General features: G+C 40.2%; 5 protein-coding genes across 5 annotated transcripts; 1 reads left to right on the top strand and 4 right to left on the bottom strand.

Moving 5' to 3' along the window:
• The first annotated feature begins 29724 nt into the window (after nucleotides 1-29724).
• tescb (tescalcin b) lies at nucleotides 29725-32524 on the top strand. Its single transcript, XM_079551903.1, has 8 exons — nucleotides 29725-29804; nucleotides 30945-31014; nucleotides 31241-31321; nucleotides 31388-31527; nucleotides 31608-31669; nucleotides 31892-31993; nucleotides 32077-32124; nucleotides 32206-32524. The coding sequence occupies exons 1-8, from the start codon at nucleotides 29741-29743 to the stop codon at nucleotides 32251-32253; spliced, it is 615 nt and encodes a 204-aa protein (XP_079408029.1). The 5' UTR covers nucleotides 29725-29740; the 3' UTR covers nucleotides 32254-32524.
• A 2600-nt stretch (nucleotides 32525-35124) lies between these two features.
• m17 (IL-6 subfamily cytokine M17) lies at nucleotides 35125-36639 on the bottom strand. The gene is made up of 3 exons (XM_079551588.1): nucleotides 36451-36639; nucleotides 35998-36146; nucleotides 35125-35709 (listed from the first exon to the last, which is right to left on the bottom strand). The coding sequence occupies exons 1-3, from the start codon at nucleotides 36545-36547 to the stop codon at nucleotides 35236-35238; spliced, it is 720 nt and encodes a 239-aa protein (XP_079407714.1). The 5' UTR covers nucleotides 36548-36639; the 3' UTR covers nucleotides 35125-35235.
• A 3474-nt stretch (nucleotides 36640-40113) lies between these two features.
• taok3b (TAO kinase 3b) lies at nucleotides 40114-47907 on the bottom strand. The gene is made up of 8 exons (XM_079552039.1): nucleotides 47082-47907; nucleotides 45300-45536; nucleotides 45097-45225; nucleotides 44710-44913; nucleotides 44216-44455; nucleotides 42923-43135; nucleotides 42521-42703; nucleotides 40114-41892 (listed from the first exon to the last, which is right to left on the bottom strand). The coding sequence occupies exons 2-8, from the start codon at nucleotides 45483-45485 to the stop codon at nucleotides 41731-41733; spliced, it is 1317 nt and encodes a 438-aa protein (XP_079408165.1). The 5' UTR covers nucleotides 45486-45536; nucleotides 47082-47907; the 3' UTR covers nucleotides 40114-41730.
• Nucleotides 47908-48429: 522 nt separating this feature from the next.
• LOC306959497 (heat shock protein beta-1-like) lies at nucleotides 48430-49662 on the bottom strand. The gene is made up of 3 exons (XM_079551620.1): nucleotides 49137-49662; nucleotides 48995-49058; nucleotides 48430-48665 (listed from the first exon to the last, which is right to left on the bottom strand). Exons 1-3 carry the CDS (start codon nucleotides 49507-49509, stop codon nucleotides 48506-48508), a joined length of 597 nt encoding a protein of 198 aa, XP_079407746.1. The 5' UTR covers nucleotides 49510-49662; the 3' UTR covers nucleotides 48430-48505.
• Nucleotides 49663-52155: 2493 nt separating this feature from the next.
• On the bottom strand, nucleotides 52156-61083 carry susd2 (sushi domain containing 2; the record flags this gene model as incomplete). The annotated part of the gene is made up of 16 exons (XM_079552256.1): nucleotides 52156-52287; nucleotides 52381-52477; nucleotides 53299-53478; nucleotides 53547-53641; nucleotides 54609-54792; nucleotides 55014-55262; nucleotides 56245-56400; nucleotides 56485-56619; nucleotides 56685-56953; nucleotides 58373-58458; nucleotides 58924-59125; nucleotides 59185-59359; nucleotides 59439-59606; nucleotides 60084-60235; nucleotides 60636-60834; nucleotides 61017-61083. 16 exons carry the CDS (start codon nucleotides 61081-61083, stop codon nucleotides 52269-52271), a joined length of 2433 nt encoding a protein of 810 aa, XP_079408382.1. The 3' UTR covers nucleotides 52156-52268.
• Between the last annotated feature and the right edge of the window lie 537 nt (nucleotides 61084-61620).

Here is a 61620-nt window from a genome sequence, read left to right as displayed (position 1 = left end):
GCACACTATGAAGACTAGCAAAGATGGTCCGACTGAAGATGCGTTCACTCCAAAGTGTATTTGATAGTTTAGAGGATTTATTCATCAGATGAATTATATATAAAATCCCTACTGTAGTTTTCCCAGATTTTACTTTTTGGTCATGTTTAGTGTTTAATTTTGTCATCCGACTTAGGCAGAGAATGTGAAATACAAAAATACAATTGTTGTTGTAGCAATGGGCCATGAGCAGGTCAGGAGTTCAACTAAGTTTTGAACATAAAAAATATGAATTATTTTCCTACACTCCCGACCGATATATCGGGCCGATACGAGGTATTTTACAATATTGGTTAATATTGGATATCACTGGAACCAAATAAGTTCAGAGCTTTAAAATGAGTCCTCCTACAACTTCCTAGGCCTCAGGGGGCGATAAAACATCAAGGTGAAAATCGGTCACAAGTTTGTTCACCTATTTTACGTATTTTAAGTTGTAGACTTTTGCTAATAATTTCTGAACCAAAAGAGATGGCGACTTACCGTTTTATCGGCCAGGCAAACCACCTTCATATCAATATCAGTATCAGACACCAAAAATCCATATCGGTTGTGCCTTAATAATAAATACTTTTCACATACATTCTCCCGTCAGACACTTATTTCTAAAAAAAGAAATGAAATAAGGAAAAGTAGAAAAATAAAGTATTTTTTATCAAAAACATCAACACATGTCATATGCATTACGTGCCTGAATGGACATGATTTTTTAGCCATAATAACTGAATAAAAACTGAAAGAAGCCAAAATTATTTCACAAGGTAAAAATAATCTTCTGATATTTTAATGCTGCAGTTCTGGAAATAAATTATTCATACATTTTCCACTTTGAAGATCGTGAGTAAAGACAAGAGCAGCTTCCAACTCGATTATCACCTGTCAATCATGGTCCCAGCGGTGACAGGAAGCACTTTTCATAAGCAGTGCTGGTCATTTTATTTCACTATGAGCAATTTCACACTATTTTACAGTATTGGAAAGTATATAGGAAGTCGGAGTGTGGTGGAGAGAGAGTTTGGAGGTGTTTGAGTGCTACACTGAGGTCGTGCAGATATAAGAATACCCATGGCTTTAACCTTGATTTACACCCATTTTAGTCATAAATTAAATAAAGGTCTATTTTAGACTCATTTTAGGTGGCGCTTAGAAGGTCAATTTTTTTTTTATGAGGCGAAACTTAGTGTGAAAAGTTTGACAATCTGCGAGTTTTCATTTTTATGTTTGCTTGTTTGCTTGTTGCTCAGAGGCCGTGCACCAATGTTTTCCCATTATCAAACTCATAAGAATATTTCACAACTTTCAGGAAGCAAATAGCTATTATTTGTATATGTGTTGTTTTTGTTGCAAAGATTTGTATTCATTTATTACAGGCTTGATCAGATATAGGGCAAGAGCGGAGAGACATTTTGCAAATTGTCAGAGCCAGACCTCGACTCCACAAGGCTGAGGACTGAACATTGTTGTTCTGTGCTCGAGCATCAAACTATATGATATAGAATTGTGCAGGATTTGTATTTCTTTTCCTCCTTTTCACCACAGGATCTGACAAAAAATCAGAAATTATTAACTAAACAGGACCAGAAGAAGTTTGGTGATGTGCCTGGACATACTGTAGATGTCTCCATGTGACGTACCAACGTGCGGGCTGACGGACCAAGATTAAACTTAGATAAACACCATTACAGATTACTTAATTTAAACAAGAAAGCACAATTATGACATAGTTGAAACTTCAAGGGTTCTGTCTGTCGGTGGGAGGCCGTCACCGGCAGCTGCAGGATGTCACTGACTTCTAAACATTCTTCATTGGCTTATTGCTTTTAAATGATCTCGTAAATGATTGTCTCCAAAGCCATAAAATCAGATAGCTTTTCTGATTGTATCTTCCAGCTACAGGATTGTTGTGCCCATGTTTTCGTCTTGACAAGGGCACTCTGTATTTAATTTAGCCCCTTATCATGGTCCCATTCTTTCAAAGCAGATCTGTTCAAAGACAAAGGAAAGCACAACTCTTTTGAAGGGCACTTCTTTCACAGTGAGAGAGAGAGGTCTGAGATACCAGTGAGGAACACACTCAATATAAACAACAACTGCTTCTGGATGCTGTCTCAAACTACAAGCAGTTCCATTACATTTCTGATGGATCACATGTGCCATATGCAGCTTCCATTGCAACCTAACAGCGCTTTTCAATAGAATCCATAGAGAGAAGTGTCATCAAATACTTCAACAATTTACAGTGTACATGACAACCTTTTTAGAGTTCAGAGCAGTTTAAAACAACAAAGACTTGAAGAGTTCACGGCACACCAATTTTTAAAAAGATGGTCATATGTTTTATCTCATTTCAGCCAAAACTTGCAGTCATAAGCAGATTTTTATCATGAGTGCATTTTGTCTCTTTGCAAAGCTGATTCAGAAACGTTAGGCGTCTTTTATCGCATGTCCTTGTTTCCTTTGTGTTAGTTTAAAGGTTTGATTAAAAATGAATCATTGTTTAGCATCCTCACAAAGACGTTATTGTGTTTCCGTTTGATGAACCTCTTTTTTCCACTGTGGCGGCACTTTGTCGACTGTAGCGGCTTTTTCCAATCTCCTCTCACCATCTCCTGGATCCAAATAAGGCCCATTCAGGAGAGTATCCGCTGGAATCCTGCCTCCCTCCTGACATCATTAGCTCTGCCCACAAACTTCACCAAGGCCCTTTGTTCACTGCGGGCTCTGTATTTCTGGGCTAAATGGAAAAGAGAGAGGCAAAGTCAGCTGTAAATTCAGCCTTTGTTTTGAGTAAACACAGTCCAACCAAGAGTGATATTATTTATAGCTATATGTTTCTTAGTAGAAGAAGAAGAAGAAGAAGAAGAAGAATGTCCCCTTAATTGGCAGTTGCCGACGTTTACAGTGAACCATCGTGATGGACAATGATCTCGTCCATCTCTCATTATAAGCATTTTTTAAAGGGACTATAGTGAGTTTAAAAATGTTAAAATTATGTTTGCCTCCACCTACATGTTCCAGCCATGTCCTAATGTGTAGAAAGACCTCAGACCTGTTCACCACAACTGCCTCTAAAATCCTGCACTGTCACTCAAAAAGGTGTCACTTCGGTCCGAAGTGTCATGCATGAGCTTAATATAGAAGGTGCAGTTACACATATGGCCTGAGGTGGCAGTAGTGAGTATAAAATGGCAAACTTGCATCCAGCCCCTTTAAAACTAAAACCACTCCAAAACTCCAACAGAAATACTTTGATAAGGAAGTTAAGACTCTTCACATTCCAATAACTCATGTGAAAGATCCGTCCTGTCCAAATATATAATAAAAGATCCTCAAATCGAATCAAATCACTCTCCTTTACTCTCGTAGCTTATTTTTCTCCATTGCCAGAGAAGACGACATTTCTCGTGTCCAGTGACCCAATGTTGAACACATTAATACCAATAACCGTTTAGCATGAAGCGGGCAGAAAGTGACTAGTGCCTTAGAATTACTGTGCATTAAAAGATATATTTTGGATTTCTTTGTATTGTTGCATGGTGTATGTTGTTCAATCAGCTCTGGAATTTTTGTACCTCCTCACATTCCCACACACAGAGCAAAAAGGTCCTGTCCCATTCACTTCATATTATTCAAAAACACATTTAGAAACATCATCTATCACTAATTCATGCGTATAGTGTTATATGTCGGAACATTTTTGCGACAGCTCATGTTCCCAAACACAGTCCAGCCTTGCGGTCCTGTCAGGCGCCGCACAGACCTACATTTGCAGATGTGTCGCGACGTAAGCCCCGCAATATGGTAAATGGTAAATGGTCTCTACTTATATAGCGCTTTTCCACCTACATTAGGCACTCAAAGCGCTTTACAGCAAGGATCCACTCACCCATTCATACTCTCATTCATACACCAATGTACGCAGACACACAATATTAAGAGAAATGGGTCAAGAAGAAACCCAGATCAAACAGTATTGACAGAAGATGACACGTAAGAGTACGAAGCAGGTGCATATTGTTCACTTTGATCTGCGGACACTCAAACAGATGCCGAGGCTTTTAACAAGACCACCGCTATGGAGTGACGCACTTTTCATCGATGAAAAACAAGGTACTCAGTCTTATCTTGGCCTATACTTCAGGAGATAGACCAGATAACAGTACATTGGTGATGAATAAGTGTGAGTGGTTCATTGATGTGAAGCACTGAAGGTAAAAGCGCTATAAGTTGAGACCATTTACTATCATATAGCAGATAATAAGTATGCTTTAGATTATCAAAAGCATTGGTTGGTATGCCAATATTTTTCATTCATACTATATTTTCACACCTTCAAATCAAACGTGTTTATATAGCACATTTAAAAACAACTGTTGTTGACAAAAGTGCTTCACAAAAGGTCTACGGTACAAAAATATACTCGGTACACAACATACTGATTAACAAAATTTCATTTAGGAGCACATTAAGACGAGTAAGCAAGTAAGCCTTTTGTTGTTTATTATTGTTGTTTATTAATGGAAAACCCCTTAAGATGCAGCATCTCCTTTTCAAGGGTTTGTGGAGAACTTTTATGTGGATTAAAGCAGCACTTCCTCCACTTTGTAACATTTCACATCCCCGCTTGTCCCTGTAGTCCATGTATCTAAGTCATCCTCTGAAAGCCACCCAATTTCATGGAAATTAAAGGGTTTGGTCCCTTTTGAAATTTAAATTGGCCATGCAGATTTGTGATGGATCAAAATGTGCCTCCCAAGATGACACTGCTTTTCCCAACCAATTACTCAGCACTCATTATAGAACGGACACATCACTTGTGTCAGAAGAAAAGAGACAATATAGTTAAAACCAAAACATGTGAAAAGCCGATGGGCTCTGCCTGTGGCCGGGATGACAGTTTTTATCTGAAAGGGGTTTTCCTGTTGTACACTAACAAGACAGAGCAACTTTGAGAGAAGATTCTATTGGGATAATTAAACTCAGCATGAAATGTTCTGTCACATAGACAGCTTTATACTGTCACAGATGTCAGCACAAATACTGTGAGTTTTATCCTTGAACCAAATAATAATGGAGCGAATAACACATAAATCTCTGAAGGTAGACTGTCCATGCCTATAATGAGGCATACACATTCATCATGCCTGCAAATTAGAGTCTAATACTCTAGATAAAGGGAGGTAATCAAATTCCAACTCAATGCGCTTACTTGGAATAGATTGTAAACCCGATGCATTGTTCTTGAACCCAATGTTAAGCAATGGTTACTACTAATGCTTGTATGATAAAGAGGGCTTTCACTGTGTTCAATACTTATGATACATGTTCTGATTAGATGTTAGTTCTGATTACTAGATGTTAGTATATACGGTCTTCTTAACTTGTACTATTATTCTTAGTAATGGTTACTGGAATTTTCCTGATCCCTTTATGGTTTATTTGTTATTCCCATTAATTCAGTTTTACAAATTTAGTACAAGATAAATGTTGTAAAAAAGCAAAACAAAGTCTGTTCTCCCTCCCACCCTGGACCCTCACTCACCTTGAAAACGAAGGACTTGCTGTTTTTAGACTTTAGCTCAGCATTACACTATAATCCTTGCCTGGCCTGCCAGATGCTCCTCCTTTCTGTTCAAAAGAAGAACCGTCTGGGCAATCATTTCACGATTTTACCCACATCGGTCCAATCACGCACCAAGAGACGGAAGCCGTCACCTGTCACCACCACGCACTCTTTCAAAACATTAAAGATGGCGGCGCGGCGACCGATACACTGTTTTCTTCTGCTCTTTCGTCTGTTTTAAATCATTTGGAAAACATGAAATCCCTAAAACTGGAGCAAGAAACAGCGTTCCTCGTTAAAAAAGGACGTTTTTGGAAAGGCTTCCTGACACTTGTTGCTGCGACGTTTCTGGCGTTGCTCTGATTGGTTGATGCCGTCTGTCAATCACGCCCACCGGGAAATCGCTGAGATCATGCTTGCTCCCAAACTATATGTCTTTGAAATATCTATGAAAAGCATGTAGTTTGGCAGGCCAGGCAACTATAATTCCACAGCAGCTACACAAACTGCTCCACCTGGGGATCAACTGTGCAACTGCCTACTGGACTTTCTGACGAGAAGACCACAGGCTGTACATGTCGGCAACACTGAACACGGGGGCTCCCCAAGGCTGTGTGCTGAGCCCCCTCCTGTTCACTTTGCTGACCCATGACTGCACTCCAAAGTACGACTCAAACCTCTTCATCAAGTTTGCAGACGACACAACAGTGGTGGGCTTCATCAGCAACAGAGACGAGTCAAACTACAGGAGTGAGGTGAGCAGCCTGGCCACAGAACAAACTCTCTCTAAATGTGGAGAAGACAAAAGAGGTTGTTGTGGACTTTTGAGGAGTGCAGGTCCAGCATGATCAACGGTGCTGTTGTAGAGAGGGGGACCAGCACTAAGTTCCTGGGTGTGCACATAACAGAGAAGCTCTCCTGGACCATGAACGCTACATCACTGGTCAACAAAAGTAATCAGTGTCTCTACTTTCTCCGCAAGCTGAGAAGAGCCAGAGTCCCAGCTTCTGTTATGTGCAACTTCACCGTTAAGTCAAGTCAAGTCAAGTCATTTTATTTCAACAACCATGAAAGTGCTTTACAGTTAAAAATAATAATTGGAAGGCCTGAGTACAATGAGTTGCAGTAGTCCAGTCTATTAGTGATAAATGCATGTGTTAATGTTTCTGCTCTCTGTCTGAGCTGGAAGAAACTAGTTCTAACAACATAAGAAATCTGCTTCTCAAAGTTTAAAAAAGGGTCCATAAAATACCAAGGTTTCTGACATGTGCTCAACCCGTCTACCCGCAAAGCCATCAGAATCACCAGGGACACTACGCACCCATAACACAGTCTCTTCAAGGTAATGCCTTCAGGGAGGAGGCTGCAAAATCCACGGGCCAGAAGTTGTTTTTCATCATTATTTGGCTGTAGCTTCACTCACACTCAAAGGCCTCCAGCTCGTAGGCGCAAAGCATTATGGGTCATGTGCAAGTAGATAATCAGAAAGCTGAACTCCCTCCCTCGTTTCCACCCCAACCTGACACGAGGTAAATCAAACTCGCCAAAAAGCCGCCATATGAGCCGCTCTGCAGCTGTCACATGACCACGAGTTTACAGTGGAGAATTAGAGCTTGATGCTTTGTTTTGGTACTGCTCCGCTGAAGAACCTTTGAAATCGCTAATGGACTTGTCAGGAAAAAGATGCAGAAACTGTCAAACTGGTGGTTTCTGTCAAACAGTTTGGACTGAAGTGGAGCAGCCTACCGACCTGACGTTACAAAGAGGTTTCTCCCCTCAGGTTAGTAAGACGTCACCTTGTTCTTTACATTTAACTTGCTTCTTGCTGCTGCATTATTTTCATCACGTACGCCTGCCGTGCATGTGCGGAGCAGAGATCAAAGTCATACAAAAGCTACAGGCTAGTCGACATCTAAACAAAACATGCTAATGATACGTTTACTCCATAAAACTGAACATTTAACAAAACAGCCAACTTTGTGTGGTTTATGGCTAAGAATGCACTGCCAACAATGTAAGACAAAATAGTGCTTTCTAACCCGACCCACTCGCACTCGGAGTTTGCCGTGTATTTGAGGTTTCCGACTGAGGGTCAACCCCATGCATCACCAGGAAGCCTGGTGAGTGAGTGAGTGGCTGGTGGTGGTCGGAGGGGCTGATGGCGCAAACTGGTTGCCTCGCATCCATCAGTCTACCCTAGGACAGCTGTGGCTACAAATGGAGTCAATGAATAATGCAATGTAAAGCGCCTTTGAGTGTCGAGAAAAGCGCTATATTTATATTATTATCACTACATCCCCACTTTTAATGAATGGCATCTGATCCCATTGTCAGATAGTTCTTTCATTCTCCCTTATTTTAATAAAATGCTGTTCTTTAGACAAAATAGACACAGTTTAAGTTCCTATAAAATGTTAAACATTTGCCAAACAGTTGTAACACTACTGAGGCTTATGTCATTTATTTCATGAATGACTGAAGGTTGAAGGTGTCGGTATGAACAAATAATTAAAGATAAATGTCAGAGCATCAAACAATAAACTGTAATAACTTCTTATGCATGTCTCTTGTCGACTCAGTATGTGAACCTGTGTTAGCCTTAGGTATTCTGGGCCTCTACTTTCCTAAACAGGTGGCATTGTGGAAACCTTTTAAATGGAAACCGTCTGCCCCAATGCAGCACTCGATTAGTCAAGTACCACCTCATAAAATAGTTTACTACCCACCAGGCATAAATCAAAATCAGGACTTAACATGGTCTAAACTGGGTTTTATTCAAATCTATTGAACACTATATCTCTGAACTAGTACACCTATAAAAGGAGGAGAAGTGTGCTATGAGGGAAAAGCTTACACAAGTTGAGAACGTCTGACACGATGACAGGGGAATCAGTCTTGGTGGTAGAATTGAGACTTAAACATTACTCAAAATTTCCAACACCTGTGCAGACATACTGATGATAAATGCATTGTTAATAAACCAGCTGCTGAAATGGCAATTCTATTTTTACATAATCAACTTGTCTGGATGCATCACCAGTGATTAATTTCATGAGGTGTCCAGGCTGCCATATTTAGTAACTGTGACTGCCATCTGGGTGACACTTGATATTCAGCTCATCCTCTCATGGCACAGTGGTTCCCCAAACACAATCCCGTGCTCTCGTCTTCTTTCTTCTGTCAGCGGGGAGGTCTTTACCATTGCTCTATCTGTCCATCAGGCTGCCTCTGACCGCCACGGCTCCCTGCAATTTCCTTTGAGTATTTGAATGCTTTACAAACATACTCGATACAGAAAAGATTGGCTGCTGTCAACCTCGAGGATTTAAACTCAGCAAAAGACGTTCTCAGTGGATCTGCATGGAGCTGTGCTATATTAATTATTGTATTTTATGTCAAAGCTAGAGACAGGGTTGCTCTCGGGGTATTTGGAAAATGGGTCAGGTAAAATCTCTCCTTTTTAACTAATGAAGTCCCTCCGCTCTGCGCCTCACACCTGCACGTTTCAATTACAGCTGAGAAAGGCGATGGGAAAATCCCTTTTGCTGACATACTGGTAAGGTATCCACAGTCGGCTGAGGCTGTACAGGCCACACAATTAAACGTATCCACTTCCAAAGACGTTTCCCACTGATTTATCAAGTCTGTTGGTATAGATTTAATTTGTGAGACAATGCTGTTTGTATGCATTTATGCATGACTTGATTTACCTTCCCGTCTCTGCCAGGGATTTTGCATAAATTCTTTGTTGTCAATTTAGATTCAGATTACAGTTCAGCACTTTCATTGTTTCAAACATTTTAGATATTTGGATTCATTATTTTCATCATCCATTTGTTTCTATCAAATGATTTTCCTTTTTTCCTTTATGTTTGCAATGTGTGTTTTAATGCTGTGTTCCTTCAAGGGGACTCCATGGTCATTAGCATTAATAATAAGAATAATTCACGTATTTCGGGTTTGGGTCAGTTTTTCTGCACTGCAGCCTGGGGTCATGATGGCCGAGACAGCGCTGTAACAGTGACTGAGGACTTTCACACGACTACAGATTGGAGGAGCACAGAATGAATGGACACGCTGAGAAAAGCTGGCATGTAATCTGCCACTGCATTACAGCTACATAGTTGACATACATATAAATGCCTTCAGCACGAACACTGTGAGAGTTACAGTGTTGGCCATGAGTGTGTCTCACCTCTTCTTCTGCCCTGTGAGACCCTTATCTGCACAACAAGTCTCGAATACCTGCTGAGCTGATAGGAGCAGGAGAGGATCAGCTGCTCAGCCACAGCTCATGGTCAGTCAAGATAATCTTCCCAAGACTGGGATTTCCACTCTCAACTTTCTGACAATCTCTTTACAAACTAACTCTCCTAAAGCAGAGACAGCACAATCAGATTCACCAGGTATTGTTTTTTAGAAAAGTTACCACAAAGGGTCACTTTTTGCACCATAGCCACCATTGCCAGGTTAGAAAAGGGACGGATGTTGGGGTCGCATGTGCCCAATGGGCTCACTGATAAACCTTTCAAACTGTACAGTGGGTCTGTGGTTCAATAAATAAAGCATTTTCTCCTTTTCCGGGGCAAGTCCATTCCTGGACCCCGGTCTACCTGTGCGGTCTCATCTGGACCCAAAAGTTATGAAGCAGGATGGCTCCAGGTGAGCGGGTTTCTCAAGCACAGTGGACTTGAGCTTTGCAGAGCAGATATCCTGAATCTCATTGACAGTCTTTATTTTGAAAAAAAAAAGAAAGAAAAATCCCGAAATGAGCTTACTAAAGTTTTTAGAGCCGTCAGAACTGAAAATATTTGAAACTGTTTTCCAATCCTTTTCTAAAAAAATCCATCAAGACATAGGAACACCTAACATCTGTGACTATAAGAGCTCACAGAGAGCAGGCTTAAACCAGTACTATACTAAGACCGAACCTGGAGTAAACCAGGCCAACAACAAAGACATGACTAGACAGAACTGGCTCAGTGTGTTGTGTTGTGGATTTTCTTACTTAATAAAGCTTAAGAGAAGTTTGTCTAGTCAACATGTGAATTTATTACGCATGCGGAGATTGTGCGCACAGGAGGATCTGTGTGCAAATCTCCGGAGCAAGGTTTCGTGACAGATTATATACAATTACATCGAAAGGCGGTACAGCAAAACAAAGACATGGTGATACATTTGGAGATGTAAATGCAAGCGGCCAAGGAGCGCTTTGCATGGAAATGAAATCAGGCTGGCAGAGGAGACCTTTGTCATGTTGGTGAGATGGGCCATGTGGGCCTATTGTCTTGTCCAGGATCTTGACCAGGCCCAGGATCTGGATCTTTTGTGAGATGGAGATGGCCCATCTCGGCCTGTTGTCCTGTCTGGGGTACAGGAAGAAAAACCAGTCTGACCACACGGCAGGGAGCCAGGCCGAATGGCGCCGGGTTGGTTACTAGCTTAACTTTAACTAAACTTCCCACAACAGTTGTAGTGAGCCAAGAGAAAAATCAGATAACAAAAGACTTCACTGATATGCTTGGTTTCCATATTCATATTCCCATATAAGTAAATTGGTCTGAACCTAAACTTACATGTGGCATATGTGGTTATTTGTTTGTTTCCATTGATTTTTTTTTTTTTACAGCTAAATTGTGTCATTTTGTGTGAACTTTGGGAAGCCAAATGCATATCTTTCTTAGCCAGCTGCTGTTGTGGTAACTCTGAAGATACACTGTCTTAGTTTTAACAAGAAAGTGGCTGTTTTAAAAGCTTGGCTCACAGTCACAGGTTCATGGTTTTATTGGAAGAGGAAGAGTAAAGTGGGAGATTACTGTGGCCTGCTGTCTTTGTGGGCCACAGTGAAAACCACACAGTCGTGACGAGGGTCTGAATCCCGGTCCCAAGGCTCTGGCTTCACATTTACTTCTAAGTGAACGGTACAAAAGCACAATTTATAAACGAAAGCAGTGCCTTGGAGGATAAAGCCACTGTATTTGTGCAGCTATAGAAGTCACTGTGTCACATGCCAGCCAGACAGTGCAAACGGTACCTGATGTTTGTAATCACTGCAATGACCATTACATTAAGGGACTTTTTAAGATAAAGTACGACGATGATGAGAGAAACATCTGCAAATACAACACAATGAAGTATAAATGGTGGTGGAAAAGTAGGCCGACAATAACTCACTTCACAGTCAAACAACTTATTCTTTGTACCAATATTAACTGTGAACCCACATAGGAGGACAGGTTATGTGCCCATGGCCTGGTGGGAGTAGCAGAGAAACTTTGTTCTACTCCGTGGTGCAAACAACCGTAACAACTGGAGGGTAAAGTGGATAGCACTCACTGTGCTCTTATTTTGACAAGGGATCAGTAATAATGACACAAAAAAAGAACATAAAATGAATATGCTGTTTTAATTAAACTTGTTTTGATGAACATACGGCTTTCTCATTCCACTTTGCCAATCAAAAGGCAGTATGAATCATTGTCACTTTTATGTTGGGTTCAAAATGTGGCCCAGTTGTGGAAGTGCATGATAATTGAGAACCCCTGACCAAGCGGCACAGTGGTGCCGCGGATAACACTCACTTCACAGACAGAAGGTCCTGATATCTGAGTGGAGTTTGCATGTTTTCCCTGTGTCTGTGTATTCCTCCGGGGGCTCCAGCTACAAACATGTACTACAGGCCAGGATGTGTGTGCGTCTGTCTGTTCGGTCAGTCGACCCCACATGAGTCCCATGTGTTCATTTACATGCACTGTCCCCATCAAATTAAGCAATGAATAAATAAGAATAACAAAAATGATTTTGTCTCCTGATAGTTGATATGTCTAATTCCATCTTCATTCTTTTAGTGCATCTGAACACTCCTGTCTGCTTTCTGCATGTCTTTGTCCTCATCAGTCACAATGAAATGTGAACTGCAGCAATATTTACTCTCTGGGATAAACATTGAAATGCAAACAATGTGTGATGCGGTTCGAGTGTGCGGCAGGTGATTACTTTCAGCCAATTAAAACGTGCCATTGTCGTATTGAAGTGAGAAGATTTATGTGCACACCGCAGCTGCCTAGTTCTTATATATCAGGCCTATTAAAACACTTGTCATGAACGGAGTGTCTCCAGTGCGTCTTATCAATTCTCTCCTCTCTGACGGGAGTGGCCACACATGTAATCTGTACATTGTCTACTATAAACATGTAAATGGGATGTGTGGTGCGTGGAGCAGTAACACACTATTTCTCACTAATATTGTTATAATCCTTTATAAATCACACTGCCTCTTTAGTCGGGGTAACATTGTACCTTGAATTAATCTAACATCATTGCATTCATTTGACAATGAAGGCTGAAAAATATCTTTTGTGTCCTGATCTGAGTCTGGGGGTGGAACAGGGGCAGTTGTGAGGCTGGTGATGGGGTGGTAGGGTTATGACGAATAGTAGCACCTCCAGTTGTATCATGTTTCAACCTCATTTAAATTCTGTCATGTTTCACATGACAAGGTTTCATATAGGTTCCAACCCCAACTTTTCTGTTTTATTTAATAGAAAAAAGGCTCATGTGTGAAGGTTCCCTGGTCCAGGGGCCAGGGATAATTTACCTAGTAGCCTCCCACTGTCACAGTTCTGTATTTTCATAGTAGAGGTTATGCATGTGATGTCATAACATAAGCAGAGCCTTGCAGTGTGCATTCCATCACAGTAACAGCAGCAAATTGAATGGCATGGCTGCAATGTTATTTATTCAGTCAAACCTTTATTTAACCAGGTAAAGTCTCATTGAGATCAAAAATCTCTTTTACAAGAGTGCCCTGTCACTCAATTTGCAAGTTTCTGTTTATTTAAAATGTGCATACCCTCTATTGCAAAATCTACAGGTCATTTATATCTATATTGAAAAGCATGTGTCAACAGGCACAACTATTGCCATCTAACTTTCATGTACAATGGGCGTCTCATTTGTATTCTACAGGATAAGAATGTGTATCTTGTCCATGTTCACTGATTTTGTCCCATGTTATTTGAAATCACCTGTAAGAAGAATTTAGCCCTTGAACTATGAACTTATACCATACAATTCAGTTCAGTAACATATTATATTTCCCCCACATGTTGAAAACTACTGTTGCCATCCCTTATTTTTAATTCTTAAGAACTAGCACAAATAGTATAGCCGGTACAACCGTGCCGTATGAAAGAGTTGAATGTCCTCAATGCTAAATGCTGCTTTCAAGTGTCATATAAACAATCCAGATGATACATTCAAAAATGGCACATAGAAAACTGTGAAATTGCTGATGCTCTTGTGGGTCACTCATCTCAGGTGCAATCTAAACCCAGGATTTCACAATACTTTAGAGCAATCCCATGGTGCCTAATGAAAACCATATTGGTCCGCAGAGCATTACTAATTCTCATGACATTCTGTGAACTGGCCGGTCTCTGCGACTGGATTGTTCTAAAAAAAAAAAAAAGAAAAGAACTGCTCACCTTGAAAAATGACAAATTATTCATGAGTCACATTAAACACGGCACAGAGTGGTCTTATTCGGCAGGGGCACCAAAACAAACCACTGTTTATGCTCATAGAGGATTCAAGCAGCACACACTTCTCTTAAAAGTAAAAACAGAAGCAGTTTAGGGAATCCGGCTGTCAACAACAACAAAAACACAGCACAACAGCACGTCTCCTCAATGAGCAACCAGTCCTGAGATGCCTTTCTTTGGAGCTCTTTGAAGTGCTCGGTATCACAGGGATCACACTTTGAGCTGCTGCTCTCTGATAACAGACAGGAGGCTGTCACTGCACTGCGCTTTGTCATACACAGCATTTAAATCATGTTCATGACTCAGGGAGGAATATAGCTTAAGTGGGATTTACATTGAGTTTATGATAAAACTTTTGAATAAAAATACATACCGGTACTCTTTTAAAATTTGAGTTAAGACTGCTGGCACAACAATTCAATACATTTGTATAGGTTTTGAATGGTCTTCCATTTTCAAAATGCCACTCGGAGCAGGGATAGAAGTTTGATACTAGCTAGGTGGAATATACATGCCTTTCAGTCATGTGACTTTTGTTATTATGGTGACCATTTTGAATACTGAAGTAGCATTATGCAGTACTACAACATGTAACAATATCTCTACTCAGGATATAAATGAAAGACATGATTGACAGCGGCATTTTTATGTACTCGCAATCATTGCTCAAGAAGAAAACAGTCAAAACACGGCCCCAGAGATATACATTTATGTGAAGAAAACAGTGAGTCAGTGTTTAAACTGCTCAAGACGTTAGCATGCTGCCGGTTAGCATTTAGCTTCAACACGATCTCCTCTCCAAGAGAAAGCCCTGAACCGCACAACATGTGACAGAGGTCAGAGCTGAGCTGTTACTGTGGTATTTCCTCAGTGTTCATAGATGTGAGTCTCATAACAGTTGATTGAATCAATTGTCACTGATTGACAGGTGCTAACCGGTTGCATGCTAATGTGTTGAGCAGCTTCAACACTGACTCAGACTGAGACTCTGTTGACATGACAAACTGTAAAAATCATAGAAAAAGGTTTTCAGTTTCCTCTTTGAACGGTTAAGAGGAGTGAAGCTCAACAGAGCTGTGCCACATGCTGGTCATATCAAGTAAAAACACGCGTCTCTGGGGTCGGGTTTTAACTTCTTGAGCAATGAAATACAAGTACATAAAAATGCCACTGTCAATCAGTTGTCTTTCATTTTCATCAAGAGTAGAAATATTGTTACATGTTGTCATACTGCATAATTCTACTTCAGTATTCAAAACGGCAGAACTATGAGTGATGTCATTGGAAACGTAATATAATCTGGGCTATCACAGGGTGAATCCACTGATAGAGGTCGCAGGAATCGGGCCAGAGCGAGATTTATTGAGAGAATAGCGTACACGGTCACAGGAAGTCAGTGAGGCATTGCAATGTACATTCATCATCTGCCATGTCCTCATATTCTGACAAAGTCCACAGATCGACAAACGTCACACATTTACAAATAAGAAAAGAAAGTTACAATAAAACATTTAGATCAGGGGTGTCATTTTACACCAGTGAATAATTATTAAACTTTCAAACAAAAAAAATCTCTGGTAAAGTCTCTGCAAGAAACATTAGGGCAAACAAAATTTGTCTGAGGGCCCTAAGCTTCAGATCAACAAGCTATAAATAATGGATTTCAATCTTTTGTTTGTCTCAAATAACCTTTCCTTTACCTTTTTATAAATATATATTGTTTGAAGCTATTAATTAATTAATCCATGGACAATGTTTAATGCTGATCTTATTTATTAAAATGGTTCATAACATTCCATCCTGAACTCTTCGACCGTCATTATCAAATACGTTTTTGTCGTAATTCCAAGCCACTGCTTCGCCCCACATTTCACAAAAACCTTGTTCTTTGTTATACAGTAATATACCACAGTAATAATTAATGTTTTTAATGAGATGATTAGGTGAGAGTTTGTGAGCTGTGTGGTTGTTTTGATTGCACATGTTAAGTGTCAAGCGTTGGTGCCGCCGCTCTGTGATTGATTACCCTCCTGCTGCCATATTATGAGTACACTCTTGCTTCTCACTGGGACTGAATTATAATGACCTTGGTAAACAATTAAAGGTTTTGTTCCAAGGCAAATGTGTATTACAAGTCTTTGTGTTTTCCTCCATGGCAAACTATAAAAATGTAGACATGGCCACGGGATCGGGCAGAGCAAATAAGCCCTTTTTCTTTCATGATTGTAAAACATTTTGACGTTTTGCTTATGGTTGTTTTGTTTGGCAGGTACAAAAAGGCTTTACAGTCAGCTAGGTTTGCATATAGCTCTGATGTGAGATAAATGACAATTATCTAAACAAATCATATCTTATTACAGTATTAAATATACAGAAGTATAATTGTAGAATCTTCCCATCCTGGAGCCGCCATCTTAACGTGGTGGAGGGGTTTGAGCACCCGAATGATCCTGGGAGCTATGTTATCGGGGCTTTGTGCCCCTGGTAGGGTCTCCCATGGCAAACAGGTCCTATAGGTGACGGGTCAGACAAAGAGCGGTTCAGAAGCCCCTTATGAGAGACCAACAGGCCCGGTTGGAACCATGAGGCCGTCCTTCTGTGGACCCACCACCTGCAGGAGGAGCCATAAGGGGCTGGTGCAATGTGATTTGGGCAGCTCCAACAGCTACCCCCCTTGACCCGGAAATGGAAAAGTGGAAGAAAATGGATGGATGGACGGAATCGGGAATCTTTATATATATTTTTATATACCCTCCTGGACATACTCTCACATTTGTCATAAGGTGCAGACAAATGGTGACTTGAGCAAGATCAAATTATGTTAAAAAGGAAAATTGCAGTGGTGTTTTCTTTGATAAACTTTTGATACACACTGAATGTAAGTACACATTTACAAAAACAATACAAAAAAATCAACTATGGAACAAATGTGCAATGACGTGCAGTTCCACCACTCTCTTAGATGCTTCATTTTCACTCCAAAGTTCTTAAATACCTCTTCCTCTCTGTCCATCTCTAACAAAGTTTGACAAGGCTTTTCCTGTGAAATCTAATGATGACAGTCTCCTGCCAGAAGACTCCTGGGAGCTGATCATATCTGTACATCAGTGAGTGAGGGACAGCCATGGGCTGTCAGCTCTGACTGAGCTCCACACTTCAGGAAAATTACCCACACTTACCAAAACCCACATCCGTCCTCTCCCGCTGCTCACAGAGGGAGGTTAAAATAGCAGATACATGCACACTCTCACCTGATGGCTGTAACTGGGCTGTAGCCATCTCCGTGTGACCTTGAGTGTTGCAGCAGCAGCAGCAGGTAAACATTAGCGTAGATGGGCGCAGCATGACAAGGCACTGTATCGCCACAAACAGGGCAGTTCCTGGACTCTCAGCATTGACCTGGGAGACATTTCGGCCTGGAGATAACGCTCGCCACAGCTACAGTTTCAGAGCACACTGTTTTCTAGTGTCACGCCCTGCACACTGCACACAAACCAAATAGAGAGAAGATGGACAGCTTTGGGAAACACTCACAGAACAATAAAGTCCAAGTGGTGTTTACCAAGAAAGACAAGACATGACAAACGTGTGGGGGATGGATAAAACGTGTTCTGTTTTTTTCAAGTCCAAAAGCGAAAAATGTGTGTGGCAGAGGTTTGTGATGTCGGCACTCAGGCGGTTATAGTTCAGTCATGCATGGCCTCATTGTGTTCCCCTTTTTATTTATTTATTATGCTTTCAAATTTCGTCAGTTTCCTCTAAAACTGTAAGCCACCTCCTTTGCTCTATGGTCTCTTGGTCCCAGAGCAAAAGAACAAATGGAGCAGGAGGAAGTTGTGCATAAAACCAACTGTAAAAACAAACTCTCTGGATGTTTAGCGTTTTCTGAACATCCATTAGCTGTAACTCCAGGGGGTCTCCAGAGTTGGACACTTCAGGATGTGAATAATGAATATCTGAGGGAGATGATTCATTGTCACATTAAAGGGGTCGTTAATATAGACAATATCAGGGGACTTGTTCATTGTTTTGAATATATTAGACATAGAACATCAGAATTGCCTCCTAAATCACTGTTCAATGAGGCATGAAGACATTTGCTGCCGGCAAACTTGCTCTGTAGCCCCGAGTCATCTGGGAGAATTTTGCGTGTACACTTTAATCTGATGTTGGGCAAAAGATCGGCCAAAGCAAAGGAATTTGAAATTCAATAGTACATGCCCTTGAGTTTAATGACGTTGCAAACTCTGTTGAATAAAATTATGAGGATGTGGTGTTGTAGGGTCATAGTTTTTGTAGAAAGTTTTCAGAAAGTAATCATCTGGACAGAAAAGATAGAAAAGAAGATGTTTGCCAGTTCTAAGTATCCCCATGTCTCGAAAATAGATTTGTGCACTTCTCCTGAGGGGAGGGTTAGACATGTCCTCAGCAGTTCAGGCTGAATGGGAGAGATATTAGTTACAATCACAGGTCTGCTTCCTTTCCCCAATCATTGTCTGTACATACTGTTCATACATAATTTATTGTATATTATTGCTGAAGCCAATATTATAATATGGAGACTTTGAATTCAGTGTACCTGTGTGCCAACATTGAAACTCATATTCTCCAAATGTGGTGCAACTTTGACAAAGCATGCAGGAAACCCCAAAGTATAAAGATAGGAAAGCAGGAGTTGTGCATGAGCAAAAGATGGTAGAGGATCTATCAGACATGTGGCAGAAGGTCCATGCTTTAGTATGCAGCTTATAGGGACATACTGTACATACCCTATGAAGGGAAGCAGAGGAGAGTCTCAAAACCAAGAGTGCACTTTGACTCCAAGGGCCAAATGAAATATGAGTTGTGTTGTCCTATACAGGCATCTTGGACCACTTTGAGGAAAAGACAAAAGACACTGACCTCAGTCACCAGATGACCAAATAAGAGGGATCTTTAGTTTTTAATCTTTTAAAATTGTATGGTCCGACGTACAGCAGTTGTGTGAAATAAAGCTGGGATTTTCTTGTAGTGCATATTCATTTTGCTACCATAGCCTTGTTTTGTGTATTTGTAGCTAAATATAGTGCATGAGTAAAAGTTTACTTTACTTTGCCATTTGTCCGTACCTGAAACATGGGCTGTCATTAAATCACGCAAGCAATCGGCATTTGTGAGAGCTAGAAACGATTTGGGGCAGCAGCTAACAGCTTATGCTCATCTCGCTTCAACTTTCAACTGAATGAAAAAGGAGGAAATGGGAAGCGTAGCATTAATAGACTTTGCTCTATCTCTAAAAAGTTAAGATCAACACCTAAGGAAATCATTCTTTCTCTTTGACATATTGGAATTGTCAATGTAGCTGGAACATTTACCTCACAAAGCCGTAATTATGTTGGCATTCAAAATCGGGGACTTAACCTTTCATCTATACTGGATGTTTAAGAATAAGGTCATTCCAAAGGTGAGCATCATATCTATTTGCACAAATAAAGCTATTGTAACATGCATTCATCTTTTGACCTTTAAAGTGTTGTGGTCGACCTAGTTTACAACATGTGGAAACAATACTCAAGGCATGTTTCAAACGGATAAACTGGTTGTCTCAGGGCAAGACGGAGTCAACCAAATACTCAAATGTAAAATTGTTTTTTTATGCTATTGTTACATGAATGTGAAAGTGTTATGCATAGTAAAACAGATTATCTTTCACTGGCATTTCAGCTGTAAAAAAAAAAAACACTTTCCCCGCCATTTTTTTGTGTTTAAAACATTCAAGATAATATATTGCTTTATTTGGTTTCTAGTAGCGTAGCTGAATATTTTGTTAGCATCATCAGATATTTCTAACCTCGTAGCACAACAGAAACTGGCAGATAGAGTTCAGTCTCTTTGTAAAAGATGAGGGCATCCCTCAAAGCAAGTGAAGCAAATGACTGAGAAGAATTATTGTGCACCGTGCCAAGAACTCAGACAGACACACACAAAAAAAAGCTTTCAAATGGATGGATAGATCAGGGACTTGTGATATCAAAGTTCAGTGATAAACTTTTCACCCTTTGACGGCCTGACACTGTAAGCTATCTCGTCCCTGCCTGCTGTACCACGCTTGTACTCTCAAATTGATTTCTTTCTGTCTGGAGATCAGAGCATGGTCCGTCCAGCCTCGGCAGTGCCTCCTATTTTATCAATTGACAAACCAAGGGCAGAAGCAAAATGCCAGTCCCTTCTTTCCTTTATGTGCGGCAATTTCGAGAAAAATGCTTTGAAATGACTTTCTCAAATCCACCACTGAAAAATCATAGGATCAATCTAATCATAGGATTAGAGTTAAAACTGTGACATTCAAAACCACATTACATTATAAACCATAACAGCAAGAAGTACCACAGGCTGATGTCCTTTTCATCTGAGGGAATTATTATTTCCATTCAATAGCTGTCCATGTGCCCTCTATGGATGTTTACAAAAGTCACCTCCAAAGTCACAAAAGTAGTTTGGTATCATATCATCTTGACCAATGTAATCAAATATATTTACACACAAAGCAATTAATAAAAAAAATACAGCTAAGTACAGCAGCACCAAGTAACTTGTTTACCTTAATAAATCCTTTCCGTAGTCCCTCTGGCGATATTACAAGTGTTGATGCGATGATTGGGGGCTCTTTCATCTCCACCTGGTGTCTCTGGCCAGAAAACCACACTTGCAGCTTTCCCTGCTCCGACCTGGAGTCACCAACACACGCTAATGGAATCACAAAGAAGAAGCTAACAGGCTAACGGGCAAAGCTAACTGTGGGCCAGCGCCACTTAAACAGTATTCGCAGCTAGGTTTGTGTGAATAAAATGATCTCCCTTGTGTAACTGGATGTACAATATCCCTCTCTCCCTTTGTCTTTTCTGTCAGCGTAGTATTCACTTTCACGGACAATTAATGAGTAAAAAAAAGGTAACATGGTACGAGTTACTTAGATCTCTTTTGAGAACGGACTGGGGGTGCAAAAAGACCAGATAATGTGCAAACAAGCATCAGTAAATGGTATCTTATGTATTATAAGATACCATTTACCCCCGACCGGTACTCCAGGTCGCTCCACTTAGACACACAGTTCTCAACGGCTGTGTCATCAGAGAACATCTGCAGATGACAGCTTGTAAGTTGTATGTCAATATTAATCCCATGTAAATACTGTATTAATAACATATCATGTCGATATGAATCACTGCAGCACTTCACTATTAATAGAGTATTTCATTAAAACATGTTTTTAATGTATTGTTTATTTGATATGTACGATACAATATGTTCAAGATGTAATCCATTTTAAAGCCAAGACTAGTTTCGTAACATTAACAGTTCAACACCTTATAATGGCATAAATTGCACAAATGGCTCCAGTAGCTTCTATTGTAAACATGCATTAAACAATTGGAAGTGATGACGAATGTGTGATGAAAGCTTTGCATCAAATTGCAAATGTCTTTCTCTGATTGTTTTAATGTGGAATCATCTCCCAAACTGTAAAAAGGCAACATTGCAATCTGTTTCGCAGTTTTGAGTAGAATTATTCCGCAAAAAATCCATCACTCTGTCTCTATAGATAACTGGATCAGATTTGGCCAAAGCTAAATGATGAAATAAATCAAAATGTGGTTGCAAGATAAAGGATGAGAACTCTCATTACACGCAAACAGTGGAGAGAGCACATTCCATTAGAGCTGAACGTGTCTGAGAAGCCTGTGAGCCTGAGCAAACAACATCAGATTAGAAAAAAAACTGTACCAGACATTCGGACTCTTATTATGATCAACAGGTAAGTGCTCACACATTCAGTAAGACACAATATTAACTTACATACCACTTTTGGTTATATCCATTGTGTTCAATTCCTTAAGACCGCAGACCTCTTCAAAGCAATAACATCAGCAGCTTTTTACCATCTGAAAAAAACAAGGCTAAGATCAGAGGAATAGTGTCAAAGACTTAGAGAGACTTATTCACGCATTTGTCTCCAGCAGGGTAGACTACTGTAACGTTACACAGCTGCAGTTCATCCAGAACGCTGCTGCTCAAGTCCTGACAAGAACCAGGAAATACGACCATATTAGTCCAGTGCTCCGGTCTCTGCACTAGCTTCCTATCACTCAGAGAATAGAAATTAAAACAGCTCTGCTTGTGTACAAGTCACTTCATGGTTTAGCACCAAAGTACATCTCTGACATGTTAGAGCCGTGTGAACTGCCTCAGGGCCTTAGAACTTCAGGGAGGGTCTCCTGGTGGAGTCAATAAGGCTGCGTTTCGGTTTCAGGCTGCAAAAAATCTGGAACAGTCTTTAAGAGGATGTGACTCTGACAAGGAAGGACACAAGTGACCTCCCTCTCTCCTGGTGCAGCTGAATTTTTTTCACTTTTTCAGTGAATTATTTGCCTTTTTCAGCGAACCACGTTGTTTTTCTGGATTCTTTTGTACGTCTTTACCGTGTTTTTGTGGAGGTTTGGTGGATTTGTTTACTTTGAGAGTCCAAAATGGTCCTGAAGAAAGCAGCTTTTTGAAGGTAAACAAACTGCTAGCTTATCAGCTAAACCCATTTGAGATCTACAAACATCTTCTTCTGATACACTGAACAGTGAAGAGGCACCAAGAGCCCCCACACCTGCAGCACGGAGGAGGCGTCACAAGAGGAGCTACAGGAAACAACAAAAGGGACCAACGAGGAGATGGTGATAGACTGTGGAGGGAGCTGTGCAGGAGGAAGAGGAAGGACGAGGTGGAGCTGACCAGTGCAGGACACCACGCTCTGAGACGGGGACAAGCCCAGGAGGCGGTGCACCGTTTCAGATGATCAGAGGAGACAGAGGGCAGCTACAGTTTCTCCATCCTCCAAGGTCATGCGGGTGGAGTGGCTGAAGGACAACGAGATCATGGACCCGGCCGAGGACAGGAACTTCTACATCACTGTGGACCACAACCTGATCATCAAGCAGGCGCGTCTGTCCGACACGGCCAACTACACCTGTGTGGCCAAGAACATCGTGGCCAAGCGCAAGAGCTCCACCGCCGTGGTCATCCTCTACGGATTTCCCATCAACCAGTGCTCCTCCTGTGACCAAAACAGTGAAGATGGCGGCCGCGACACAACCATCTTTCACCAAAGAAAAAAAAAGAGTGGTGCGCACTGAATGGGTGCTGCTGCCGGATGCTCTCTCATCGAATGCAATTTCTCCATCTGTGAGATCAATAAAGTACCATCTTATCTTAAAAATCACACACATCCTAGTCATCTCAATCAGCGTGTTGGATCAAAGATTACAGCATAGTGAAAACAAAGACAGATCCGCAGTGTTCTGCACAGGCTGTAAATGCTCACCAATTTACTAGCGCTGTAATCAGTCTTTTGTTTTCACAAATCCAGTCTAAAAAAAACAGTTATTTTTACCCATGCATATGACAACTCAACATATTGTATCTGCACTCTTACTTTTTACTGTAATTATTTCATTTCATGTTGTTTTATGGATTGATTTGATCTGCTTTCAACAGCGAAGTTTGGATCTATACATGCTCTTCAGTCATGTAACTTTTGTTGTTATGGGGGCCATTTTGAATACCGAAGTAGATTTATGCAGCACTACATGTAACAATATCTCTACACGGGATGAAAATATCTATCTATTGATTGACAGTGGCATTTTTATTTACTCGTATTATCACAAGGTCATATCACGTAAACGTGCGTCTCTTGGGCCGTGTTTTTACTGTTATCTTCTCGAGCAATGATTACAAGTACATAAAAATGTGAGTGTTGATCAGTTGTCTTTCATTTTCATCCTGAGTAGAGATATTGTAACATGTTGTATTTCTGCATAATTCTACTTTGGTGTTAAAAATGGCCGCCCAAACTTTTTTTATTTTTTTTTTATTTTTTTATTTAACAATTACAAACTGTAAGGCACATAACAGTTCACAGCATGTCATGTCAAGGCACATTCGGTTGAGTAGAAGAAAATTATAGTGCAATATTAAGGCAATTGTAAAAATTAAAACATAAAAAAGACAACATCCAACTCAAAGAAATAATAAAATAAAAAAAATAAAAAAAATAATAATAAATATAAAAAATATATAAATATATATATATATATACATCTTCAGGTTTAAGGGTCAGTTAATTTATAATGTTGTATTTGATTTAGAAGCTCCATTGCTTTTTTAAATTTCATAACTTTTAAAGATTTGCAGTACAGATTAAATTCATTAATGAAAGCTCTAAATGCAGGTGGGGATTTGACAAATTTTGATCTATGTATATAGTGCTTTGCCAATATGAGGATTACGTTTACCAGCAAGTTATCTAATTCGCTTTCCAAAACCATTCCATATACATGCGATGTCAGTTTAACCGATACATTCTTTCTCTCCAACCATTCTTGGATCTGAGACCAAAACACTTTAACAAATTTACAATAAAAAAAAATATGACAAGTGGTTTCCACTTCAGTTTTACAAAAGGAACATTCATTACTATCAAAGTTAAATCTTAGTCTTAAAAATTCGCTTGACGGATATATGTTGTTGATAAGTTTAAAATGAATTTCCTTGGATTTTGGAAGAATAGGATATTTCAGATATTCTGTTATTAATTTCTTAACCTTTACTGGCTCATATTCTTTGAAGTCTTGAATACGGCTATATTGTCTTGAATAAAGCTCACTAGTTAGTATTTGTCTAATAAATCTATTATTACATTTTTTGTCGAAAAATTGAATTTCACCTATAAAAAAATTGGGTAGTCTAGATATTGAGTTGGAATGAATTACCACCTCTTTAGCTAACAGCAAGAATGGTTTGGGAATTGCATTGACAAGACAGAAAAACTGTTTTGGGTGACAAAAAAAGTTCCACTTCACGCTGAAGTCATTATAAGAGAGCAGGTTTCCATCTAAGTCCAACAAATCCATAATGCACCAAATATTTTTGTCCATCCAGTCCTTGATATATATATTTTTTTTTCTATGAAGAATGTATCTGTTGTTCCAAAGCGAAGTAGTATGAGGAGTGAAGTTATGTTTGTACAACATCTTCCAGTAAAAGAGAACTTGCTGGTGAAAACTAGACAGCTTGATATTAAGTTTTTTAACCTCAAAATCACATTTTAATAGAAACTGTAATCCTCCACAAGATGTAAAAATATTATTGGGGAATATATGCCAAAAGTTTACTGGATTTTTCAAAAACGATTTTAACCAATTAATTTTGATTGTGCCATTCATACACTCATAATCAATAGCTTTTAGGCCACCATGTTCATAATCCTGAAGTAAAACCGCTTTTTTTAAGTAATGGGTTTTGTTTTTCCAAATAAAGTTGAAATTTAGTTGATTTACAGCTTTGACAAAGGATGGCTCTAATGCTAAAGAGTATGTGGGATGAAGAATTCTAGAAATACCATCAACCTTTGTAAGCAAAATGCGACCAAAAATTGTAAGATCTCTTTGCAACCAAAGATTAAAAATGCTCTTACATTTGACCAGTTTATTATCTAAATTTTCTAAATGTCTCTCTTTTGGATTTTTTGTTATATTTATTCCCAAATATTTTATACTTTGTTTAACTGTAATATTATGTATGGAATTATTGGGGAAATGTTTAAGTGCTAAAACTTCACATTTATCAAAATTAAGAAATAAACCTGAGGCTCTGGAGAACATATCAACTGCTTGTAAAGCTATGGGTATTTGCTTGTCATCCTTAAGAAAAAGAGTGGTATCATCTGCGTACTGACTAATAATGAGTTCTTGACCAAAAATTTCAATTCCTTTCAGAGTCTGGATATTTTTAAGGTGGATTGCAAGCAATTCTGCTGCTAAAATAAAAAGGCCAGGACTACACGGACATCCCTGAATAATACCTTTATTTAAATTAAATCGACCTGTAGTACCATAAGATAATGCCACTGAGCTATTTCTATCTTTATAAAATACTTGCATGGCTTTAACAAATTTTGTTCCATAACCAAAAGTTTGTAACGCTTGTGTTAAGAATGGGTGCTCTAAATTGTCAAATGCCTTTTTAAAATTTAAGAAAAGCAGAAAGCTATTATCATCATCAATAAAATCTTCATAATCTAGTAAATCAAGTACTAGGCGAATGTTGTCATGTATTGATCTGTTTCTCATGAATCCTGTCTGAGTCATGCTAATGACTTCAGGGAGCGTAGTTTTTAGTCTTGAAGCATAGATATGTGATAAAATTTTATAATCATTATTCAGGAGTGTAATAGGTCTGAGATTGTCTACAATTTTTTTTATCCTTTCCAGGTTTTGGAATAAGAACTATTACTCCTTGTTTCATTGTTGGTGGGAGGTTTTCTTTTTCTATTGCTTCCTTAAATACTTCGAGTAACATTTCCCTTATCTCATTCCAAAAATGTTTATAAAAGTTTGAAGTCAGGCCATCAGAACCTGGGGACTTGTTTAGTTTTAATTTATGAACCGCTTGATCCAATTCATTCAGGGATATGTTAGAGTCACAAAGTTTGCTAGATTCATTTTTGAGTTTAGGAATGTTATGATTTTTTATTTCATTAAAAAATAATTCAGACTCAGTTGGTGAGAAACAAGATCTGTATAATGAAGTATAGAAAGAAGAGCCCGAACTATGTGTGATGTTATTGGAAACGCATGTAATGCAGTCTGAATAAACCAGAAAAGGCAGCACCTTAAAACATTAAACTTTCAAATGATTTAAGGGACAGTGTCTGTTTGCTTCATGACCAGCAGCTCTTTGTATGTGTGCTGGCAGAAGGTGAGGAGGCAGACAGGTGAAGACGGGTGAAGTCAGCAGTGGCGTGTCCCTCACCTCTGGACGTCTCCTCTGCCTGAGCAGCTGCTGTCTCACACTCTCTCTACACTTTCACCACACCAGCCCCAGTGCATGCAAAACAACTTTGTCAGTATTGTCCTCTCTCCTCGACCACACTTGGTTTGTCTCTCCTTAACAACTTCTCCAATTATGCCATCTTATTTATTCTTATTCCACTTATTTTATCCAAATAAGTTTCAAACCAGCACAGATTCAAGTCATAACAACAGACACAAGCATCACACAACCAGACCATTTCACAAAAAGGAGCACTTCAAGGGCACAGGCTGAAGAAGAAGAAAAAAGGTAGCCTATACAGGGTGGTGCATATATTCATTTAATTATCTGATTTATCCATTTATAGAACCAACTTTTGGGGCACTTAGCAAAAGCCCTACAGGAAATGTAATAGGCTGATGTTCTTTTTCAGTGCCTCTAAGATAAATGAATGGTCTGAAAAGCATGCATATTAGCTATCAGATAAATATTGGCTAAAGAAATACAAAAAAAAATGCACCTTGATCAAAACTTGAAATAAAGAAGCACAGACACGCTTGAAAATAGTGAGCTATGCGTGTTTTCATTTCTGAGCTCTAACTTTTATCACTGAGTCATTTGTCTTCGGTGTGAAAAAATGTCTGCTGGTTAACATAGCAAAGAAAATGCTGCCATCGTGTGGTAATTGCTGTTACTACACAGAAGTTGTGCGTGGGCTTGTTTAATTATTTTTTATCAAAAGTGCATCAAAAAAATGTGTTCTCTGATAAGCACTCGTGATTTTAAACAAAGGTCTAACAATAAAAGCTAATGTGAGGGAAGAACCAGGTCGTTCTACTGTTGGACAAAATGACTCAATGACCTTCAGAAAAATCAATATGTTGCATGTGATAGCCTATGCTTGATGCGTACATGGGCCTAGTTGTTGGACTACATAAGGGTTTGAAAACAAAAGGAAAAAAAACATTTTTGCCTATGAGGCCAACTCTTTCAAATTGGGTGCCAGGCTCTCCTATTTGAACTCATTTTTGTGTGTTGTTATAAACATGTCATTGTAAATAGACAGGTGGGAAGAGTAGCCAAAAATATTTACTCAGGTAAGGGTAACGTTACTGCTAGATCATTTTAAATTGAAGTCAAAAGTAGTGGACCAAATATTTACTCAAGTAAGAGTAAATTATGACTCACAGAAGGTCACAGTGTTGGTTCTCCTGGATCTGAGCGCTGCCTTTGATGCAGTCGACCACTATTCTTTTAACTCGTCTAAAACAAATCGGCCTCTCTGTCCACAAATGGTTTACATCCTACCTCACAGACAGGACATTCATGGTAAGTGTGGATACCTGCTCCTCTAAGGTCCATAAAATTACATGTGGTGTGCCCCAGGGTTCGATTTTAGGCCCAGGGCTTTTTAACCTGTATATGCTCCCTCTTGGTGATGTCATCAAGAGACATGCAGTTATGCAGATGATACACAGTTATACATCTCCATGTCTCCTGATGACACCAGGCGAATAGATGCACTTTTTAACTGCATTTTAGAAATCCCGGATGGCAGAAAACTTTCTCCAGCTTGACCAGGACAAAACAGAAATGTTAATCATCGGTCCTGAGAGAAACCTTTACCCAATCTGGTCACTGTCTAATCCTTCCTCACAGGTGAAGAACCTGGCCGTGATTTTTGACTCTGAGCTGACTTTTATCCCACACATTAAGAATGTCACAAAGATAGGTTTTTACTTTTTACCATCTAAAGAACATAGCCAGAGTACGACCCGAGGAGGTGCGGTGTCTCTGCCCACACCTCCACCTCCTTATATCAGTCCTCTGGGCTCTAATGGGTCAGTGTCCTGTAGCTGTGCTGGACTGCTGCTCCCGGCGCAGACGGCTCCTCAAATGGGGTTTCCACACTTGTCCATCTGTACCCAGCCTTATATATCTATTTATTTTATTCTGCGTGTGTGTGAGTCAGTGAGTGAGGGGGTGTGTGTGTAGACGGTGGGGTAAAAGTTTGAGTGTTTGTTTATATCCGGAGGGATGGGAGGGTGTGTTTTAAATGTTGCAATCTGTAAAGCACTTTGTGATACCCGTTTGGTATGAAAAGCGCTTTATAAGTAAAGTTTGATTTGATTTGATAAAAAAAAGTACTTGAAGAAATTTTACTTGAGTAGCCTACTGTGAGAACTGAGTAACTGAGCATGATTTATGGTCCAGTAGTTTACTGTAGTAAGAGTAGCTACAGATACTTCATTTTGATATTACTCAAGTCAAAAGTACTGTATAAAAACAAAACGACTTGCAAAAGTAAGTAAATGTAGCCGAGTACTACCCACATCTGTAAATAGATTGTGTCGCTGTGTATGAAATTGGACATTAACTTAGCTCTCAACAATCACAAGCAAATGTCTCGGTGCCCCTGGAGGGACTTGTGCACTGTACAGGCCTGCAGGCGGTGCATAGAAAGGCGTGTGTTGAATAATTGAACAGGGCAGGAGGAGGAGGACCATGAGGAGGACCGTGGCGCGCAGGAGGAGGACGCAGCCTGTTGGTCACTACGTGTCGCCTGTAGCGGAAGTAGTGGCGCTGTTCGCGGGATGAGAGCTGCCTGGTGACCATTGTGAGGAAAACGCATTAATTGAACGACAGCTCCCTGCATTCCCTCAGGTAAGACACTCCGAAGCCTCTCCTTTAATGCATGACCACACGTTTCCCCCAGAGTGTCCACTGAGTCTCGGTTCATTATCCAGAGAGCAGTATGGGAGTCGGGCTGTCCTTACCTGGCCGGCCGGTGTACGCAGATATGGCCGAGAAGACTGGATGTGAGTAGCCAATGATGTTACATAAGCCGCTGTCATCGTGATGGGACTGGCAGCTGATTTTATCATCTTAATCTTGTAAAAACAAACACATATCTACAAGGTTTTAAACAATGTGGAAACTTGGTGCAATCTGCAATGGGCTTAAGTTTCATATAAAGTAACCCGTGGTAATAGATGGGTAACATACTAACGTTAGCTAACGTTGGCTTCAACGGCTATGGTGATCACAGAACTAACAGACCTTTAGGGCTGGTGGAGTGTGATGTGCTTTATGTGTATTCTTTTTTTCATTTTTGTCTACAATTTACAAAGCAACAGGTGACAGAGAAACCTTTACATAAATGTGAATATCCAAATTTCTTGTCCTATCGGCAAACAATATCACACTGTGTAATATATTGCACTTTTTTTAATCAAAGAGACTGCTGGTTATTGTACTGGTGCTTTTTTATCATACACATTTTATAGAGTTCGGGAAAGTCCACAGTTACCATGGAGATCCGCCATCTTTGCAGGCTGTTAGCATACATTTCCATTGACTAACATTAGCTACAAACAGAATAAAAAGTGGAGGAAAAAAGCCGTGGAACAGCTCCGTTAGCTGCTGAGTTACTGCTGGCAAATACATCTAACTCACTGTGCTGTCCAAGTGTTTCAATGTGAACAAGAACTCCAGTATTTTAACTTTGAAAATCTCCATTAGTTTACAATTGCTGCTAATCCCATAATGCTTAGCGATATGACGTCACATTCTTGAACTCTATAGTCATTTCAGAGGCAAACAGCTCATTGTTTGGAGTAAAATTTAGATTCTGGAGGAATATAATGGATTCTTGTCATGAACCATATCGGCAAAAGCCATATTTATTTGTTTGTGATATTAGAGCAACTCCAAAATCAAGATTAATCAACATGAAGAAAATATATGCAATAATAATAATAATGATTACAACAAATAGAATTCCAAAATATTTCCTACCACAAGCCCCTGTAGACCTGTCGATTAAAAAGCACCATGCTGATAATGATTCGAATAAACTTTTCTTAATTGCACAGGCAGTGTTCTATTTCAAGTGTTTCTCAGAAGAATCAACACCACTAAAGTCTAAATTTCCTATGTTATGTTTCCTCTGTTGATAGTTTCGTGCCATCAGATCAGTGTCCTACACAAACGATTCAAGCAGCTGAGCCAAAGTAAAGACACTCTGCGGTATGTTTCCTAAAATGGCAATGGCAGTAACTCAGGTTTTATGTTTACATGTCGGTGCGCATGTCGTAGGCTACATTTTTAGGAAGTCAGTATAATTTTCTTCAACTGTAAAGCTACCAAACAGGCTTGCAACCATGTTAAGTACATTAATAATCGCCACTGACAACCCCTTTAAAGCAGCCCCTATGAAATATTATGACATGCCATGTATTCATCATTATTACAGGAAAGAGGACTTCGAGGCTATTCCTGATCTGGCTTGGAACCCTATTCGTACGGAGATTATAACAGCCTTCTTTGACAGGAGGTAAAGTCAGTGAAATGTGTGTGCCTGTAACCTTTAGCGACTGAAACATTTGCGCTATTGTTTCAGAAACTTCAGGCAGAGTGCAGTGGGAAAGGTGGATGAAATTGTCTTTGAAGAGTTTCTGCAGGTGATGTCCCATTTTAGGCCCCCACGCCTGAGCTTGACAAAGGAGCAGCGTGAGAGCGTGAAGAGGGAGAAACTCCGATGTGAGCCGCACGACACAATAGGATCGAGTTACGCTGTGAAACGTTCAATTGATTGTGTTTTCATGTGGCTTTCTCCCAAGTTTTATTCAATATGCATGACACCGACAACGATGGAACCATAACAACTGAGGAGTACAGATGCGTAAGCTGGAAAATAATGATCATTATATAAATATACAGTCCAGCATTCACTGTGCAAGGAAATTATTAATTAAGCTGGTCAGCAAGATAGTATGTGTGATCGTAGTCTCACAGCAATGGAAAACTGTATTGTTTTTCCTTGTTCAATTATGCCACTGGATGCAAATGACCTGTCCTTTGTTCAGATATATTGGTATAATTTTTCTTATTTGAACTTGGTTAGGTGGTGGAAGAGCTGTTGTCACACAATGGGCCGCAGGAAAAAACGTCATACATTGCGGACGCAGCCATGATGGAAGTGGCCAATACAGCAGAGGAACAGATGGTTGGATCTTATTTTATTTTGTGTGTGTTGTGCTGCATGTAGAAAATATTATAGTCTTTTTTTTTTCATTTTTTTTTTCACAGGAACCAGGAGGATTTTTTGCAGGAATTACGTTTGAACATTTCTACAAGGTGTGTGTTCTCAAAAGAAGAGAAATGACAGGTTTGCAGTAAACGCCAACATCTCTGATCCTTCTTGAATTGTTCTTGCAGCTGCTGAGTGGCTTTGACATCGAGCATAAAATGAGCCTCCGGTTTTAGAACAACCGCGCTACAACACTGAACACGTGAGAGCAATACATGTGATGCTGTGAACTGTTTACTTGAGTTTAGGGAAAGTTATCTTTTTTGAAAACCCCATTACGTATGCCTTAATTTAGTTTAGACTTCTATGCAATCTTACCAAGACAAATACGATGGATGTAGAGTAGTATGTACATTTTCCTTTTAATGTAAGCAATAACTTCAAAAGAAACTGTAGAAAATGTTTGCATGTGAAGTAGAACTGCCTTAAATGCCTTACACCTGATTTTTTTTTTAAATACAGCAAACAATGAAAGAGGAGCTACACAATTAAAATGTGGATTTTCATTCTTAAAAGACACATTTTAAAAGGCAACAACTTGCAGGGTCACTTTTCAGGGTCAATGTCACAGAAATGCTAGAAAACTAACCTGCAAGGTAAATAAAAGTGTCCCAAATGCTTTATAAAGAGATGAACAGTGTTTTCCCCACAAATGTCGGAGTTTACAATAAACTAAAGCAGGACACAACAAGTGTAGTTCCATTGCTAGAAAAAAAAAATCAGGTATAGTCCCTTTAAAGAAACAAATAAATGATAAATGAAGAATAACGCCATATTACAACAAATATAATCAGGGGTCATGCTGAAATACACTATATGTATCCAAAGGTATATCAAAATTATGAACACTACATGATTAGTTAGAAACTATATATAGATGCATGATCTAGCTTCCAGTAAGAAGACTGTTTTAAAACCATCTGCTATAACATCAGATCAATTTGCAACTGTCACTTTTGGGGTTGTTTTTCCCAGAAGTTCAATTGTTCGCTTGAACAGTTATTTGTGAGAGTAATGTAAATTTAACAGCCCCTGAGGTTTTACCAGAAAAGTCATTGGAGAGCCTGACTCTCCAACCTCTCCTCAAATGTGTCTTAGCAATTCTTAAAAGCCATAAGAAAATGTTAAAGTTATTGCATTACAATATTTACAAACGTACGAGACAAGTGAATGTGCTACAATTTATTTCCAGAAAGCTTGACATTAACCAATTTCTTTGAATTATAATGGCTTATAGTGTTTCAAATTAGTTATTTTTTTTTATTATTGGTTGTTTTTGCATGTTTTTTCCTTGTATAGCAATAAGATTACTAATCACTTGACAATTATTATTTTAAGCTAAGTTGAAATAGGACTGTTATCATCTAACTACCGAAAAAAACCAGCCTGTAATTTTCACTAGATTTGTATCTGAAACATATGGTTTTCTTTACATTGCCTTACGAAAGCAATATTTCTGAAGACACCAGCTACATCACGCACTTTATCCACACTTTACCATCCATTTCATAGACCGTGTGTCTAACACTGCCCTCTGCTGTACCAAAATAATGTGCATGTTTGTAGTACATGTGCAATGTTTTAAAATACAGAATACATTTGATTTGTACGGAGCCCAGGAAGGGACATGAGTGAGGGGGAAAAAAAGGGGGTTATTATGGCGGGAGCACGACTTACTATGTCAGGGGCATGAGATTTTAACTTTGGGCCCCAGTTAACCAGTCGGGGACCCCGATAGTTAAGTCGGGGGAATGAGATATTAACTCAGGTCTGAGAGGGAGGAATGAGATGGTGATCTTGCATAGGCACAACCTGTTGTACCCGACCATCATCAGAGGCGATCCAGCTCCGTCCACGACACGACGATTGATGACCAAATGAAGCTGTACTTCAACCGTGGTCTCCACAACAAAGACTTTTAGCCATGAAGTCCAAATCCCCGCAGCTCGTCTTGTAAAAAACTTGTGTCAGAGCTTCTGATGCTGGCTGAGGTACAACAGGTCGTGCCGACAGGATCTCATTCCACCGACTTAACTATCTCGGTCCCCAAGTTGCAATCTCATTCCCTCCAATGTGTTTGCTCTACTGTTTTCAAATGTTTACTCACTGAAGAAGTTCCGATGGTGTAGTTTACAATAAATACTATGTAGTAAATTACATTTGAATTCTGGTGTTATTTTAATGTTGGTAAAGCATTTCACCCTGAGATAGTTGGCCTGCTCGTCTTACACCGATGTTTTGCTATATTAAAAATACTCTCCTTTCTCTTAATATGGAAAACAAGAGAATAAAAAGCATGAATGTTTTTTGTTAGTTTATTTTGTTTGTCGATTGTCTTAATTCTGAGTTCAATGCACTATGCACTGTCCCTATCAAATAAATAAATACAAAACCAGGAGGTGTTATATTTGTAGAGAGCTGTTGCCCTGAGGTAGCCTCTGGCCTGGTGCTCAAAATAAATCAGTATAATAGGAAGGAACTTGTATCATGACCCAGAATGATTCCCCTCAACTTCTAGTTTCCCTAAAACTTGGGTTTTTAGGGTTAGTTATGTTTAGCATTACTTAATTTCCTCTGCAACATTACAACATTAACCAGCAGCAACACGTTTCGAGACATTTTCTTCCTCTTTGTTTTTTTTATCGCAGTTGTTTCTGGAATTCTAGATGAAGGTGCAACATATCTACACATACAGTAGTGTGACTTAGCAGCCGCACCTTGTGACCACCCAGACGTCCCGCCAGTTTCATGAAATCTTTCCAAACTGATGGACACATGCGTCACCAGGGCTTGTATCACACTGTCAGCGTCTCAGTAGCTTCCTAATTTTCCTCTGACCTATGCTCATGGAATACCCCTCAACTGATTTGGGATCTAAAATAACAATAATAAACCAGTAAATAAACATGTCTGAAAATAATCTTTTAATAAGGTTTTAAGGTTTATTTTATGAAACCTTCACACCAAAATTTAAACAAAATACAGTAATACAGACATACTTTAAATATATTGACTCTTTGCCTTTCTTATGTTCATCTCTGAAATAAATAATAAATAACATAAATAGCCTCCATTACAGACTCTGATGAACCAGCCACCTCTTCATGTCATGCATAAGTCCTTGTCACACCCGAGCATACATACAACTAAGGCCAGCCTTAGAAAAATATGTTTAGACGTCGTGCATTTATTCCACACTTTTGGTTTTTCAGTGTCCGTAAGTATTTGCTGATGTTTGACAGCAGCTCCTTGTATGTTTTGAGCACCACACAGCCATAGACCTTCTGCTGAAATACATTCTGGGGCGGAGGTAGTGACGTTGCCCCTCCGGTGGGATCTGGCAGCAGAGGAGGTGAGTTTGGAAAGAGGTTCTGATAAACACTGCTGATTTGAGTGTCCAGGTACCGGCTGCGTGTGCGTATGCGTTTCAGGTCCTCCAGCAGCTGGCTGTCCGGGAGCTGCAGGTCTGTCTGCTGGTCATAAACTCTTTTGAAATGTGGGCTGAACTCCTGCAGACGAGAGTGGATGCTACTGAGCTGCTCAGAGGGCTCCAGGCCAGAAATGTTTGGATCTGGGATGCCGTTTAGAGAAACTTTACAGATGAGCTCTGACATGTCCCCCTGAGAGGCTTTCTGCAACACAACAAAATGATCCACAATCAGGTGAGTGTGATTAAGAGGAAAGAGAAAAGAAACAGACAGCCTCAAAGTGTCAAAGCATCCTATATCAGAAAAATATGAAAACCATCGACAATTAAATTGGAAATAGCAAATATTTTTGAAATATGATATGCTCTTATACACACTTAAGGTAATTCTAGAACAACAATACTATGAAAGTAATGTTTAACATAAAGGCCTTCTGACTGTGGGGATGAGAACAGTCATGTAAAGAATATAACAGCAGGATGGTGTACTCACATATGTTTTGATCAAGTCAACAGATTCCTTCTGAACTAGTCTGGCAAGCTTCAGGGTCGGCAGAAGAGGGTACCCACACTCCTGAGTCCTGCTGGCTGCTACTGTTTTTGTTGAATCAACAACCATCATGAGCAGAAGAGAGAGTAAAGCTGTGGGGAGAAAAAGAGGACATGAGGTAAGGCTACACCCCACTTCAGCTACTAACCAAAGCCACAGGTTCAACAAAGTAACAAACCTTTCAAAAATGTCACAGAATCAGTTCATTCTTTTAGACCTGGCATGAAATTAAAAATACACTGTACAGGTCCTAGTGGTATGTCCAGCTGCTCTAAATTTGTTTTATATTATTAAAGAAACAAATAGTATCCAGATTGTCAATCAATAATGTAAAATAACATTGACAGAATAATCAGATGTACCAAGGTGACTCAATTGAAAAGTAGGATTACTTACTTGCTGCTGTTTGTGTGCACAGCTGAAAATACATGCTCTTTACGTGACCATTCATTCTCTCTTGAACGCCACAGGCCATATGCCCTGACTTTGTCATAATCACACTCTTTTCAAAACTTTTTTTTATATAGACAGAAACCACACGTTTGTCATAGGAGGAAGTGACGTGCTCTTAGTGAGGCAACACAATTTCCCAGAATTTCCTCCTTCTCATGAGTCTTCTCTCTCTCTCTCACAGTCTTTTCTTGCTACATTTTGTTAATTTAGCAAGTGGACATCGCCTCTACATGCCTGTCCTTTGGACAGACATGTATGGGCATGGTCTCAATATTATTACAAGTCTGACCACTAAGGGGAGGCAAAACTGACTTTTTTAGATGACTGAAAATATTTATCATGTGAAGCTGCTGACTTTGCACTCATACAGTCTGTTTAATAAGGGCCAATGGCCACTTTGGTCTTTTAGATACTGATCCCATGAGATTTAGATCATGCACCCAAGCAAATAGATTGCATCATATCAATCATATTATGGTTATTCTTTTAAGTTTTATTGAATCATCAAAAAACACAGAGACATTGTCGGATGTGGTTATCTGTTGTTACCTTTTTGAGAAATTCCAAAATTATTCATCGGTTCTTCTGCCACCCAAATGAAAGAGCGATGATTAACTGGGGCTTGTCTCCGGATATAACTTTAATATCATGTGCCTAAACATATAGGAAGTTGGCAGGATCACCGGAAAACGATTTCTCAATCTCCAATTTTTCAAGTGCGTAAATCGTAGGCTTCAGATTCTGTGAATAACAAACTGTTGGTGTCAGCACAGTGAGATGTAGGTCCCTCCTGTGGCTGGGTGTTGCAAAGTTGAAAAGTTTATGTAATCTCTGAATGTAGAAATGTACATAATTGAACACATTTCTGAGGATTTTGCTCTTGAGTAAAATTTACTCAAGAGCAAAATCCTCAGAAATGTGATTACAGTAACTATGAGCCTTTAACCTGTTATCTGCTATCATAGGGTTAGGGTTAGGTTTTTTTTCTCCAATTATGCATTTCCAGATCCCAAAGCTTGTTGACTGGAGAGCTTACAGTCCAGTGTGATACGTCATTTGAAAGCCAAGACCTTCTCTTCTGCCTCCATAAACATGCTGGTCAGATTGACCCACAATGGTGGCGCGGCTCAGTCACAGCGGCTCAGGACTAACACCTGAACACAATTTTGTTGTACGCTTGTAAGAACTTACGTACTTACTTACTTAGTTACTTAGTTTCTAAAAATCTGTGTAAGATCTGTGTGAGCGCAAGACAACTTACATCACACTTGCCATCTCTAATTCTTAACCATAACCTTTACCCTAACCCCCTGATCAGGGGGGGGGCGGCAAGTAACAGGTTAATTGGATTGACAGGACAGTGGCCGGCCAAGACATCAGCTCATTATGGGTATTATGTAGTTGCAGGGAGTATTACTGTTAATGCATCTGTTTAGATCCATGGGGAGCTATAGTCATCACTATGTATCTGTGAACCCATTATTTTACTTTTCTCTATTTCTTATTAGTTTCATTGTGGTGGGTGTTGAACTATCGGAGCAACAAGCTTCTCTCCCTTTGAAAATATTCTACCTGCCTGTCACCTTTCACTTTCACCACTGAGTGTCTGAGAAAGCTCCTCACGCTATGACAGACAGCTGTAGTGAGGGTACAGTCTAAAACCACTGGCTGCCATCCTCGCTCTCTGCGGGGCTTTCCACTGGGCCCAGGGGATCACAGGAGGCTGTGGTGAAGAGGGCAAACACTGTAAGGAAACTACACCCTGATTTACAACCAATGAACATAGAAGAGGAAAAGCCCCTTATCAACATTTGGCACAAGTGTGAGAACCACTGTTTAAAAAGGTAGTTGTATGGTATTTGCGGAAGAAACAAAGTAATACTTTAAGGAGTGCATACACTGGGGTACCTGATTTTTACTGTTCCAACTGTTTCTAGCTGTTACAATCCGACATGTACATCCGAATTGTTCAAACTAATTCACTAACTCTTTCAGTAAATTAATTCAGTAAATGCAGCGCTTAATAAATATTTAGTTGAAGGTCTGTTTTTTGTTTACAAGGTGGCAAAAATAAAAGTACATACTCTGCCTCATTTTGTACTCTCACTTTTGTAGCTGCTACTCCTGATACTACCACTGCAAAGGCTATTTTCCACTACTTGCTGATTAGCTGGTACTCATGCCTCACTGCAAAAAGGCCGTGTGTTAAAGCCCTGGGCCCTTCCACATGGAGGCTTCATCTAAAACATTCACATTGAACAATAAGCTAAACGTCCAGTCAGGATCATGTTATCACTCAGTGCTCCTACAGAGGCAACCCAGAGGCAACTGTTCAAAATTGTTTGCCTCTATCTATGTCACTTCCTGTTAGTGTCCAATAAGGAAGTGAAACTATAAAAACTGTCGAACTAAAGAAAACTGGGTAACATTAGCAGTCTTAAATATGATTGTGTTGACTATGTTTTAGCCAAAATAGTGTCTAATGTGTCATATGCACTTTAAGTATAAGTAGCCACTTTTGTTATGTAAAAGTAGCTCACAGGGTTAAAAAGGTTGGAGACCCCTGCCACAGAGGGACAAAAAAACATGTCGTCTGGCTTAACTTTGGCTCTACTCTAAACTCTGCGGTCCTATTATGTCGCTCAAACTGAAACTGAAGGTTGTAGTAATCCTCCTTCTTCATGACATTCTTGTTTGTGATAGAAAACCGTCAATGAGACAAAATAGGCCACCACTGTCGCGCCAATACAGCTACAGTAAAGTGAGGCCACATCAGAATGAATTACAGAGAAACTCGACCACAAACAACCGGGAGCGCACTGTCATCAAACGCAGGATGTTGATTGCGGCTCTTTTTTTTCGTTTGAATTTCTTTTATTGTGACTTTGAACTCCACGAGAAATAGTGGTAAATGTGGTCGCTTAGGAAAGTCCCCTTCAGTTGAACATACAAAGCTTTCTAGTAACTTTTTTTTCTTCTTTTTTCTCACAAACCAGGTGATTTCAGACCAAATTATCAAGAACTGTAAAAGTAGTTATTGGCCACAGAAGCTCTGATCTGCTTTTGCCTTCTACTGATGCGAAGGTACACTCATTACTTGGTTTAAAGTATTGCCTCTTAACTGAGTCTTTATTGTAGGTCCCTCCTGTGGCTGGGTGTTAACCTTAGCAAAGTGGAAAAGTTTATGTAATCTCAGAATGTAGAAATGTACAAAATTAAACATATTTCTCAGGATTATGCTATTGTGTAAATGTCACTTGTTGTTCTTAGTATTGTGCCTGTCTGCTGTTTATTACAGTAACTATGAGCCTTTAACCTGTTAACTGCTATCATAGGGTTAGATTTATTAAATTGAGTTCATTACCTGAACTCAATCTTGACGTTCACTTGTACAATGACCTCTTTACTTGGTTTAAAGTATGAAGTATTGACTGTACCCTTGTTTATATGACTTTGGAAAGCAGTAGTGAGACTTGAGTACATACAAAAATAAATGACTTGGGGGAAAAGTACAGTATAGTACGGGACACACAACCAAAGAAATGCTTGTAGCACAATAGAGTGTCATCCAGCGCCATCATGTTTTAAAAAGTGACTCATGATTTAAAATAGCCTTTATTTTTTTTTATACATAACTTTTAGAGTGTTTCCATTTCATTTGGGGAAATATGTCATGACAAACCTATGGCAGAGTTTTAACTCAGAAAGGTTGTTCAAAATCTTCACACTTTGTAAAAATGAATGGTCTCTCCAAGACAAAACCCTACGAGGCTAAAGGTGATTTCTCTTTAATAAATTAAGCACCAAACATTTCTCTTTCCATTCATTTTAAAATGGAAACATTGTGCAACCTGTTCATTTACTATAATTAATGGCAAAAAAATATCTGATCTGTAGACACAAGTTACTCGATTTAGACGAATGCTTTGTGTTGGTCTTTGATCAGAACTTGTATTGGAAGCATGTGGTTCCATTCACCAGCATTTATACAATCTGACAGTCTAGTGATTTGACCTATAGCAATATACTGATCTATTGTATCTCTACATTACAAAAGAAAACTGAGTCTTTATTGTAAGCTCCGATATTGGTAATAGACCAGTGACTGTATCATCTAGCTATATTCTCATGTACAAATATTCATATCAAAAGTTATACAGCACAATTCTCACCATTTTTCCTTTACAAGAACTTTGATTAGTGAACATTAAATGATCCGCGCATTTAGCTCAGAAAACAAAAAAGAAAACTTGGCTAACCTGAATAACATAAATAAATAAATAAATAAATAAAACACAGAAATCAAATCTGCTTCAGGCACAACTTAAATAAAGGCATTTGTGAGATGAACTATGTTAAACTATGGCGTTTGTGTGTCCAGTATCGATAAACTGAAAAGATATAAGCTATGACCACTTTTATTTACAACAGCTAAAATCTCTGACAGATTCATGCTTCACTTCACAACCTGGATTTGTCCTTAAAGTGCATGCAATATTAAAAAGCAGATTTACCAAGTGCGATCTGGAGTTGCCAATTAACCTTATGTCAAATAAACGTAATTTACAGACTGTTGTCTCGTATACTGTGTGCATAAGCATGTGATGAATGGCCAGAAGGGAAATCTTCATCATCTCACTGTATTTGGTGGACCCTATACAATAATATTCACATTCTAAGCATATAGAAAATCAATCAAAGATAATGAAGTGCCGTCGTCAAACGATAAACAGACCAAAAGCAGCTTAACACCACGGGAGTCCGCAGCTCACATTCCACATTGTCCTTCCATAAAACACACACATACAGTAGTTCATCATATGAACATGAAGTTTCTACTTAAAATATAACAAAGTGCCCATTTTACTAAAATTTTCCTGATTTGTACAATTCATACCAAAAAGTGGAAATGGCATTGAGGAAAGAGTCTGTTTTTCTTTTATAACACATATCGGCTTGAGTTACACTGACTAGGCTTGAATTATTGTTGTATTGTGAGTTTGTGTTGTTGTAGCATCTGTTTGCACTTCCCCATTTTTCAAGTTTCACAAAAGATGTAGTTCATTGCACATAACACCTCAATTTAAAGATCCGATATCAATTGAAGAAAAAGAAAAGAAAGGTATGCGGCTTGGTCAGTGTTTGAAGTTAGAAGAAGTGGAGGTCCTTGATCAAGTGTGAGCAGAGCACAGACATGTAGTCCACTATTAAGTAAATCCACTTTCATCTGTTGTCCTCTTTGGGGAAGTCCAGAGATCCCAGGCTCCCAAAGCCCAGGCTTCCACTCTCTGTGTCAAAAGTGTGTAGTTCCCTGTCTTGCCGTTCAAACAGTTGCTTTATCCTCTCTGTGCGTTCCTTTTGAAGTGCTGCTAGTTCCTCTTCAATCTGTTGACACATCATAATCATTTATTTCACATACAGATGAACAAGCATTTAAATCATTGAGCAAAAACAAGATTATTCTGGAAAGACCAGCTATCAGGTCCTTAGCCTGACTTCAATGCGAAGAAGAACACATTTCATGAAACCGGAGGGTAGTAGTGACAGGCAGATTGTCAAACACAAGGCCCGCAGACCAGATCCGGCCCATGAGATGATTTAATCCAGCCGAGTTGTAGAGCATCTAGTCTCTAGCCCATTCCTGTGCGGAGTTAAGAATTTTAAAAGAAATAATCACAATGCTACTGCAGCACTAGGGGCAGCCTAAAATTTAAAAAAGGAAAGAATTCCACACATGTCCAGCAGAGGGCACTGACATAATAAGAGATCAGGATATAAACAACACGTTACAGGCACGTGGTAAATGTGTATTATATACGACCCACATGAGTTGGACACTCCTGCGTTACAGTTTAGAGCAGTATAGATCTGTGTCTCAAGACATTTGGGGGAAAAAAACAAATTCATTTTTTATTAATTTTTTTGTTTTTGAAGTATTGTGTTCTCCAACTGGTATTTGGAAATCTAAATATTTCATGTAATGGTACTTTGAGAGGTTTTTGGTCACACATGCCTTTTGTTCCAGGTGTGCTCTGCGGATGGAGATCTTCTGCTGAAGCTTGTGCTGCTCTCGCTCGTGCTGGCTCTCCATCTGGGCCTGTGTTTTTCTCTGATACGCATCCAACAGCTCCATCTCCTGCTTCAGCTGCTGCTCTAGAGCACAGCACTCCGATTCCTGCTCCGACTCCAGACGCATCTGCACGGGACAGAGCGCCATGTCAGCAAGCACTAAGACAACAGGCTATCAAGGTATGTAATGGGGGGCCTGTATTAAGGGGAGGTGGGCTAAAAGTCTCCGTTTTTATCCAGAAATGAGAATCATTTGATGCAAATTATAATAAAAAAAAGTCAAAAATAAGCCACTGGTTGTCAGCAAAATGTGTAAGCCACAAGAGTTGAAGAAAGATGTAAATACCGCTTGTGAGGCCATCATCTCGTTGATGCTGTGTTCATACTGCTCTGCCAGCACAGCCAGTTTGCGCGTCTGCTCCTCTTTGAGACTCCTCAGGAGGGTTTTGTGGTCGCCTTTTGGAGACACTTCCAGCTGGTGATTCCTCAGAGCTTTATATTGTTTATTCTGCACTTTACACGTGTCCTGGAACTGCTTCTTGATCTGCATCTCCATCGCCTGCATAGAGACATAAGAGGCTGATTATTGTTAATGACAGCAGCATTTTTACCATAGCATCATAAGCACAGAGTAAAAGAGTAGTTCTGTTATTACTAATGGTCTAAAAGATCTTTGTTACTCACAGAGTACAGTGTTTGTTATCATTATTGTGTTGTTCGGTTTGGTCTATGCACAAACAGTTAAATGTCAGATGTGGACACTAGAGAAGAGCTGATGCTTCAGAAACCTTACTTAGTGATTGATTGCAGAGAAAATTTGATTATCAACAGCATATGTCAAATATGTTCATTGATGAATCTATGATTAACTTGTGGACAACATGCCCAAAGAGGCTACATGCTTGTACAGTCCCGATCAATGGCAAAAAAATCATGTTTTTCAAAAAATGAGTAAAGCTTTTTATTGAAAACAACAATTAAACGGAAATAGTCTGTTTGGCAGCTGATCAAAGGTTTAGGACCACATGCCTTTAAATCTGTGCAAAAATGTGGATTCAGTGTCATTTTCTGTCAGGAATTCACACACGGCGCCCTGATGGCACAGGCAAAAAAATAATCTTGTTCTGAAGAGGCCCTGCCAATCTGATCCTCCGATTCTGCTGGTGCTGGTGACATTTTTTTAGGTCTTCCACTTTTTTGGTTCTATAACCCTCAGGATCATTTCAGACATTCAAAACGACCTCAGCAGCAATGTTGCACTGCGAGACGCCCTGCTTAAGCAGTTCAACAACCCAAATATGTTCAAAATTAGATTTTTCTTTTTGCCTCTGCCATCAGGATGTCATGACAGTGTGAATACCTGACAGAGAATGACACGGAATCCACATTTTTGCACAGATGTGGACTTTTAAAGGCATGTGGTCTTTTTGTGGCCTATTTCAGTTTATTTGTTGTTTTCAATAAATACTTGACTATTTTTTTTTTGTCCCAATTTCTTCTTGTTGCATACTGAAGTTCTACTTGGAACCTTGTTAAGATTTAACTGTGTAAAATGCATATTTTTGCCATTTTCCAAGTCTTTGTTCGGGAGTGTATAATAGAGCACATGGCAGTCTTTAACTGCTGTATAAAAGAGCACCTTAAGGTCCCTGGGCTGCTGCCTCTTCTCCAGAGAGTGTTTCCTGTGGAGCTCCCTCTGCCGCCTGCTGTTGTACTCCTCTTGGTTCTCCAGCTCTGTTTGGTGCTGAAGGCGTACAAGTTCTGCTCGCAGTTTCTGAAGCATCTGCAGCTGCCGGCGCTCCAGGTCCTGTGTAGACTCATCTTGCCGGATTTGTAACGCATGCTCCATCTCCTTCTGTGTCCGCTTTTTGTTTAGTTCCTGGGAAATATAGCTATTTAACAACTGGACATCTTAATGTTGAAAGCATTACAGAAACATAATTCTAGCTACGGAGTGTTCACCCAATGATCCAAATACATTAATAAAGTTTCACATAAGAGGACTCAGACTGATTACAAATAGGTTAGTCTTGTCTAGTCCTGAGAATAACAAGAACGTCACTCCATGAATGCTAACAGCATGGTGTAAACAGCTTGTAGATACATAGTTTTTTAGATTTGTCATAGATGTACCTCTCTGATTTGCTCCTGTTCGAACTCGTGCCTCCGGATGAGTGAACGGCGTTTGAGGGACCGGCAGCTCCGGTCGTACACCAGTCTCTGCTGGGCCAGTAGGTGAGCCTCCTCCTCGGCCTGAGAGCGCTGCACTGTTTCTTTGTGCCGCGACAGACGCTCCTGCTTCTCCTCTTTGGGCGTGCAAAGGTCCTCAGTCATCTCCTAGCACAAAAACAAGTTGGACTGATGTTTCACTGCATATAAAGTTGTTTCACACAGTTGTTTTCAGAGGATTTGCCTGGTTATAGTTAAAGTTATGTTAAGTTATATTGAAATCTTTATAACATTGTCAGTGGGTTGAACTGGTTATCAAAATGGCATGTATATCTTTGCTTGAGTGTTTACCTCTTTAATCTTGTCCTTGCAAAGTCTGTACTCCTTTTTCTGGTTCTCCAGGAAAGCCCCCAGTTCCCTCTTCTGCTGAGCAATGATCTGTTGCTGGATCCTCCTCTCCTCAGAAGCAACTGTCTTCATCTGTATGGAGACATGATATAGTTGTGCCATGTTCTCTTCAGCAGAGTATTGTACACCTGCTGAAGGCTCTGTACCTCTTTGTCCGTCTGAGCTGCGTGCCGTTTGGCCAGCCTTTCCAGTTCCATGTAGGTGTTGTTGGCATGTGTCTCGATCTCCTTCTGTAGCCGCAGCCGGTGCTCATCCATCTCGGCCTTCAGCCTGTTCTCCAGGGCGATCAGCTGCTTTTGGTGCTGCCGCCGCATGCGCTTGTACCCAGACATCTGCACCCGCAGCTCAAAGTCCTGCTCATGCTCCTGGATCTACCTGTTGACCTAGAGACACGGACACAGGAGGCAGGAGGTGAAAGAGGCCAATGGGCACAGCCACCCGGGCTGAGAGGAGAGGAGGGAGGGACACACAGTGAGCAGCAAAACCTTTACTGACTCAATCTTCTCAAACTAACAAGGACATAAACAAATCAGCCAATAGATCATAACAAAACATGTTACTAACCTGTGTATGCAACATGAATACACACTTTTCCTTAAGGTAACACAGCTTATTGTCAGAGGTGGGCAGTACTCAGTTACATTTACTCAAGTACATTTACTTAACTAACTTTTTTAGGCATCGGTACTTTTTACTTCTACCTGAGGAATATTGAAATCTGTATAACTCATGCCACTGTGAGGGAATCTTCAAGCAAATCTTGATTTTTACATGTAAAAAAGATTTTTACTTTACTTAATGATTTCATTTCATGTTTTTTATTGTGTTCTCTTTGAAAGTATTGAAACGTTCTCTTTATTTCATGTTTTGTTCCTCATTATTTATGTCACTACTTAAACATAACCAAACTTTACGCTCCAACAGTTACTCAGTACACACACTACTCAGAGTTGGGGAGAATACTTTGAAATTGTATTTAGTACTGAATTCTTGTCTTAAAATGTATTTTGTAACGTATTCTGTTACTTTGTCTAATCAGAGTACTGCAGTGTATTCTGAATACTTTGCATACTTTTAGAATACTTTCACATTGATTGTCATTATATTTATGTATAAATATGGAGTATAATTACAAAAATGAAGACTACGATTGTTGGAACATCAGTTTTAACTCTGTTTGCAAACGGAGCATCAGATCCAGCATCATGTGACACGTGTGCAGTGTTTGTATGAACTGTGGCATAAGACGTTTTAAGTCTTTATTTTATTTCAAGAGGAAAAACAGGTCAACATTAAAAGTTCTTTCTTGTGCAATATGGAGCTATAATTCACTGACCGAGTACTGGGGTGTACTCCCTTGATATTTGGAAAGTAACTGTATTCTAAATACTCTCAAATGAACGTGTAACTTTACCAGAATACAGTTACTCATAATGAGCATTCTAAATACGTATTCTGAATACATGTATTTAGTTACTCCCCAACACGGACACTACTCAAGTAGTCGCTACAATCTCCAAACACTTTACTTCTACTTGTGTAAAATGATTTAATCCTAGTATAATCCTTATTCTACTTCAATTGTATGACATTGACACACAGAGCATAACCCAGATGTAAGAGTTTGACAGAATACTAAGAGCAGGTGTACATGGGCGACATAAACGATAAGATGAGGTGGAAATTACATCCATTAACAGGCTGTGGTTGCCATGACTACAGATGTAGGCTACAGCTGAGAATACAGACACCGCTTCTCTGCCGCCTGTGCACACGCACGCTCTGTCATACACACACACACTGACGCATGCACGCACAAACGCACGCGTATCTCATTTCCTCTTTTCGAAACACAAGTGTGTGCGTGTGTGCGTGTGTGTGGGTGTGTGCGTGTGCGTGTGTGTGTGTGTGTGCGTAAGAGTGCGTACCAAATGTGCTGATTTGACGGTGGCGTTGTATTTGGAGGTGTTGCAGTCGGGAGACCGGCTCTTGTGAGGAGGAGGAGAAGTAGGCCGCAGCTTTGGCCTGGTGTCCCTGTGCACAGCCTCATCCCTCACGCAAGCATGGTCCTGCTGGGGCGAGGAAAAGAAGGAGATAGTGGGGCTGGGTGCTTCCCAGGCCCGTCGATAAACGCTGCCTCTGCTCTGGCCTCAGTGACTTGCGTATCTCCCTGAATGCAGCACACATCCAGCTTCAAACGCATCCTTTCCCCTGCTAAGTCCTTCCTAACAGAGAAAAGGGCATCGCTTAACAAGTGCAGGCACCAATGCAGAAGAGGAAGGAGGAGGCAGGCAGCTAGAGTAGATGGAGCCCTTTTTTTTCCTGCGGCTCGGATTATGCAATGCCTACCATTGATACTCCACACACATGCAAATCACTTCTTGTCTCCTCTTCCGTTTTAGAAGATTTGGGAGAAAAAACGCGCTCCGTCCCGCGTTCCCATGAAGACCGCATATGTTGACTGGTTTAGAAAGATCACGGTCGGCACATCCACGCATGGTTTTGCTCCAAACGTGCCGCGTAATGAGTCGTTTGTATTCCACACCAATTTGTGTCCTACATTGGCAGCGCACTTGGTCATGGTAGGTGGTTCTGGTGCCTTCTATTCATCGCTTGCTCTATCCCCTCTTCTACACTCCCCCTTCCTTTAAAGAGACACAACATTACTACATGGAAAAACGCACGGATTTTAGCCCAATACTACGGCAACCAGATCTATAATCTATAACGAAAATGGCCAATGGGTGGTCGGGGAAATAGTGGGAGTTGCGTTTCGTGAGTTTCCGTCTTCAAAAATCCAAAAGTGAGACACAAACAAATACATTACATCATTGTTGTAGTAATAGTCATTTCCTATTTGACCACAAGTACCAGCCCCCTTCTTAGTTTGCCGTTTTGTCATCGTCAAAAAAACGCACTTGGAAACAAAGGCAATTGGTGATCCAGGCTCACTGTTAAAACATTTTATTGCACGTCATTTTAGGACAGAAACGAAGATTGGATTCATGTTTATCACGCAGTTATTGTTAGTCTAGCTTATGTAGTTATGTAGATGTGGTAATGTGCTGAAATTCCAACATTGTATGACATGAATTGTTGTGGTAGGACTTTATTTTGTGTGAATTTGCATCATGGCCAGCTGCACCGGTTATGTCATTGTTGGAGTGAAAGCCTTTAAGAGTCCATGGAAAATGTCAACACTTTTATTAGTAGGATATACAAAAGTTAAACACTCACTGATCCCAAGATAATTAGTACAAATCTAACGTCATAATGCATGAATCTCTAAACTACACAAAACAATAGCTCTTATGTTACAATACAGATTGGTGCTGGTGGCGCTTATTGGAGGTTAACGCTTGTCGGTGATCTCTCCTATCTGAACAGGGATGACCAGCTCGGTGGTCTCCTCTCCGGCGCTGCCAGGCTTCGCTACAGGAGCCTCCACACGCAGAAGTCCATCAGGGGAGAGCAAGGAGCAGACGTGCTGCAGATCCAGCCCCTGTGGCACCCTGAAAAGGAAACACAGCTAGGAACTATGGTAAAACATCTCCACAACACGTTGGTTTAAAAGGAACAGGCCACCGTTTTTTCCATACTGAGACATGTTCTTACCTGAGCTTGAACTTCACCCCCCGGTTGGAGCTATAGGAATATAATGGGAGAGGCCAAAATGCAAACAACATCTTTGGTCACACAAAGGCCAGACAGGTACACATCAACTCGTCTAAACTCAGGTAAGAACATATCTCAGTGTGGAAAACCGGTGGCCAGTTCCTTTAAGCACAGTGATTTTGATTGTCTGGCTGTTTCGTTCGTGAAGAGCAGTTTGGAAATTTACTTGTATTTCCGTGTGAAGCATCTCGAAACCGACCCCTGCTCATCCTGCCGACCCTCGTGTTTTCCTACAACAAGAAAACATCACCACGTCATCGCACTTCATTTAGAAGGATCACACTAAACAAAAAGGCGTGTCCCCAAACCTGATATCTGCAGGTAGCCCTCCTTCACCGTGACCGTGAGCTCCTCGGGTGAGAAAGGCTTGACGTCCAGCTGAATCTTCCACACGTCCTCCGCCGCCGTGACCTCGGACGATCCTCCCGTCAGCTGTTTCAGGTCGCTCTGGTTCAAGGCCAGGTGTTTCCCGCTGAAGGGGGAGAGCAGGGGTCCCTTTGTGGAGAACGAATCTAGCCTCCTACGGGCCCACTCCAACCAGTCCGTGTCGCCCTGCTCCAGGAGGGGGGGGAGCCCAAAGTCCTTAGAGAAGATCCGACATGGCTGAGTCCAGTTTGGAAAGGGATCCCAGTTGCCGTCCCGTCGGAAAATTGGACGCGGTGCGAGTTTGTTCTCGTCCATTGCTGATTTGGTCAATCTTTTGGGCTTCTATAATATTGTAAACAATGTGTCAGCCTCTGCAACCCCTTCTTTTATATATCCGTTTCTTTTAGCACCAACTGCCGACAAGTGTGATCCAAGGGACAAGTCTGTCTTATTAGGTAATGGGGTTGGGGCGTTCCTCGTCTGTTGTCCTGAGATCCACAGTGGTCAGTGCCAAATATTTGTATTTATACCACTAGAGCGCAGATGGCAAGTTGCTGGAGAATGACTGGGAAAGCTGTAAGAGTTTACTGAAAATACCCTCTGTAGTCCTGTCACATACTGGGGCTTTTTGTTTTCACAAGTTACAACCTGGTGAAGCGCTCGGTCACAAACTCGCAAAACAACAGGACCAACCATTTCGAGGTATGGAAAGTAGGGATTTGTTTGTCCCGGGGTAGGTTTGCATGCTGATGGCAGCAGTGAAGAGGGCATGAGGAATTTGACATCCACAGCTATGACCCAGTGAATGATTGAGGAAATCATACTAAAGGCATTTTAATAGTATGTGACAGATACTACAGGGCGTGTTAGGTACAAATACATTCAACAAAAACTACATAAAAATGCGCTTGTTCCTGAAATAAGTCATATACAGCACAGGCCAAAAGTTTGGACACACTTTTTATGTCTTGGCTTTTCTTTATTTTCAACATTGTTAACACAGTACGATTCTCATTGAAGGCGTTAAACTATGAATGAATACATGGGATTATGAAGGAAACAAAAACAGGTGAAATGATGTTTGTATTCTAAATTCTTCAAAATTGCCTGCACTGCCAAAACATTCTTGCTTATAGTCTGTTTACTTAATTATTTAGTTTTACTATTTAATTGTTTTTTGTTTATTTTTCTCACATTTACTGCCTATTTGCACACCCTGAGTGTTTCTAAGAGCTGTATGTGACAAGTAAATTTCTCCATTGTGAGATCAATAAAGGCTTATCTTATCTTATTTCCTCCATGAGCTTCATAAGATCGTCTTCTGAGATAGTTTTCAACATGTTTGAAAAGTCCAAACCATTTCTGTAAAGCAGTAAGCAAAGTGACAGGCGGCGATTTGGAAGAATTTATGTCAACATTTTATTTGTTTAAAACACAATTCCGTATGTGTTCACTCAGTGAGAATCTACCACAGGAACAGAAATGAAAGGAAAAACGAATCCATAAAGAAAGTGTTTGTATGGCCTGTACTGTATATGAGGCAATTTGGTAAATAATGTAAAAGTTATGTTCGTTTAGACGTTGCTTTATTTTATTTGAGAAGATCATTCGTTTTTATTGAGCTCAGAGTGATAGAGCTATTCTAATGCAGCCACAAGGGGGCAGTGCACTGTCATGTTAGGTCTGTCATTATGAAGCCAACTCAAGCTGAGTCTTTACCATTGCAGATACAGTTAGACACTGAACACTTCTCTATTTTATGCATGACGGGTTTTTTTACATTATTGTTTCTCAAACTCTACATGTGTTTCTCAGGTGGTACTCAGGGTCATCTGCAATTTCATCTCAATTTAAAATTTAAAATGTGTACTTGCTGTGCTAAATGTTTAATATTCTGGTTTAGAGATGGTTTACACACAGATGAAACATAATGAAGATCTATTTTAGACCCGGTTTACATGTGTTTTAATCCTGACCTCAGTCTTGAAAGGTCAAATATTTTATAAGTATTTCATGATGTTTTTTTATGTGAAATGCTTCTCAACTGGCGGGTCGGGACCCAAAAATAGGCCGTGGAACCGTTTCCAGTTGGTCGTGAGTCCCGGGAAATTATTGTATTATTTATGTACAGGGAAAGTACATAATCACTGCTTGAGTCTGATATGACTGTTGTCACAATGTTTACATGATCATTTCAGATATATATATATATATATATATATATATATTGGCTTATTTAATGCTTATTCAACGATATTCAAGGAAAATACAGTATTTCACATTTAATTTCAGTCGTGTTTGGGTCGCAGCTTGTCAGCCCATTGTGGGTCCCGATGCCGTGCCAATGTCCCACTATTCAAATAACTAAAGCATTTGTTTTTTGATAAATTGGTTTATTGAAAAGTTGTAAACTTCTTTGACTGAAAAGCTACTTGATAAACCCACACAGAGCAAATACATTTAACAGTATAGAGGACTTCCTGTTGTTTCAGTACATTTCTTTGAAATAAATTTATCTCACCAAGTTTGGAAACACTACCCTTGATTCATTGTAACTGCCAAACTTAGTACAATTTCGCAACAATGTGTAATAACTTTAAGGGGCTAGATGCAAGTTGGTCATTACATTGTACTAGGTACAATGTGTCAAGGTAGTGTAAAATAAAGTGTTACTAAAAGGGTATATATACCAGGGCTTATTAAATATCATTAAAATGTGTCAACATCTAAATGTCAACACTGTAAACACTTCCTTGTGCTGAAATGCTTTCCTGGTAGGGCTCAAAAGTAACTGGAAACACAACAAAAATGTCTCAAGTTACTCTTTAACCATGCAAGACCTTTGTTCCTCCTTATAAACTTATACATGCCATTAGGCAAGACATTTTTATTTATAGCGTGCATTTCATACACAAGACAACTCACTGCGCCTTAATACATTATCATGAGCAGATATAACAATGTAAACCAGTGATGACCACCATCGTAATGAATGTGTCCAAATGGAGTGCTCTTAATTCATTTTGCAGTTCACATTTTGCGTGAGGAGTGATTGTTTAGTCTGTTTAGACAGTTTAGACGACGGCCGCTCTTCTGAAATAAAAAAGTTCACATAAAAAATTATATTTACCACATTTTGAAATGAAAAACAAAGTGTTTCAAATCAGTTATAATGGCAATAGACACCTTTTCTGTTTTCTGCTGTAGAGCACAATCGTTGTTATGAGAGTGACCAAAGCTATTCCTCCAATCACAGAGCCAGCGACTATTCCAGCGACATTAGCTGAAAGACAACAAAACAGGGAAATCAGCTTTTACGAAGATCAAATCACTTTATACGGCCTCTGGTTGTAAATGTCTATTTTAAGTTGTGAGTATTTTTATTAGTGACTAATCTAGAATTTACATTGTACTTACCTTTCAAACTATAGACTTCTGTCCTCTAAAAACAGCGGGAGGATTATGTTTCTTTCAGGAACAGTGCTTCTTTCTGGTAACAATTTCAACAAATAACTAAACTTGGCTTATCTTCTTCCCAGGGACTATAGATTTCACCTCACTTTACCTACAACTGACCTCAGCCCTGTGGAACTCAACCAGCTGCGATTTTTTACTGATAATAAAAAAAAACATTTGGCATTTTGGCCCTTTCTTAGAACAATACAAGAAAAAAAACAGCATTTCTTCAGTGCTGTTGATACGAACATAGACCATAATTCTAACTAATAAACAATGATTTTTTACTTTTGGGTATCGACTCTTGAGAACCACTCCATTCACAGTAATGTTGTAGCATGCTTCATAATTACACATTCCACCCATTCATTAAAGGCACTATACCTGATTTTATTTTCTTGTGGTGGAACTAAATTAGTTTTTTCCTCCTTTCGTATTATTGCAAACTCAGACATTTGTAGGAAAAGCAAGATGTATCCAATTATAAAGCATTAGTATCAGTTTCACGTCAAGTCTTTGACACAGACCCTGAATAATGAGTTTGGACCACCACAAACATTTGAATTTACTAGTTTCTTCTTTCATTGTTCAAATCAAAATCAGGTATAGAGCCTTTAAAGTGCACACTTTTAGTTTAGTTGGTCGTACAGGTTTTTGTGCAGGCTGTGTCCTGTCCAGACCACAGTCCATCCGGCTGACACACTCTCTCTGAAGACCCCTTGACAGAGTAGCCGTCCTCACAAGAAAACACAAGTCTGGAGCCTTGCAGATACGCAGTGCCTTGTTTCCTCCCGTTAGTTGGCGGGGCAAGGTAGCCGCAAGACACCACTGAAATACAGTCAGGACAGTCAGAGACGCACAGCGACACCCAGGCACTGGATGTGATCCGGTCTAACCTGGCTTCAGGTCATCCACCTGTGCGATGTGACTCTGAAAAAGCATTTTGGTGGCGTTTCCCAGCATGAGATTTCGACCTACAAGGACGTCATACCTGAAGAACGAGCAAACGTAAAGTAAAAGTATTGTGTATTGCACTTTTGAATTGTCAAAATGTAGACCTTTTGACTTGGTTTATGGTTATTTATTTATACATAACAAAATCCTTTTTTTTCCATCACTAATAAAAAGTGTCAGCATAACAAACCCCACAGGTGCAGCGACTGTTGAAAAATGGACGATTTGTGGACTAACAATTTCAACGTTTTTTCACATTTCTTTCAAAAATAGTTAAAGGAAATTTCAGGATTTTTGACATAGGGCCTCATTTCCTAGTTATCCAGAGTGTTGTTGATTTCTGGAGATATTTTTTTTTTTTTAATTCATGCAGTTCTTATATTTGAAGAGTCTAGTGGCGCTCGGCTAGTGCATTTCTATGGTATCAGCTAGCCTGCATTAAAAACAGTCTGACCCGCTCCACAGAGCACCTGAGGCAAATCACTTATAACACCAGACTAACCATTGCGTCACATGAATGATGCATTTTGAAGGACTTTTTCCAAGCAGATCACTCCGCGTAGCTTATACAACCACAAAGCTGATGCTGCTGAAACATAAGATATTTTAGATTTAAAATGGTTAAAATGATTCTATGGACACAGACATTTATATAGGTAGTCTGGTGTTATAAGTGATTTTCCTCAGGTGCACTGTGGAGCGAGTCAGACTGTTTTTAATGCAGGCTAGCTGATACCATAGAAATGCGCTAGCCTAGCACAAGCCTAGCGGCACGAAACTCTTCAAATATAAGAACTGCATGAATTACAAAAAAAAAATCTCCAGAAATCAGCAACACTCTAGGAAATGAGGCCCTATGTCAAAAATCCTGAAATCACCTTTAATGCCCTCGGCCTGAAATCATGACATCAAAATAAAAAATGTCATGAATGCAGCAAAGTTATAACATGTACTTGAATAAATGCTTCTAAGTGATTTGAATATATTAAGTCTGTTGTTCTTACCTGCAGAACTGAGCTCCCTCCCCTGAACAAAGCTGAATCGCTTGATTGAGGAGCGGATCACTCGCGTTCTCAGTAACATAAAAGTCAGGGAGAAAGGTTGGGTCGTGTTTAGGAGCATTTTTATACTCATTCTCAAGGTATGTCGTATCGTACGTGAACAGTGAGGAATCCGGTGAAATGGACCCTGTAAGACAAAATTCAACATTTAGAGGACGATATATCACATTGTGTCTACAAAGTGCCAAATTCTTCATTTAACCATCATTAAAAAAGACTTCATCACCTTCACCACATTATTATTATGAAAGCTTTGTAAATGTCTTCTAATTGATGACTTAAGTATTTACAAATAGTTAAGAGTGTGTCGTTATCATCAAGTGTAACCAAAGTATTAAATGCTCTCACAGCTCGCTCCGAACTTGAAAACCTCTTCGGGGTTACTGATATTTTGCACAGTCTGGCCGTTGCTGAGAGTGAGGTCGTCCGTGGCTTGGCCGTTCATCCTTCCCATCAGGCCCAGGGTTATGTTGTTGAACTGCACCGGCAGAAGCACCGTGGTGGCCATGTTGTCCCCCCTGAGACGCACCTCCACACTCGCCCCGCTCGGGAACATCACCGTCACATTGGTGGAGACAGGTGAGAACACAAACACTCCTAAAGAGAGGTGAGTCCAGACACTTTTTCAATTTACAATTTTTCTCATGTTAAAACAACTAAACAAAGGTTCTGAATTGTCTGAAAAGATTTTGGGCATTTATAAAAATCAGTTCCCAGTGCAAATTTTACAAAGAATCACGTGCATTTCAGAGCATGTTCCTAGAGATCCAAACCCAGTGGCTCCCAGCAGCTGGGTTCAATTGTTGTGAGAGAATAAAATCACCATATTGGGTTATACTGTAGTCATGCAGTCGTACTATCTCTGTCGCAAAGCCATAACTTCAGATACTGTTTTAGTTGCATATCACAACAGAGGTTATTTATCCCTCTTCATGTGAAATTCGAGCCAGACTTGAATGATCAGATTAGCGCAATGCCTTGAGTTCATGTCTTCAAATCCCGCATCGGATCTCAATTGTGAAAACAGCCGGATCTTTTTTTCAATCGATTTTACCCAGAACTCCCCCAAACAAACACAAGAATCAGCCCAACAACGGAGCAGACGACACAAGTGAACGAAGTCTGTCAGACAGTTGCAACCTCTTTTTATTGGTCGTGGCGCATGTTTTTCAAAGCGTAAATATATATATATATATTTTTTTTTCAAAGCGTAAATAGGTGTGTTTAAGATGCATCAGCTGTTGCCGACCATTCACCAAAACATCCGGCGAAAATTGCAGAAGTAAACAATAACAGCGATTGCTGTAATTTGAGATTATTTCAATTTTAAGAAGTGCCTATCATCGATAGCAGACATTGTTGTGTAATGTTTAATTTTGAGCTTGGTCGCTTCTAACTTCGCCCCACTTTGGGGCTATAGGAATATGCTGGGGAGGCTAAATGCTAACAACATTTGCATGACTGAGCGCACGCACAAAGACCAGACAGGTATGCATCAACTCGTCTAAGCTCAGGTAAGAACATATCTCTGAATGGAAAAGCCTGTTCCTTTAAATATGTAAAGAGCAGCTAATCTTACCATGCAGGTCCATCCAGCTCTGCTCAGTGAATGAGAGCGTTTCTTGATTTTGCAGGACCTGGAGGCGGTTGGATCCGCTGACCATCCGCACCTCAATAATATCAGACGACTCCTCCTTCATAGCTACTGCTGTCATCTTTGTTGCTTTAATTGCATCTGGATAAATTAATAAGTAAAATTATCCACATGTTTTAAAATATTTTATACAGTGCCTAGTTTACTGTTACAATACACACTGACCAGTAACGGGTTCGGTTCTGCCTTGAATAGCCAGATTTCTTGCCGTTGAGGAGACTAAGGTGTATTCTCCTTTTCCATTGAAGGAGTAGCTAATACCATCAAAGGAAATAAAGTGTGGATCTCCAAACACCACCGCTGAAGTATTAAAAAACAAATGTTCAGACCGCTTTTGGGACAGAGTGTAAACATTAGCTTTCAACCTGATTGGGGAGTCTGGTACTTCTGACAGCCGCTCGAGGGCCGGTGCTTGAAGTAGTAGCTGCAGTCGTCCGACCACAGGCAGCAGTAGTAGAAGCTCAGGACATCATAGACCCAGTGGGACTGTCCCGGGACACGGGGTGGTCGTTTGAAAGGAGGTGAGCCCCAGTCATGCGCTCTGTCCGGAGTACTGCCCCCAATAGAGTCTCCTGTTAGGACCTGGTCACCATTGCTGTCATAGCAACACTGCTGTCCTGCGGCGTACATGGGACTGGGGGTGAAGAGATTTTGAGTTAAAGAGATTGAAGCAAAAATCAAAGACTGGAAGAAATCAGTTACATTCACAATATTTACTTTTATAAGTAACTGTACTGTGGTTATATCACAATTCTACTTCAGTGTCATGATTTTTATTATGTTATCTAATTATTTGTTATATTACAAGTAGTATTGTTACTGCCTCTATATTGAAGTAAAAGTAGGCCTATGCTCCCTTGTGTAAAACATTCTTGATTTTATGAGGCCAAACCACCTTTGCTCTGCCCGACCCGTTAGACCTCGGAAGCTCAGCAGCTTAGGGCCTGGCTGGTACTCGGATGGGAGACCGTTCAGTAACGCCAGGAAGCCTGAGTGAATGTAGTGAGTGAGTGGTTGATGGTCGGAGGGGCCGATGGCACAGATTGGCAGCCTTGATTCCGTCAGTCTACCCCAGGGCACCTGTGACTATATACGTAGCTTACCACCACTGAGTAAGGTGTGAATGAATAATGCACGAAATTGTAAAGCGACTTTGAGTGTCTGGAAAAGCGCAACATGGAGACATTACCAGCTTGATGAAACAATTGAAGAAAACAACTGAAAGAAGCAAGTTCACTAAAATAATGTTAGTGCCTTTATATTATTTGGAAATGACCATTAAAAGAGCTAACATGTCACTATTATCGATTACAACATAAATAAATACTTTTCGGTCTTGGTTTAGGCCTGACAGCTTGAACTGAATACATTCATCCAGACTTTTGGCCTAAAGCCTGGTCAGCCAGCCACTCTTACTTTCTGCATGTCTTTATTGGACCCACTGAAAGAATCATATATTTGTGGTTCAGGGGTACAGACATCGTTGCACTTGTGGCCCCTAAGAGTAGTAATCAAAAACAACTTTAAAACCTGGTTCTAAGGAATATTAATGTTTCAAAGCAAAGGTTTCTTCCTCTGACAACCCATTTGGGTTCACGCTCTGTAGAAGTTTGTGCATGTTAATGAGACCAAGTCCAGCAGAACAGCCGAGGCGTGTGCAGCTCCTCCCGTCCCGGGAGGGCTGAGTTTAAAGCGACGATACCACCTCTCTTTTTCCTCACCTGCTCTGTGGGAGTATGTTAATAATTTAAATGAATCATATTATAGACCGTATAGAATATAAGCCTTTATAGAATAGTGTAGGATTGAAAACTGGTTTGGTTGGCCAGGCAACCTCGAGACTGCATCATACTGTATACAGATTATGCAGATAACGTATTTTATATCTTCAGTTCAGTCTTAATTTTGTGAAAACAACACAAATATTCAATATCTCCATGAGTCAGAAAGACTAGAGGTTAGACAGTTTGGGTAGGCTCTTAAATGTCAAGGCTAAAAATGAACCATGTGGTTTACTGAGTTGTAGAGCATAGGTTTTACTGAGAGGACTCACCTGGCTTGTATGGCTCTGACACAGTGGACACTCCCTGGGTGATAAGTGCATACACTCCCTTTCTCTATGTCGCAGCCATAGTCCGTCTAAGGGAAGACAGGTCAGTCTCTTTATTTAGTATAATGAAGCAGTGCATTGACCTAAATCAACCTTTAGATCTCAGGACTGTGTCGTCAAAACTGCTGGGAGTCTTTAATGATAAGACTGTGGAGATTTTCCCTTGTACTTGAGTAGAATTAGTTTAGAGTTACTCTAACCAACTTCATTAGAATTAGAATAATCTGCATTGCTTCTATAGAAATAATCAAAGCGGGAAAAAATATATGTATTATGATTAATTAATAACGTCTTTTTTGAGAAAAAACATTGTAAATCATCTGTCAACGTAACATTGTCCCACTTTACCTTCTCTTCACTGTTCATTCATTTGATTAATGTAACACTTGTTTGCCACTGTCCTGGCCTGTAGCAGTAGCTTGACCATTGGAAACGAGTTTGGAATGTGGCCGTAGAAGTATTCACTTATTACTGTTCCTGTCAGTAATACTTACATGATAGCGGCCGGTGTCTGCCCTGGCCTGAGCTAAAGTGCATGGGCAGTCGATGATCTCCTGGAGAAAGTTTGGCAGCTGAGTTTCATACTTGTCCCAGGCCAGACACTTCTCCTTGGCCCAAGCTACAGAGTCTTTCCTGAATGTCTCGTCCAGGTGCCAAGCTAGAGCATGATCCTCTGTCCACGCAGCTTCGACATTCCTGGCATGCACATAGTTAATAGATTTGATAAACAAAAATAACATGTCAAGTATACATACCACATCCCATCTGGGTGAACACTGGAGCTGATACGCAGCATCCCCAGCTCCCAGGCAGAAAAGCCATGCTGCGCCGGCTTAGGCACAAAGCTGAAGGAGCCGTTGTTGGAGTGGTCTTTTTCCAGAGTGTAGAGATACTTCCATTCAGCCTCCCAATCGTCACTGTAGGCTGTCCCTGTCCACACAAACAGAAGCATACACATTAACGCAGCTGCAACAGTCAAACCAGAAGCTGAGTGTGATGCAGCACTTACCCGTCTCTCTGTAACCCCAAAGCTCAATGTTCACCTTGGCAGCATTGACCATAGAAGTGCTCCATGTCATCTGAAGACTACCCGTGACGCCAGGCGTGCCATAATATTGCCATTTAGTGGCATTGACCAGAACCGCCTTCAGTCGGGAGTCTAACTTTCCAGTGTGGACTGTGGGAATGCATATTCTTTGTGTTATGGTTGTAGATGTGTAAAAGCCAGTAGCTTTTACTAGCATTTAGTAAAGGTTTTCACATTAATAAAAAGAAGAATATTTTAGCAGGAGTTATCACAATACTAGGCCAAAGCACAATATGTCATGGTTTTCCTTATTCAGTTCCATATCTGCTTTTTTAGCCCTGGTTTATTATTTTAAATTCAAATTTAGTGGAATGTACTGTGATGAAATGGCTTTGTACTGGCATTATCACAATGTTCTGACCTTCCAATTCAAGTTCAATTCTACTTTATTACGGACTCAGGGTCCAGTGACAATAAAACCAACGACAATAATGAACAGTGACCGAACTGCATTCACGTATTATTCAATCAACAAATAAAGCTGTAGCCTACAGTCTGCAGTGTGGCTTGGTCCATGAAATATGACATTTTTTGCCCTCATTCTTGTTGTTCAATATAAAACAATACCTGATAACCATCTGCCAGCCCTGGTGAAGCTTGTACCATTGTCCGTGGAGATTGTGAAGGGAACCCAGCCGGTTTCATACAGCAGAGGCGATATACAGTGTCCACGGCTGTTTCCATCCACATACCCCACAGTGTCAGTGTCACTGTTAAACCTGAAGCAACAGAAAAGCTTTAGTGGTGTTGTGACCACATACTGTAACAGGTGCTTCAAAGTGCATAGAAATTGACCCTTTAACAGAGCACATAACCAAGCTTTTAGATTTGAGTAAAGCCGAACTTGGGAACGTGTGCTCAGTTCATGCTCGGGCGCCCATAAACTGTAAGGACAAGAACACACTTTGGGGGACATGCCATACCAGGCTGAAATAGAGGCCTGCGTTAGCTCTAATTTAGACCTGATTGAGGGACCGGTGCAGGATTTTGAGAGCGAGCCCCTGATGTTTACTAACCCACACTGGTTTTAGCCATAGGATCTGGCAACCCAAAGTTCTGAACCGTTCTGGTTTCTGATCAGATTGTTTGTAATGTGAACCTCAGTGTGCACGGCTTTACCTGCAGACAATGTGGTCAGACTTGTTGAACGTCACGTGAAGAACAACAAAGTCAGTGCCACCGAAAATAGTCCCAGAGTAAGGCTGGGTCTCCAGACAGTGATCTCTGTAGTCAGCGCAGCAGTTCTTCAGGCTCTCACATGTGGGCTGACAAGAGCACAGACCTGCACTTCCCCCGCAGTTCCCCTCACATGACTGGCCTGTCAAGAGATACATGTTACTCTCTCAGTGTGAACTAAGGCTGCATCGAACAAATGATTAGATTTACATGGAAGAATTGAGATGTTGTTGTTTTCGTTGGTGTCAAAATGTATCTGGTTCAATAATTGCTGGCTCATCAACTTCTAAAATAATTGTTAGTTACAGCCTGAAGTACACTCACCTAATACACTGCAAAACCATGGCAGTAGGAGCAGCAGCACCACTCCAGCGGTCGTGTATTTGTCCATTGCAAAGCTCTTAACTGGCCTCTCTGTTCCTCTGCTTGTCTGTGCTGTTAATCCAATACTCAAACCTTGGCCCTTGGATGTCAGGCTTTTACAAACAGCTATTGATCATTAACCACGCTGACATCACAATCCAGACCCACATGAGCGCCAGTATCACCAAATGACTTTTTACAGTAAGTGTGTAGTAATCAGCCACGAATAGCATGAGATATGTTATCATCAGGAGATGAAAGATAATTGTTGCCATTATAGACATAAACCAGGGTTCATACATAAAAAGTTAAATCTTGAATTTATTTAGTCCCATCATATTTGTGGCATAAGTCCCATGGTCATCCCGTACCAGAGTGGGCTCAAATGGCTCTATAATTTACACTTACATTTTTCATTTTATTTATTCACATCATTCAAGTAACTTGATTACCTTAATAAATCCTTTTCGTAGTCCCTCTGGAGGTAATACACGCGTTAATGGGATCATCGGGGGGTCTTTCATCTCCCCCTTTGAGAAAAGAAAACCACACTTGCAACCTCCCC

This window comes from Gobius niger (assembly GCF_951799975.1).
Source record: "Gobius niger genome assembly, chromosome: 2".
NCBI lineage: Eukaryota > Metazoa > Chordata > Actinopteri > Gobiiformes > Gobiidae > Gobius > Gobius niger.
Note: the sequence above shows the minus strand (reverse complement) of the source record. Positions and strands in the feature narration are given on the sequence as shown.

Bases quoted from the DNA above. Each gene is read 5' to 3' on its own strand.
- tescb (XM_079551903.1), top strand. From the start codon at position 29,741: ATGGGAGTCGGGCTGTCCTTACCTGGCCGGCCGGTGTACGCAGATATG. The intron at 31,322-31,387 runs GTAAAGTCAGTG...CTATTGTTTCAG, and splicing joins ACAGCCTTCTTTGACAGGAG to AAACTTCAGGCAGAGTGCAG. The intron at 31,528-31,607 runs GTGAGCCGCACG...CTTTCTCCCAAG, and splicing joins GAAGAGGGAGAAACTCCGAT to TTTTATTCAATATGCATGAC.
- m17 (XM_079551588.1), bottom strand. From the start codon at position 36,547: ATGACAAAGTCAGGGCATATGGCCTGTGGCGTTCAAGAGAGAATGAAT. The intron at 36,147-36,450 runs GTAAGTAATCCT...TTCTCCCCACAG, and splicing joins GTGCACACAAACAGCAGCAA to CTTTACTCTCTCTTCTGCTC. The intron at 35,710-35,997 runs GTGAGTACACCA...GTTGTGTTGCAG, and splicing joins TTGACTTGATCAAAACATAT to AAAGCCTCTCAGGGGGACAT.
- taok3b (XM_079552039.1), bottom strand. From the start codon at position 45,485: ATGTCTGGGTACAAGCGCATGCGGCGGCAGCACCAAAAGCAGCTGATC. The intron at 44,456-44,709 runs GTACATCTATGA...TATATTTCCCAG, and splicing joins AACAGGAGCAAATCAGAGAG to GAACTAAACAAAAAGCGGAC. The intron at 42,704-42,922 runs GTATTTACATCT...TGTCCCGTGCAG, and splicing joins AGATGATGGCCTCACAAGCG to ATGCGTCTGGAGTCGGAGCA.
- LOC306959497 (XM_079551620.1), bottom strand. From the start codon at position 49,509: ATGGACGAGAACAAACTCGCACCGCGTCCAATTTTCCGACGGGACGGC. The intron at 49,059-49,136 runs GTTTGGGGACAC...TTCTTGTTGTAG, and splicing joins GGGCTACCTGCAGATATCAG to GAAAACACGAGGGTCGGCAG. The intron at 48,666-48,994 runs GTAAATTTCCAA...TTTCCTTTTCAG, and splicing joins TGCTTCACACGGAAATACAA to GGTGCCACAGGGGCTGGATC.